The sequence below is a fragment of the Amaranthus tricolor genome, chromosome 11 (genome assembly GCF_026212465.1).
Source record: "Amaranthus tricolor cultivar Red isolate AtriRed21 chromosome 11, ASM2621246v1, whole genome shotgun sequence".
Taxonomy (NCBI): domain Eukaryota; kingdom Viridiplantae; phylum Streptophyta; class Magnoliopsida; order Caryophyllales; family Amaranthaceae; genus Amaranthus; species Amaranthus tricolor.
Window position 1 is genome coordinate 16575160 of NC_080057.1, and position 60948 is coordinate 16636107.

Below are 60948 nucleotides of genomic sequence, written 5' to 3' on the forward strand. Positions count from 1 at the left end.
ATTAAAACCGATTTTAAGCCGTCATTTTATTTTTTTTCTCTCCTAATCCAAACCATTTTTTAATATTACAAACTAAAAAACAATGTTTTCTTATAAAAAATAATAAAACACAAAAGGGGTTATAATTTTGGGACAAAAGAAGTATAAACAAATCTTATATAATATGCGCTAGCGCTGTAATGCGTTCCAATATAGCATAGTGGAGTAGGTGGTAAGAAATAATCTTGTAATAAAAATTTTAGGTTATGAATCTAAAACTAATAAATTCACATAGAATAAAAATGAAATATTAAGTTATTTGCTATCTAGTTTTGTAGTGTAGATGTTTTTTTGATATGTGACATCATATGATTGAATTAATAATTTCTTTAATTTTGTAGTGAATAACTTCAAAAGTAATTTTACAATAGATCAAATTATATATATTTAGTTACCATTATAAGATAAATTTGTCTTTAATGTTAGTAATTTGTAAGTAAAATGATTTCATTATATGAAAGTTAAGGAAGTCAAAATCAATCATCATACTCTTATATAATTTTTTATTATTTTTAAAATACACGTCAAATGTAGTAATTATAAAGTGTTTGTATGTTTGTTTCACTAGTAATTTTTAAACGATCTGCCACTGATTATTTAATTTTCAAATATGAATAGTTATTTTTATTAATTTTTTTGTTTTACTTTAGGTGGAATAAGATGATGAATGAATAATAGAGAAAACTCATAAACAGGAAATGAACTGTAGAATCAAAATACTTGTACCAACTTACTAATACAAGAGAGTTGGAGGAGCTAAATAACTAAAATCTCATCCCCTCTTTCTTCACATATTTGACAATAGCATGCATGCATTTGCATCATACATGCAAGTACATACATGCAAGTACATACATGTATACATACAGTTTTTAAATTAATTCCTACCCTCCAATAACTGATTAATTATTTCACATATTTTTGTTTGTAAGTGATAAATCCACAGACAAATTTTTGGATTAACTTGGGTAGAACTTCCCGGCCTACAAAGACAAAGAGATTGGGAGACTACTTGAGAGAAGTCTTGTCTTTGATTGGGAACAACTCTAGTGTTTTGAGGCGTCTTGTTCTGGAATATTCATCATTTTCATCATCATTCTTACTATTATTCTTATCTTGATGATGATCATCATCATCATCATCATTTGTGATAATCCTCATCACTGATGATGGCTTTGTCTTTTCCCTTCCATAATTTTCATCTGAATTCCAAGTAAATGTATTTGTCACTCCTTTCACTACATCTTCAGCTCGTCCCTGCACATTTACATCCATTAAAACATAGGAATGTTATAATATATATAATAACACGGTTAAGGAATTAATTCAATTTAAATTTAAATTGATGGTCGAAGCGTCTAAGATATGCTATACACGGCCCCTTCAAATGAGAACTCATTGGACTAGTTTTGTGGATGATGTTTCCTTATATCTGACATTAAATATTTCACTATAAATGATCAGTGATTGAGATTTAAACACGTAACCTCTTATCATATTGATTTTGTATACTATGTTAAAAATCAAATCAACTCAACTAAAAGTTTAAGACGATAATCAAGACCCATAATATGCTTATATAAGATCTAACAAGTACATGAAATGATGTAACTAAGGGAATTTATTTTTAATATATACTTTCATTTCTTTTTATTTGTCTTATTATGAAAACTATTATTAGAAATTTTTGTTGGTGAATTTCGTTCTTGTTAAACTAAGAAAGAGAATTTTAGTGGAAAAAAAAAAGTGTAAAAGCAGCAAAATGACTGTTGTCTAGCTCAAAATAGTAGATCTGCACCCTAAAAGGTGAATGCTACACAACAATCATGTCTAAAATCTAAAAGATCGGACAACTTTTTATGTTTTGAAAAGGCAAAGAATCTAGTTAGTTAAAAGATAACCCCCAAAAGTACTTGTGTTTAGTGTTTTTGAGTATGTTATTAATGGTGATATTTTAAGCATATTATATTATCAGTTTGACTAGTAAATTTAAAGGAACAAACCAAAAATATTCCATTGTAAATATTTTTTGGAGATTGACATGAAGTAAATACATAATCTTTACTATTTCCAAAATGCAAGGAAAGTTCCGGATTTTCCATCAGAAGAAAACCAAGACACCAATGAAAAATTGTCTTTTTGATTGAAATCTTATCACACAACAATCTTTAACCAACTATGTTAATTATAAGAAAATTGTAAATAATAGCATTATTCATTGACCAAATATGGCCCCGATCATTATATATATATATATATATATATATATATATATATATATATATATATATATATATATATATATATATATATATATATATATATATATATATATCTTTAACTATTGGACCTTAAACACTATGTACATAATTATTTTCATTCAGTTATTTTTTTTAGGATTCTTTTAATTAGTTTCATATTCTGGGTGGTCAATATTTAAATATATAATATATATGTTTACATAGGGTTAGATGATACTTAGAAATATTTTAAGTCAATTATAATGAATAGTTGCAAACTTTCCATATGTTATATCATTAGTATTATTTACATGTATGCAACCTTATCAAATTTAGTTAGAATTAGACTCTAGCTACAGTGGCCTTGTTCGGCATGTATTCCTCAAACTACCAAATATAACAATATAATAGTAGCAAAAACATTAAAAAGAAAACACTTATAATACTATACTCCATTTCATTCCAAGTATTTGGGTGAGCTCAACACAAGTATCCCATTTCCTCATTTAGAAAACAATGTGGTTCACGTTTTTTTGAGCCATTAATTATATTTTTAATTTATATCCATCAACTTATATTTTCTTAAAATAATGTAAAAAACGTGTAAAAGTAAATGAGACACTTAAGAGTATAAAATACCTGATGAGCTGCAAAGCAAGATAAATTGAGAGGAGGAAGTTGATTAAACAAGCTAAGGGAAGACGGCGTGGGATTAAAACAAGGTAGTGGAGGTCGTGGTGGTGGTGGTGGTGGTGGGAGATCAAAGTGAAGATAAGTATTATGGTGAGGAAGAGGTAATTGATCAAAGGGAGGATAAGGGAAAGTATTATGAGGAAACAAGATTTGTTGATGTTGAAATTGTTTACCAAGAAGTTTCTTTCTAAGTTTTTGTCTATCTCTAGCTTTGTGATTTTGGAACCAATAAAACACATTTTTACCTTCAATTTTACCATAATGAGAAAGATGGGCAGTTATCTGCTGTATCTGAGCTGCATTGGGAGTTCTTACACCTCCTCTATACATTTCCTCTAAGATCATCACTTGTTCTGGTGTTGGACACCATCTTGTTGATGCTGCTGGTGACATTTTTGATGGTATGAAATGGTAAGAGTTTAGACCAAATGAGGGGTATAAATAGAGGGGAAAAGGGTAGGACTACTGTAGGGTGCAAAAGGAAGATTATGAAGTCAATACTTGATAAAATGACAAATGTATGTAGAAGTTTTTGGAAATAAATATATGGGTTGAAGAAAAGAGGCCAACTAGAGAGGGGGCCAGTTTTCATATTTAAGCCTTGTTGGGACTTGGGAATTGTGTGAATAACCAAAGTTTTCCACAAAATTTTAAGGGGAAATTGATAAAAAAATTAATTTTCACTAATTCTAGCTCTAAGTAAGACGGTTTCATGGTGAGACCTTTTTTATTAGATTGATTTAATGTACCCTTATAGTTTTAAAGTGATCATTTACAACCTTAAAATGATCATCTATAGTTTTAAAGTGATTGGGTTTTATAGTCTTGAATATCACTTATACCTTAAGTGATTAGTTATAATCTTAAAGTGATCAATTTCAAAAATGAGTTAATTATATGAGCTTAACTCATGATGAGAGGGTGTCATATAGACTTGCTAACTAATTACCGCTCGATCAACTGAAATTAATTTAATTATTGTTTATTTTCAAATAAATTTACCTAATCGATATAATTGCTAAAAATAACACAACTATTGTTTATTTCTTAATGCTTGATTTACAAAGAAGTTTTGTATATGGTTATAAATAATAGGTGGGTTTATTTTTAGCAATATACTTGTGATTTTATTTAAAATAAACATTAAATTAATTTATCTTCATCGGATCAAATAAAAGTTGATTTATTATTGACAATTTTTCTAATTTTAAAAGGAAAGGTGAGCCAATATATTAAGGACTTAAACGAACAAAATAATGTTAGTAATGCTTGTTGGACCAACATCACACCATATCTGACTACACATACTGTTCACCAAAAAGCTTACTTCTTGATGGAATTAACGCAAGTGCATGGATCGTTGCACTAACCGGGTCGTGTTTACGGGGAAACAAGGTTATACGTATTTATGCTTGCATATTAGTCGGATAGAAAAAGGGGGGTTGTTGAATGCTCTAATAAAAAAGATATGTAGAAGTAAATAAGAGGTTAACAATCAATGATACAAAGGGGTAGGATTAACTCACTCATGATAACTTTTCGATGCGCGAACACTAGCTTCTTAAGGGTCATTAAAGAGCAATGAATCGCACTAAGAAGAGCAATTCGATCCTTAATCGGGCTTGGGATTGCCTCCAAGCTCTTCACCATCCTCCCTCTCATGAGTGAAGATGATGATCTCGGGCTATAAATTATCCGCTACTTGCTCATCCTTCTCTACTCTCTTAGGTGAAGGATAACGCCCTTAGATAAGAGGGTGGATGCAAGGTTCAATCCTCATTGATCCATCACATTCGATTCTATCCATTGAGCAAGGATTAGACTACCCAAAATTCAAATCTTGTTGGTACATTAGAAGCAACCTTGACAATCCTTGACTAATGGGTAAAATAACCCCTCATCTAAGCATTAATCGACTACAAATCAACTAGAGTTTCATCATCATCAAGCCATCATAAGGGTTGAGTTAACCTCAACCCTAAACTACTCACTACTCATTCTATTGCTTAAAGACATGATGATAGATAATATGACAAGATATTGAATAACCAACAAACACAAGAATCCAACTATTAAAGCTATGAGCAACAATGGTGAAAACTACAAACAAGCATAAAAACAAAAGTAAACTATCAATAATAACTAAGAAGAAGTATTAGAAGGTACCTACAAAAGATGGGAGCAAATGGAGAACAAAGATTAAAAAAAAAAAAAACAAAAAAAGAAAACCCAGAAAAATATTGAAGCTTAAACCTTCAACAATGGAGGTTGATGAAGAAGAGAAGCCCCAACTAGCAATAAAACAATGGATTGAACAACCATATAACTAAAATAAACCTTGATTGAAGTATTTTTGTGATTTTCAATGTTGATTGTAAAAAATAAAACCTAGGGTTTTAAGAACAAAGATGAAGAAAGAACTAAAAAGCATACAATGATTCTTGGAAAATAAGCTAGTACAAATAGCAAAGATAATGTAAAAGGTGTGTGTCATATTACAAAATATCTCCATTATATAGTGATGCTTATGAGTGATGTAACCTAGGTCTTCCACAACAAAGGAATACCTTCAAAATGACGTAAAAAGGGTCGTCAAATGAGTAGCCAAGCCAAAATCCCATTCTGCGAAGAGGGAACGATCTATCATTCCACTTTCTGCCTCCTGATGCTGTTGTAGGGTAGGGAACGAGTGGTTGTTCCCATGGGAATGACCATGGTCATTCAACTTTTTGATCTCAATTCTTCAACATGCTCTTCAAGGTTGGGGAACGAGTGGTCGTTCCTATGGGAATAACCATGGTCCTTCATCTTTCTGATCTCAATTCTTCAACATGCTCTTCAAGGTTGGGGAATGAGTGGTCGTTCCCATGGGATGGTCGTTCCCATGGTCGTTCAACTTTCTGATCTTTTTTCTTCCTTGTCTTGGCTTGGATTCTATCCTTTTATGCTCGGCTCGATCTCATTCCTCCCTCAAGGCCTCCGGGGCTTAGAAACCACCATCCCTAGCATGCTTTGGCTCCGAAATACGTGAGAAACCTACAAAGACATGAGCAAATGCATGCTACCCTCGAAGAGGGCGTAAATCCGACAAAAAGACATATATATGAAGAGTGCAAACAAGCCATAATGAGCTACATGGCAAGGGAAATTTAAGGGTTTATCACATACTAAAAGTGACTCTAGGAATAGAAATTTTTTCTTCGGAGATAAAGCAACATAATTATAAAGTTAAAAATAGTTAGGATACATCAAAAGGGAAATAATAGCTCTCATGATCCTCCATAGTAGGTGTAGGATGAGAGGCTACAGAAGCAAATAAAAGTTCTAATGATATATCATAGAAAAGATACATCTGACTGAAATAAAAAATAATAGCATCATCTCTAAAGATCAGAGAGACGGTTAGCCTAAAGAGCCTAAGCTGCAGAAAAATCTCCATTCGCGCTTGGTGGGAAAGGCCATCCACAATGTGAACTTCCTGTCTGGGAACATGACATACTTCCTTCTTCAGATTCCAACATGGGATACCCATATAATATGCCAAGTACAGAATATTTGTCCTTAAGAAAAGAACAACCTAACAAACTATCCACTGCAACTTTGAAATTTGAAATGATAGAAAACTCGGTCTAAGAGAGAAGATCAGCCACCATAAAACCAGAAATAATAACGAGGATTTTCGCTATGTTAGCATGAATATCCCTAACAGAGAGGACGAAAGAGTGCCAAGACTATGTCGGAGAGAATCAAACAACCCCAATGATGCAAAGTTTAGAGGTTGACGGGAAGGAAGCATCTACTTGGATCAGCAAACCACCTGAGTAGGGGCTGTGTCAAGAGATGCAGGAGGGGTTAGAGGCGGGTTGTCCCTAGAGAGGTTGGGAATAGATATTTAAAGCTGAGGCTTTTATGTGGCTGAAAGAAAATGGGTTTGGAAAAAAAATCGTGTTATTCCATCTGGTCCATAATATCCAAATGGCAAAGCTGAACCATGTTAGCCAAGGAATATAGTTGAAGTAAGAAGAGGACCGAAGGTTCCAATCTAACTAGGCGGAGAGCTTACGGGTGAATAAATTCAAAAATCTTTAGCTACTAAGAAATTCCTGAGATAGAGGATTTTGGCAGGAGGAGCAACTTTGTTACATTTTTTGAAAGAGAAAGAAAATAAAATAGAGTCACAACTCATAATATAACTCACTACAAATAAAAGAAAATAGGAAAAATTAATATTTATAATCTAACATTTTACCCATCTGCTGTGAATAATCGTACCATTCAATTAATCTGGCATTTGCTCCTAATTTGCTGCCAACATAACCTTTTATTTTATAATAATTCAACCTTTGCCCTTAATTTGCTATTAGCATACCCTGTTAGTATGCTAACAGTAAACTAAGGGCAAAGGTTGGTTTATTAAAAAATAATTTAAAGTTGAAATTATTCACAGCAGATGGATGAAATTTTGGATTATTATTATCAATTACATAAATATAACTCCTTATTACCTAGCACTGCTTTGAAAAATATTTTTAATGAACACCAAAGTGAAAATATTTATCTTTTTTAACTTTATTTTAGCAAATTATTCGCAGTTTAAAAAAAGTCTTGTAAGAGAGCAAATTAATTATAAAGTCATAAATTAGTTGGCATTTATTAGAACACCTCAACAATAAGTAGTTAATAAATTTTTGCCAAATCATCATATCTTATATGAGGCTTTCTGAAATTTAGTTCTTTTATTATGTTATATGATATGATATGTTGTACCTTTTGAATTTTTTTTAAATAAAATTATGTGTATAAAGACATACTTCAAGATTATAATATAATAATAACATGTTAAACAGTAACGCTAATTTTTTAAGAGTTTAAAGATTTGCTTGATTTTTTAACTTTAGTTTAGGATTTAAATTTTTACCACATTGAATTTTCTTTCAAGTTCCGCCAATACATATTCAACTTTAAAGATGTTTCATAAATGACTTTTTTATTAGATTTTTGATTGGTTTTTTTTTATTCTCAAAAAGGAAAAAAAAATATTTTATTAATAACATAAAGCTAGCTGAAAAATATCTTATATACAAAAAATAAAATGGTAATTTGATTTATTTTTTTCATCGACTTTTGATGTCTTGGCTCATTTATTCTCTACTAAACAGCCTATAATCATTATTTTATTTTACCAAATATCACTTTAACTTTTTCAATAAGTATAAAGATCGATAAAAACAATCGACGCTTTCGGTTGATTTATTTTTTCATTGACTTTCAATGTCTTGGTCCAATTGTTCTCTACTAAACAACCTACAACCATTATTTTATTCACTAAATATTAATTTAATTTTTTCAGCAAAGTTAAAGACTAATAAAAATAGTCTAGCGCTTTCAGTTAATCGTAAAAAACCAACCGCTACCAATAAAAACACGTTATTGTGATCATATAAGAGTGTAATCTACTATACGGATTTTGCACAAGTGTTGATTAGACAAAAGAGAATAAGGGTAAAGTAATAAGAGAGAAACAAAAGAAAGATGAGAGAAGGACATGAACAGTATAAGAAAAAAGGTGCAGGTTGTCATGTTGATGTTTCCCATCAAGAATGCATTCAGTATTATGTTTCCAGGAACAAGGCAGTGAGAGAACGAATGAATACAAGGGACAGAATGAGGATTTGTAAGGCATCATTGTGTGGTTGAGAAATTTATGATTTCATCATTATTACCTTATTATTATACATTTTGTTTTTATAAAAACTACTCCCCGTTCGATATATTCTTTAATTTTTAGTCTATTTTAATAAATTTATTTATTAGTAGTACTATTTTGCTTCCATTATTTTTTTAAAAAGTTCACACAGGTAATGTTTATGAAAATTAAGAAAATAATGCTTCATGTTTTAAATGATGGATATATTATTGTATTGAATAATTAATCTGATGGTGAAAAAATGAGGCCCATAAACTTAAACAAATAATAAAAAAAGTCAATGGAAAAAAAAATGCGAATCACAAATTTAAAAAATATTTTTATAAAGTTAATTGGAATCATGTGAGGATTATAAATAATATAAAAATGTTAAAATGAAGCTAATGGATGATATGTAGGGACTCGGGACCCTAAGCGTTATTATAAATATTAAATTGTGGATAAATAAAGTTATATTTATCTAAAATTTGTGATGTAAATATAAAGATTCCTCGTGAGAACTACAATAAAACAACCTAAAATAGTAAATAAAAACAACTTTAAGAAATAAAGAGGTAGTTTTTTTGAACTTGACCCCACCATTTAAACACATCATCATTCTAATTCTTTCTCCCTTTTTTCTAAATGATCACATCAACTCACCTATTATACATAAATTCTTAAATGACACGGTCTCGTGATGAAAAAAGCTGATTCATTTACATTCAGTCTATTATAGTAATTATATACAATTTTAAAGTGATCATATGAATCTGTTTTATGAGAAACAATTCTCTATGACATTTCTACTTGAAAGAAAATAGATAAAAGAGTAATATTCACAAATTGTTTCTCATCAATTTTTTAATTATAATATAATTTATAGCAAAATTACATCATAGTCTTAATTAAAATTAACACTCCCTTCAGCCTTTAGTTCACACAAACTGTTCCATTTAATTGTACTAATTTAATCCCAAATATCTTTAATTGTACATAATTAAAAATTATAAAAACTGATATTAATAAATATATATTAAGATGAATCAATTAAGATTTCACTTGGCAATATTTTGACATCTAGATTACTAGCAAAATGCAAAATAAAAGTGATTGATAAATAGTGTCAAAAAAATCAAATGAGACAACAAATTGGAGGTAATAAATTAAATTAACTGAAAATATTTTATTTTGACAAATAATTATGTTGTCTATATTAATTGGATTGTTAGATTTAATGAATTTAAAATGTAATAAATTTTTTATATGGCAAAAGTTTGGTTTAGTCAACATAGACTTTAAAGTTTACCTTTTTAGCCCGTCTTGTATGAGACCGTCTCACCATGAGACGAGCCCATATAATTAGCCCATTTTGTTTAATTGATTATTTTAAGATCGTAAATAATCGTTTTAAGATTATAAGTATTTACTCTAATACTATAAAAAGTTAGAAGTATTATTTTAAAATTATAAGTGATCACTTTAATGTCATAAGTAATCATTTTAAGACAAAAAATATATATTGGGCCAACTCAATAAAAATGATCTCACCGTGAGAACGTCTGATCTGAGAGCTTATTTTTTACCCTCCTTATTATAAAGTCTCAATCCACCGCCAAATAAAATCAATTAAAAAAGTTGATGAGAAAAAACTATTGTCAAAATTAAGATAGAGTTACAAACAAAAAGATGCCTGAAAATGAATTAAATGTAGAAAATACACAATAGCAAAATTGGGACAAATGAAGTCGGACAAAGAGTAATATTTTTTAACCACAGTTTTATTTTTGGATGGGATGCTTGGCTAGTCAATTTGTCATATTTCAGAACAGAATGATTGTTCATCAGTACTCAGAAGTATTTTCTTTATTTTTCATTTCAACTAAAAGTATTTTCATAGGAAATATTTACGGAAATTGTAAAAAAATTTAATAAAGGAAAAAGTATGAATCATAAACATTAACATAAATACTTCGTCAGTTAGTGAAAAAATTATAGGATTGCAACTATTAAAAAATAATATTTTAAGAAAGTTAATGAGAAACATATGGGGACAATAAACAATGTAAGAATATTATAAAATGAATTTAATAGAGAATATGTAGGAAACATAAGCATTATTAAAGTATCAAAATGAGGATGAACAATGTTAATTATGTTTAAAATTTGTGATATAAATAAAAAGATTTTTTATGGAATCATTATATTGAATAATCCAAAATAATAAACGAGAACAAGTTAAGAAATAGAGACAGTATTTTCTTTGAATTCTCTTTAAAATTTACTTGAGCAATGTTGCTACTTCTTTTTCTTAAATTTTAATATTTTATGAAGTTTCTTAAGTTGAGAAAACTTAAATCTCACACCAACTTTTACGCCATAATTGTGACTTACTTTTTTGATAGATTGAGTGAAGAATTAAAAACTACATAAAAATCAAAATCAAAATTTAATTGTCTGAATATTAATACTTATTCTAATTGAAATAATATTTAATCATATTATACGTATTAATAAAAATGTTGAAAAATAAAAAATATTATTCTTAAGGGAGCCTTTAAAAATGAAATTATTTTTTTGGATAATACTTAATTAGATGACAATATTTACCTAAATTAAAATATGATTTTTTTTAAATTGAAGTTAAATTAGTTAAAGTATTTATGTAATTTATTTATAGCAATTCTATATGCCTAATCTAGAATTTGATATATTTAATTGAATGAAAAAATGATTTATTCGATAAAATTTTTTAAAAAATCATTATTTAATTTTTGTTTTAAAAAAGTCATGTATTCGATAAATTCAATCACGATAATATGTACGTGTATTATTTTGGAGTTTTATTTTAATATATTTTCACAAGTTTCTATATTACTTTTCTTTATTCAACAAGTTTCAAAATGCAGTATAAACTCATTAAATTTGATTCATGACGTCAAATTACATTAGAAGCTTTGCTCATTTGATCTTCACATTTTCCTGTCTAATGCTTATTTTGAATTTATATCATCACTTAAATTATGTCAGTTTAGTTTAATTTACAATTAAAAGAATTTCAGATCAAGTTCAAATCACATCAATTTTATTCAATTAATAGCTAACTCTTTATAATTTATATAGGGAATAACATAAACAAGACATTTTATTGCATTGCTTTTCATACGAGAGTTATTAAGATGCATATCTTACTCTATTTCTGTTTCTTAAAGTTGTTCTTATAAGAATTGTCTACAGAAATTTAGAAAAATCAAATCTTTAAATAGTAGATAAAATATATTATTTTTATTAAATGATAAATTTAATTTAGAAAAAACTAGCACCATTAACATTAAAAAATGTCAACCACAACTATTAAAAAGTGTCTACATAAAGCAATTAGGGTGAAGTATGTGGAACCACAACCATAAGTCAAATGTAAATCATAGAGAATATATGAAAACCATAAATAATAATAAAGAATTTCTATAGGGAAACAATAAATGAAATAATTTAAAATAGCAAATAAGAACAAATTTAACATTCAATACTCCCTCCGTTCTAAAATACTTGCAATATTTGTTTTTTACGCTTTCTAATGCATTAATTCAATCCTTAATATCTATAATTATGTATAGTAAAAAGTTATTAAAATTTGATATTAATAATCTTTGCACTGAAACGAATCAAACAAGATCTCACTCAACTATGCTTTAACTTATAGATTAAAAATTAATCATAAATCAAGAGAGATAAGTGAATAGTACAAATATTGCGAGTAAAATATTGCGACTAAATTGAAATGGAGGAAGCAGAACAAACAGATTTTGTGAAAATATTCTTGTATAGTACTAGTACATCTTTCGTTTCTTTGACATTGACCAATTTGCAGTTGTAGATTGAAAAGTACGGTAAAAATCAAGTGAACAAAAAATATATTTAAATAAAATTAAATGGATGATAAATTATGATTGATTCTAAAAAACATATATACTTTTGGTTTTAAATACGTGCTACATAAGTATTTTGATATTATTGTTTATTCAAGTTTTTTTATATATTGTAGCTAATGTATAAAAAAAATATGATTTAGTAAGAGCTTGTTTGAATTGTCTAATTGTATTATCAAACTTTTTTAATTTTAATTATGCATAAGTCAAAATATAAAAAATTAAAAAAAACACATTGAATTGCGCAATAAAATAAAATATAACAAATATAATAAAATAAAGGAATAAAATAATGCCTATAATAAAAATGGTTCAAAATCTAAGACATGTGCTAAATTAATGATGGAAAGAATAACAAGAATTAAAATACATTCCCGTTACATTATACTTGTTATATTTAACTTTTTACGCAATTTAATGTGTTATTTTAATCATTTATATTGAATTATTCACACCTAAAAATTATAAAAAAGTATTATTACGAGAGTATGTGATTAATACATAAATCATACAAAATTTCATTTGACTATATTTTTCTTACACATTAGCCACAATATATAAAATAAGTTTTTATTTCAAAAAAAAATAATAAACTTGAGTAAGGAATAATGTCAATAATCATAACATGCTTCCTTCACTCTACTATATTTGCCACATTTAATTTATTTATGCAGCTCAATATATTATTCTGATCATTTATATATTGAATTACAATATATACAAATCATATATTTTTAATTGACTATATTTTTCCTTAATCATTTATATATTGGCTACATTTAAAATTTATAACAAATTAATATTATAAAAATATGCAATTAAATGATTAAAAAAAGATTTTAATTGTCTAATTTTCTTTTTTTTTTAAATTAGTCTAATATAGGCATGGCCACGGTCCCGGTTGGTCCGGTTCCGTTCCGGTTCCATCCGGTTCCGGTTCCACCCGGTTCTGGTTCCATTTGGAACCTGTCGCGAACGGTTTCGGTTCCGGGCGGTTCCAAACGGTTCCCGGGCGGTTCCAAACGGTTCCTTGGCGGTTCATGAGGCGGTTCCGGCGGTTCCAACTCACTGGACGGGCGGGTCGGACCATCGGTTCCATTTTTATTTTTTCTTTAAATATTTATATAATAAAAAATACTATAATATCGCGGATGTACCTTTGATGATTACTTGATTATTAGCGAAATTCATTGCATGTCAAGTTGTCATCGTTATTGAAATATTTACTAAAAAGAATGGAAAAAAATAAATTAATAAGAAACGAATCAATGATAATGTCGATAAAGATGATTAATAAAAAAAGAGGGAGAAAATGGACTTGAACCTAGTACCCAAATGAATACTAAGCTGCCTACGTATCTCGAAGGAATCAAAGCCCACATAATTCTTTGTCATACCTTTTATTTATAGTTGTTGAATGTTGATTTATCGTTGTCGCTTGTCGGATTGATCCTATTCGTCTTCGTCATCATCATGTGGTTGATTGGATGCTTCCGCTGACTCTCCTCCTGACGATGATGCAGATGTATCCATCATCATCCATGGATCATCATCGTCGTCTTGATCATCATCATTCCTTAGTCCTTGTGTTCGAATCTCCGCTTGATCCCAATCTTTCTTGCAAACACATATTTGAATACTATGTGGAGCAAGACAAGATCGCTTTTCGTCCAAAACTCTTCTACCTGCACTAAAAGCAGACTCCGACGCAATTGTTGACGCGGGAATTGCAAGGATATCTTTTGCAATTCTCGATAAAATGGGAAATTTAACAGATTTTTCTTTCCACCACTCCAAAATATTATAGATACTTTGGTCTATTTCAAAGTGGTGTTTAAGATAACTATCTAGTTCTAAATATGAGGTCGAGGAAGAAGAAGATGATCCTACAAAACTATCATCTTGAGTCATTATGTTAGCTATTACCGAATTATAGTAAGAGGGACGTGCCGAAACGCTAGCACGCCTAGACATATCGCGTTTCGGGTTATATACACTAGCGTAAAAATCATAGAGTTCTGCTAAATATTTTTTACATGTTCCTACATAATTATGTACATTAGTAGACGAGCGATCTAACGATTGGTAATAAAATCCTATTACTTTAGTAAGGACCTCAGTTTTAAAACGTGGGTCCAAAATGGTTGCGATTCCATAAATATAAGGAAAATCGGTAAAATATGCTTGCCATTTTTCCATCATATCTGCAAGAATCGGCCTCAATTTTGGGTTAGTATCTTCATGTGTATATTTAAGGAGATGATAAAAAATAGTAATACATTCACTTATTTCTAAGTGAACGTTCGGTTCATAAACATAAGAAAAAATCTTAGTCGCGTGGTCATACGCTTCTAATATGTTATGTACACCTATAGCTAATTCCCAAGTGTCATCAGCTATGAAACTATATGTACACTCTAGTTGTGTTATTACTGGGCGATAAGCAATCGCCTTTTTTAATAAATCGTTGGTTGAGCCCCAACGTGTAGGAGTATCTAATGACCAATACACTTTTTTAAGTTGGTATTGGTCACATAATTGTTTATATCGTCTTTTTATCTTTCCGATCCTAAGCCATTTCACTATATCCCTAATTGGTTCTAATAAATCACTTAATTGTTTTATGCCTGCTTGGCAAGATAAGTTAACTATATGCGCACAACAACGTATGTGTAATAAGCTACCCCCAAGGATTAAACTAAAAGCAGGTTCGTTAAACAAAAGTTCTATACATTTAATGTTCGCGGTTGCATTATCAGTTGAACAACAAAATATTTTATCTAATAAGTTCCATTCTCTACATATCTCTACTAATCTATATTTTATGTTTTCACCGATATGTCTTTCTGGCATTGTCTCAAAAGCAATTATTCTTTTTTGAATAATCCAATTTCGATCTATCCAGTGTGCTGTTACACACATATAAGGTTCTAAATGTGGGGGAGCAGACAAAATGTCAGTTGTTATGCTAACCCTACCATTAAACGATTTAAACATTTCAACTAATTCATAGCACATTGATTCGTATAATTTAATTGTGCGTCTTTTAAGAGTGCTCCTAGGGATTGCTCTATATTGTGGTTGCAAAGTTTTTCTAATGAGACGCTCGTATGCCCTACTTTCACCGTGGTTAAAAGGCAATTCATCACAAATTACATACCTAGAAAATTCATCAATCATGTCATTACGATTGTATCTAAAAGGCATACCTGTGCTGGGAATGTCCCATTGTGTCTGTCGGCTTCCACTTGTGGTCCCGCTCCCGCTTGCTGCATGAGTTTCTTTTGTGATTCCATGCTTCTTTGCCAAATGTTTGTTAAAAGATCCTGTACCACCACCTAACACGTATTCACAAAACACAATAAATAAATGTTTATAAAATATGAATATATAATGTATGAATGTATAATGTATTATGTATGTATAAAAAACTTAAAAAGTATTTACCTCTGGTGAAACTGTATGAAACTAAGGGCTTTACTCCTTGACTTTCACAAATTTGACAAGTGCATAAGAAAATATCTGGATTCTCGGTTGGTTCTTTTGTGAAATACGACCACACATGTGAAACAGCTCTACCACTAGGAGGTGGCATTGCCGGAAAAGGTTGTCTTATTGGTTCATCTTCATCTAAATAAATAATTTAAAATTATAAAACTATAATCAAATAAATAAATAATTTAAAGTTTAATTAATTTGAAGAATAAAATTATAAAATTAACCGATAGTTTGGAAATTGACTCGTTTACCACGAGCTTGTCTTTGTTGTTGTTGTTCTCCTTGTTCTTCATGTGATCTTGTTGATGACTGTCGAGATATATGTATCCCAATTGGGGTCGTTGGTTCCTCTTCTTCATCAATTTGTATTTCTCTTTCCACTTCTTCTGCATAATTATGTAACTCTGGGTCGTACCTTCCGGATAATTATGTTCATAATTATAATTACTAATGGAAGGTGTTGTTGATACCGACGGAGTAGAAGTGGCCTTTCTTTTGGAGGAACTGGAACCTCCCAATGATTTTGCCACTTTAGTAACTTTTTTTGTGGCTTTTTTCAAAAATGAAGACATGATTGATAATATTGAAGTAATAATAGAAATATAGAATTAAGAAATAAATAAATAATTAATTATGTAACTAACTAAATTAAGAAATAATTAAAAGACTAATTATGTAATTAAGAGAATAATTGCGTAATTAAAGAATTAAGTAGAGAGAGTAAGTAGAGAGAGTAGGAGAAGAGATGAGTTGTGAATGAAAATGATTGAAAGTGATGAGTATATATAGAGGAGAAGGCAACGGCTAGCTAACGGTAACGTAACGGTCACATTTTGGTGAACCGGTTCCATGGAACCGGTGGGCCGGTTCAACCGGACCGGTCCCGGTTCCAGAACCGGTTCCATGGAACCGTTGGACCGGTTCCGGTTCCAACCCGCGGGTTTTTTACCCGGTTCACGACGGTTTTTTCCGGCGGTTTCACGGTTCCGGCAACTTTTTTCCAGCGGTTTCACGGTTTCGCGGTTCGGGGCGGTTCGGAACCTGTCGCAAACGGTTCCGGTTCCGAATCCGGTTCCAAGCGGTTCGGGACCGGTTCGGTTCCGGGTAACCCGCCCCGTGGCCATGCCTAGTCTAATACATAAAATAAATTTGAACAATAAATAATATTAATACCGACAATGTAGTGTGTATTTTAGAGGTGAGAATGTATACGAAGTAGAAGTGTTTCATGGGAGGAAGTATAAAATGACATAGGTCACCAGTCACCACCAATATTGTCGTGTGCAAGGAATGATTGAATCAATTTAATCATACCTTATTTGTGGGGTCTAAATGTCTAATGATATAGGAGCTCACTATTTTGACCGGAAAATAGCAAGTCATCATATTGTAGAAGTACCTAAAATTTTCTTGGTAATCCTTTAAAATTAAACTGATGGTCAAACGAATATTCCCTTTTATTTTCATCAAATATTTATTTGATTTTATATACATGTCAATACACTATGTTAAATTTTAATTGTAAATATTTTTAATTGTGTTTGGCTAAAAAAATATAAAAGTTATTATTAATAAAATAACATTTAAACAAATTAAATAAGATTTCACTTAACTAATTTGTTAAAAATTACTCCCTCTAATTCAAAAAAATTGTCCCATTTGCTTTTTTAATACCATTCATCGATTATCTTAATTAGTATTTTATTTATAATCTAAATGTCAAAATATGGTAAAGTGAGATCTTGTTTGATTTATCTCAATGTAAATTTTATTAATATCAATTGTTTAAAACTTTTAATTATGCTTAATTAGAAATATTTTGAATTGAATTTGTGCATTGAATAAAGCGTAAAAATTAAATGGGGCAAATCATATGAACAAAATATTAATATTAATTTACAATGAATTATAACGAATTAAATAAGATTTTAATCGACTATTTTAACTTATAGATTGAAAATATAAAACAAATTAAAATGGATTGGTGTAGTGAAAAAAAAATGCCACATTTGAATAGATCCAATAGCGTACAGCAACTAGCATGCCATGGTGAGATCACAAGGATAAAATTAATCTTTTCATTTTTTAGGGAAGTGTTGGATAAAAAGAAATTAGCGGAAAGAAAGGAAGGCAAAAGGAAGAGTAAGAAAATAAGGAAGTGAACAATAAGGAAAGCTTCACTTATTTGTTTAAAAGGAAGAGAAAGAAAATAATATTTATTTTCTTTTCAAATCTTTCACTTTTGAAAAGCTTTTTCCATTAACAAATTAATAAAATTAAATTTCTTTAAATATTCATTTTACATCTATATCTTTTGAGTTTAGGACATACTCCTTATATACATCTATTATCCACTATTTTTCATTTAAATTTGTCTCAGTAATCTTGAAATCCTTTCCTTTTTTAATTGTCTCACTCCCTTAGTGAATCATTTATGAATAAGCAGATACTCTCCTTACATTTACTCTTTCATTGAAGAAAATTTATTAAGGCCTCAAGACATAAAAAACCATAGCAAGTTTCTTCGAGCAAAAAGCCATTATGGACGTGCAATTGCGCTTTCTAGGTACTCATCTTGCACATTTACCAACTTTAGCACTAGTGGTTCTCGGAGTCATACTTTGGGCCATCTAATGTGTCCAGCGTGTGCAAAATTCGGTTATTTGAGTTGTGCTGCAAGAAGGGCTAGATAGCAAAGACAAACCTCTAATCAACAACTTTCCTTAAACACATAGGCGAACCTAGCTTAGAAACATCAAACAAATATTAGGATTTGATCCAAGAACCTCCATGTTTCAAGTATACACATCCCTTTCAGTTGAGCTACACCTCATTGATTGAAACTAATTTATGTTTTTAATACTTTTTTGATATTTTGTTTTTAATACTTTACTTAAATAACATGTTACTATTATATAATAATAAAAACAGCATTTACTAAAGAAACCCACATTCTACTATTCCATTAACATTTTGTTTACAGATAGATAAGGTATTTAGGGATTTTTTTGGTTGATATCTTTTTCTTTTATCTCTAAATATTTAAAATTGTTGCAAAGTAATGGTTTATTTTCTTGAAAGATTGAATTTCATAAAATCAAAATTGTTGTGAATTATTGTTCAAACTAAATTGGTGGAAATAATTAAGGGATTTCGAAAAAATTAAATAAGACATCGTACTATAGTTTTATGGGTTTTAATTATTTTTTGTGAAGGATTAGTTTATGTTCATAATAGTTATATTTTAAATAGGGCCAAAGATCTAATTTTTGATTTCGAATTATAATGGTCTATAGTAAATTGACTAATTGTTTCATGCGTACTTCTTATTTGTATGAAGTTGCACATGATGTTTGCTACCAACGGTCAATCGGAAACAATCTCTTTCTAAGTTTTATCACTATTAAGGGTAAGATTGCGTAAATATGACACTCCAAACTCCAACCCCTACGTAAGAGCCACTTATAATGACATTTGAGCAATTAAATGTTGTACTCTTATACCAATTAATGAACCAAAGAGTCATTCAAATTCTCACTCCATGTGAAAATGATATTCTTTCTCTTGAATATAATCCAAGAATAAAAATTTCACTCCAAGTCCTACAAAGTTTTATTTTACGCTAAGTTGTGTAACCCCATCCCTCAAATCCTAGGTACGCTACTGCTTAAAAACCCTAATAACCTATTCTTAATCACTTTGTAACCCCATCTTCTGTCCTTCACGATTTTGGTTTCGTTTAAGGGGTTAGAAATTCAAGGGTGTTACATAAAAAGAAAAGAAAAAGAATTTAGATAAACGTTAAATATTAACTTTAAAAAGGTGAGTGGAAATTTCGGCAGCATCTCTACTAAAACTCGAACATGTAGTAAAGCAATTAGCACAATAAAATCATTAAACTAATCTAAGCTCACACCACTGCGGAATTATTCATCGCCGGTGTCTTAAATCAACATGCCAAGTATGGATCGTGGCTCTAATGAAGAATCGAAAGTTGTTGACGCAAGAATGACACTAGAAAATCAGACAAGTAATTCAAGTGGTTCTAACTTGCTTGTCCTTTTATTTAGTTTTGTTTGTGATGATTCTTAATATGTCTTGTTCTAAGTTTTTTTTAATCCTATGTACAAAGTTATCAAAGATCAATTAGAAATGCACCCTCCATTAAGTTATCAAAGAGTCTGAACTAATTCCTAGATAATTTGACTAATTTCGCATCAAATTAAAAATATCACACGCTTAAAAGCGTTTATGCCATATTGAATTAGTTCATTAATAATTCGAGGTCGTTTGTTATGTAAGAAGTTTTAGACAGAATTTCAAGTGTATTGCTACCAAATTTTTCCAATTTGGTTTTGATTTATTCATCCTGCTAAATCGGTTCTAAAATTTATTGTAACCCCTCAAGTAAGTCTAAGATAGTGTACAAAGAATGTCCATTGATTAATGAAAACCAGTTCTATAAGTATATTGTTATCATGCCTCAATAATGTGAACTTGTAAGTATTAACTACACTAACTGGCTAAAACGTGATATATATATATATATATATATATATATATATATATATATATATATATATATATATATATATATATATATATATATATATATATATATATATATATATAATTGGATTATATATTGAATTTAATCACTATGTTTTAAGCTATTAGTTGCATTAGTTAAATTCCTGATTGAGTCATGAGGTATAAATTAGCATGTTATAGTATAATCTGACCATATATCATTAACTAAAAGAGCATATTTATTTAAGTAAAATGTTAGAATCATGTTATGATAACTAAAGTAATTAATTTGAGTATGTGAAGCTCAGAGCATGTAATGATATATCATCATTTATGTATAACAATGTTGGTTATTACCAAAATCTACTTAATTAAGTAATTGAAGTATTACATGTAGCATGTTGTATGAATTGTAACGTGGTAGCATGAGTGTGAATTTTGGTTTAATCTTGTATTGAGTCATGGACTATAATCAAGAAGTTATGTAAAAGCTTCAATGCTTTTAAGTTAAGAGATTATGTACCCAATAACGTGAAAGATTAGTTATTGATGTGTAACACATACAAGAGCATGAAAGTGTCAAGTATAGTTAGGGGTAACGTTTAACCGACCCTTGGTATGTTAAGTAAAAGATCTTCAGTTAGATTTTGAAAATGTCTTGCAAGTGTAAGTGTCAAGTATAGTAAATTTGGATTGGCCTGTGTCTTGTTCCTTGGATTAAGTGCAAAGATTTAGAGAATTATATGTTTATTGTAGTATGGATCATTTTGGGAATATTGGTCAAGTTTGATGATCCAAATATGGTATTAATGGGTTGTTACGATGGAGTTGAAAGATTCTATAGATGGGATAGTTATGAATGTGGTGATTGAATCACTATGAATACTCTATATTGTTCTCGTTCAAAAGTTTATCGTAGAATGTCTTCCTAAATGTATAACTTAACTAATGATTCAGTTGCATAACTAGAGTTCTCAACTATATATATATATATATATATATATATATATATATATATATATATATATATATATATATATATATATATATATATATATATATATATATATATATATATATATATATATATATATATATATATATATATATATATATATATATATATATATATATATATATATATATATATATATATATATATATATATATATATATATATATATATATATATATATATATATATATATATATAACTCAACGTTTTAAAGTAAAGCATTGAGTATTTGATTTTTTTTCTTTTTTTTCTGAGATAAACTTGTCACATTAATAAAAGTAATTCAAAAATAAATTGAGTTGTTAAAATATAAAAGTGAGGTTTTTATGTTTTAAATTGGAGTCTTAGTAGTATACATTTATATCCTAAAACTTTTCTATGTTGAAATATCTTGAAATTAACTTATAATCATGTTATCATTTGCTAGTAAAAGTTTATAATGTTTGTCCATCTACTAGTTGACTATGGTTGTTAAATTCTACTTTGGAATGACTTTACTACCCTTATTCCATCAACTTCATCCATACCTTTGTAAAACATTTGAATAGTTCTCTTGAAACTTGTTCCGAAGTGAAATTGTTTTTTTTGTTTGTTATTATAATTGGATTCAACCTTCTTTAGAATTCCTAATAATACTACGCTCTTTCATGTAGTAACCATGCAATCTTACGTTGTGCAATCATCCAAATTCAACATACTGCACTGTAGTGATACAAACGTATCAACTTTTATGGATAACCCTAGTGAACTCCTTTATTCAATCATATTTAATTTACTTGTTCTAGTATGACCTTTGAAGTGAGTAACGATCGATGAAGGAGTATTGAGAATTGTTAGTAAAAGCAAGTCAATCCCAAAATTTATAGTTACTTATGAGGTCATAGAGAAGATTCAGATTGTCCTATTCTTGAGGCTAGATGAGTTACGGTCGTAACTAAGTTTTAAGGGGGGTAGAATACCATAGAATTTCACGCGTTTTCACGGATTTTCTACTCTATGATATGAACCTATTACAAATTTACATGCTTTTGATTGATTATGTTGAGTCAATTGTGTGATATTTACATGTTTTTGATGAGGTGTTCAGTTAATTTGGGTGATTATAAACACTCGAAATGAAAAATCAATGATTGTTTTGATAGATTGAGTGTTCTTCTGTTAATAGTGTCAATAAAGTCACATTCCTTGAGTCGATTCTTGAGCTTAAAATGGTGTTAACATATCTTCTTGAGGTATGAGAAATACAAATTCTCATGATTAGTACCATGGTTACTCTAGTATCGAGGACAAAACTTCTTTTAGGGGGTAGTCTGTAACACCCTGAGATTTTTATGACGTCATTATTAATATTTTAATAACTTTTAGAGAATTTATTTACATTGAATTATTTTTTTTGAATTAGTTTTAAAAATTTCTTTCATATTCGAAATTTTTTTGTTATCATATATTTACATTAGAAAAATATAGTTACGACTTCTAAAATAAAGAGGTTCGAATCAAAATTATTATTTTATTAAAATGTGTGAACATACGAAGGCGAGTTCTCAGTTGGGCCTCGCAAGAAGATGAATCTAGGAAAATAAATAAATAAATAAAATATATAGGATGGGTTAGGTTTTAAGTGAGTATTACTCCTTGTTCCATTCAAAAACATCACGCCTCCTCCTTCTCTCTTCTTTCTTCTCTCTTCTCTCTTTTCTTTTCTCTCTTTTCTCCCCTCTTCGTCATTGCAGATCCACGAAACCACCAACCAGCAGCCCTGCGCGGCAACAACTAGTCTCCCACAACACCACCGGTCATCCCTCTCTCCTCCCTGTGACGCGACTGCTTCTTTCCCCTCCAAACAGCCACGGCAGCAGTAGCCTAGGGTGCTGCATTTCTGCACGTGCTGCCAGCCATGGTGGCCAGTTTTTGGGTCCTTTCTCCAATCATTTTTGTCCCGTGCCACCATTACCACAACCTTAACTTACCTCTTTCCCCTTTTTTCTAGTTTTAACTTGGTAAGCCATCTCCTCTTCTTCCATTTGATTCTTCTTGTTTTCAATTAATAGTTTTATAAAGTTTATGAGTGTGAAGTTGATTTTTTGTGTTATTTTCATTGAATCTTTTGTGGGTAAGAGTTTGATTGATGAATTGAACATATTTATGATTTAGGGTTTGAAGTGTGATTAGAAATTATGGGTTTTATGTTGATTGTGTATTAGTTTGGTTTAATCTTATCATAGGTAATAGAAATAGTGTTATTTTTGAACATGAAATAATAAGAGTTTGATTTAGAAATGAGATTACTAGTAGTGTGTGTGTTGTATGCTACTTTTGATGGTGTGGTGATTAATTGAATAACCTTATAAGTTGTTTTAAGACTTGGTTGATTATGGTTGTGATAATTAGTAATGATTTTGATTGCAGTTGACTATAGTTATGGTTTAGGTTGTTAATTAGGAGTACTAGTTGCTAATTGTTGTGACTTGATTGTTGTGAATTGCAAGTACTCTTAGTAGGTCGTCATTAAAGTTATACATGCATAATTTTAGTAAAGCTAAGAGCATAATGTCAACTTATCGTCGAGGGTTGCCAAAGTTACTTGTCATGTTGTTTTGATTATAGTTCTCTCTAGCTTAGAGAATGTAACAAATGATATCGCGATTCGATAACTCTAAGATTTGCCTTATCGTTATATTAGTGTTATATTTAAAGTTGTAAGACTTAGTTGTGATTAGTTATTTTGTTTTGTAACGCGAACCAATATACTCAAAATTAGTTGATGAAAAGCAACGATTCACATATAATTTTACTTTTAAATTGATAAAAAGACTTATGTTGTGTTGAGTTAATGATTTTGAATTGTATTAAATGAGTTGCGTACGTGCCAGAGTAATCGAAAAACTCATGTTGAATAGGTGATAGAGGTTACTTTGGTATTTAGTTGGTATGACAAAGTTGTTAAGGATATTTATTAGTTTTAATCCTAACTTGTATAGGTTTCCACTTTATAAGAGGAAAGTAGAACCTTAGTTGGGTGAATTTTGTAACTTTTGGTCGTGCAGTGACGCTTATAGGTACGTATGATCGGGACTTTACGTCCTTTAATAGTAATACCGAAAGTGCACGGCGTAGCGTAGTACGTCGGCAAGTACGGGTCGAATCCACAGGGAGTGGGGTTGTATATCAAGGGATTCTCAATCAATTAGTTGGTTCAACAATGTATATATAGATGTTTGTTGGTGTAATTAACTAAAACAAGCAAATAAAGACTAAAGCTAAAACAAAGTATAAAACAAGTAAAGATGCTAATTAACCAAGAATATAAGATCAAAGGCAATACAAATACATCAAAAGGTAATATGATGATGCAGAGGCAAAGGCTAGGCTTTCTCACCAAAATAGTGTTTACTAATCTTCAACCTAAGGTCATAGATATGGGTTATGGGAAAGAACGCATTATGGATACTAATGTTCTCTCTCCAGCAATAAAAGCTTCTTAAACATACTCAACTACCTATTCTCATGGAGATAATTCAATTTTCAAGCATAGACTATCATTAGAAATCGACTCTCGCCCTCAATCCAATGGCACTACAATAATAAAAAAATCCATCTCAAACCATAAACAACACAACAAGGCCAAAGGTAAAGATAGCAATTTAGACTACATACATGGTGATAATTCCTAGCCTAAGCCAAATTGAACTACTCACTCATATTGAAATTGAACATAACTAAAGACAATGAATTCATAATAAATAAGAACAAAATCAAAAGCAATAAAGTGTAGAGAATAAGTATTACTAGATTGGAATTCAATCGAAGGAAGACAACCAAATGAAGAATTAATGAATACCAATGATAAACTCCATAAAGCTTCAATTGCAATTCAAATGCTTGATGAAATACTTCAATAGAATTAACTTAATCTCAATTACATTAATGTATTAAATGATCTTCAATGATAAATCAAAAGCTTGAACTATCTAATAAGTGTTTTAGTAGAAAAATGAAATTCAGAATACAAGACTAGAATCATGGAAAGCACATAAGGAAGTTTAAAACTAACAAACACCAAAGAAAGCTTGAACTACAGAAAAATGAATAGTAGAAGGATTGGATGATTTGCTTGAGGCTTCTTCTTCTCTATTTATCGGAGGGAGGACAAGTGGTGGGTGGTGGCTTCATGATTTCTCCACCACCCTATGTGTGAGATAGGTAGGCTATAGATGGGTGGCGAATGAGGTGGTGGAGTAATAGAGTATGAGAAGCATAAGAAATGGTAAGGCATCCAATTAGCAGCTTTTAAAAGCGTAATTATTTCTGACCGCCCAAATCGCTCGACACGAGTCAATCCGCTCGACCTGTCGAGCGAGCATCAGGTACACAGGTCAAAATCTTTAAAAATAGAGCAGTCACCAAAAAAGGCTTCACTCGACCCATTGAAAATGCTTCTGTCGACATTCTAAAGCTACTAGAAGTGAATAGTACTTTCGCTCGACCCGACCTAACATCGCTTGATCGGGTCGAGCAGCCTTCAGGATGGTCCTGCTCAGCTTTTATCTCTAATACAAGTCTTTTTTATGTTCGACCAAGCTTGGCTCGACCCAGTTTTGGCCGAGTGGGCTTAGAAAGGTCTACATTAGCTCCTTTTTTCCTTGTTTCCATGTCTTGGGTCATCAAGGCTTTGATTACTTGAGCTTTTGGAGTTAAGTAAGTATTGTATCCACCAAATGTACTTGGTTATCGGTATTGTTGAATATTACCTAAAATGCACAGAAATACCAAAATACCCATCCAAGCGTAAAATCCCAAATGAAGCAAGTATAGTTATGCAAAATCCTAATACAATAAAGCCAAATAATGGGGATAAAGTATGAATAAAATGCAGCTAACAACGTACACAAAATAATTAACCCTTATATACAATTTTCCTTTAAGAGATCATTTTTTATTGTTTATTGTGATAATATGCATAATATCGAAACTATTAGGTACTAGTGAATACACTTTATATGAAGAGCTATCGACTATGAAATCCTTGCGCTTAGAATAGTTTAAAGAATGAAAGTGTTATAAAAGGCGGGGACAACCCCCTTATTTATTTAAGAATTGGATTATGCCTTACTTGGAGTTAGAATGACTCCTTTATAGGTGAATTTCATATTTTGTTTTAGTGGCTCAGTGGGTTTTGGCGTTCTGCTATCCCAAGGTGCTCATTAATAGTTGAAAATGGAAGTTATTCCTATTTGATAAAGTATTAGTTTATAATTAGCTGGCGTGACTCAACTGGATTATGTCTGGTTGATTTAATAGACCCCGACATGAGATCCGACGGGATCACCGTATGGGGGGTATGAGCATAGTTTTGTCATTGGGCGCTGGGTGGCCGATACCGCCCCTTGACCGAGGTGTTACCACGCGTGCCTTGCAAACTCCAATATGGTGGCCTCTTCACTGGATTAGTACCCCAGTGTCTTAGTTTTTTCTCGAAGGTAGGACCCGAGAGGTTCAGCTGGAGGGGGTATGAGCTCATACTTTGCCATGGGCACCGGGTGGCCGATAACGCCCTTGGCCGTGTCACTATGCCATGAAGTAGAGAAAAGATCCACTGATAGAAAGTTATTCAATGATAGAAAGTTTATTCATTGATCGAAAGTTATTTAATGATAGAAGGTTCATTCATTGATACAAAGCTTACACATTGATAAAACGTTTAATCATTGATAGGAAATTTATTCAATGATAGAGTAGTTTATGCTATGAGAAGTGCACCTAAGTTAAGTTACCTCAAGGGAGTTACCAGTCCCAAAGATAGACTATGATCACACTTACTTTAAGATAAACAAGCCTTATAAGGTCATGTGTTAGGTAGTCTGTTAATGCCTTGGTTGAGTTGATACTACGCGTGTTTTACAAGAGTTTATGGTGTTAGAAAACAAAAACAGCTTCAAATGGAAGAATATCGAATGAATTGGGATATATATCACACATTAAGCAAAAAGGAAACTCTTCAGCCTTGGGAAGCTGATATGATGGTTCAACTTGGACAATACTTTCAGAATTACAATCGTCAGTAGATGGTTTAATTATGTAATGCTTTAATTATGTTTTAATTATGTATTGTTTTTAATGATGGTTTAATTGTGTAATGTTTTAAAATGATGTTTTAATCATGTAATGTTTTAAGGGGATGTTTTAATTATGTAAGGTTTTCATGCATTAGTTCTTTTCTTTCCATCACCTTTTGGCATGCATTAGTTCTTTTCTTTCCATCACCTTTTGGCATGCATTAGTCATTTCATTTCCATCACCTTTTGGCATGCATTAGTTTTTTCCTTTTCATCACCTTTTGGCATGTATTAGTCTTCTCATTTCCATCACCTTTTGGCATGCATGATATTATATATATGCACATCCATATTCAATTGGATGTATAACTTCAAAATGAGTTTTTATAAGTTTAATTTTTCCTCATCCACTTCAAGTTCTTCATCTTCTGATGAAGACAATGAACTAATAGATAATATGGTTGATTATGCGTTTCAGTACGCTATTCCTCCTATTGTTTCAACACTACAACCAAGGGTGAGAACCAACAAAAAATGTCGAATTCAAAGAGACCATTCAAAAGGTCACTCCCAATTATTTAATGACTATTTTGCTAAAAATCTTACATATTATTCTCGATTGTTTCGACGTAGGATTAGGATGAAGAAACATGTATTTTTACGGATAATGAAAGCTGTCTCCAACAACGATCCATAGTTCACTACCAACATTGATGCAACTGGTAAAAAAGGTCTAAGTGCTTTACAAAAGTGCACTGCAGCTCTTCGTATGCTAGCATACGGGGTGGCTGCTGATCAAGTTGATGAGTACCTCCGAATTAGCAAAAATACAGCACGAAAAGCACTCACTCATTTCACAAAGGGAATAATCAACCAATTTGGGCAACATTATTTATGAAAACCAACACCACAAGATTTGACGAGATTATTGGCCTTTAGTGAAGAACGAGGATTCCCTGGCATGATTGGTAGTGTTGATTGCATGCGTTGGGAGTGGAAGAATTGCCCAACAGCATGAAAAGGGCATTATCAAGGCCGAACAGCCGAACTAGTGTTGCAACATTAATTCTTGAAGCAGTCGCTGATCATGACTAATGGATACGGCATGCCTTTTTTGGGATGCCAGGTTCATATAATGATCTCAATGTGCTATATCGATCACTTCTTTCAGTTCATTTGTTTTAAGGAAAGGCACCACCTATCAATTTCACGGTGAATGGAAATCATTACGGTATGGTTAACCATCTCACTGATGGCTTACTGAAACACAAACATTAAAAGCAAGATTATTTGCCTAACATCAAGAAGCAGTAAGAAAGGATGTGGAGCGAGCATTTGGGGTGTTGCAAGCTCGATTTGCAATAATTAGAAAGCCCTCACTTGCTTGGGATGAAGAACGACTCTCTGATATAATTACTTCTTGTATAATTATGCATAATATGATTGTGGAAGATGAAAGAGATACATATACACACTATGCTAATGGTAGAGAGTTTATGAGAGATCGTCCACAAGGTAAATCGGAAGGTACAAGTGGATTAAATGATAAGTTTGAGTAGTACACATATAGAATTGTTGATATCAACCGATACTTGGCAAATAAGGATCATGTTGAAGATCAACAAATACATTTATCCTTAAAAGATGACTTGGTTGAAAATATCCGGCAAAAGTTTGGAAGGAACCGCAATTAATGTATCATTGAAATTTTAGTTTTTAATTTGTGTATTTAATACATGATTGCGCATTGTAATCTTTAGTTGAATTTAACGAATTTTCCTTAATTATTATTAATGTCTACATTTATATTTATTAAAAAATATTATTTTTATTAAAAGAATAATTATTTTAATTAATAAAAAAGTAGATCTATTTTAATCAAATAAAAAATTATATTAACTTTGTATATGAAAATATTATTATAAAAAAATAAAGATAAATATTAGATAAATTAAGTAAGAGAAATTATGATGGGGTAGAAAAAAATGAAAAAGAGAGAACGATAATCTTTTAAAAAAAGTCATTGTTAATAAAATTAAATTGAAAGATCAACTTTAAAAAAAAAGACAGTAGAATGATAGCTCTTAAAAATAACTACATTTAATTAAAGAATTCTATCTAACAAGTAAATATGTACTTCAACCCTTGAAAACTAAATTCCAAGTATGAACTATATTTAAAATTCCACACTAACAAACATTTTGTTGGGTATGAATGACAACAAACTTTTTTCATATTCTGTCACAGTAATAAGAAAATGACTTCTCCTAGGCATTATACTAAATGATACATAAATGAAGCTTAGAGTAAACCAGTATATATAAATATAAATCCCTAGCTAGTCATCCCTTTTTTTTATTAGTTTCTGTTATATTGCAGTCTGCACAAATCTTTTGTTTATCATTCGCCATACAGTATTAATAAATACAAGAGATTTAATTGATTGAGAGTATTTTTCCTGTCTTTTTCTTTGAGGGGTAGAGACAGGGTCATTTTTGAGGATAATTTTAAGGTGTAATTGCTTAGGGTTCAGCTTATAAAATGTGTTTAAATTGAGTTAATTCTTATTATTATTTAAATTTAGTTTGTGTATAAGTATCTTGTCATTATGTGATCTTAAATTTGTTTATTTATTTGATATTAATGTGATAGAAAAAAATTATATATACATAGTTGGGGAAAAAAAAACTAAAATTTTACTTATATAAGGGTCTTTATTTATGTTTCACATAGGGCCCAAAAATAATCAAAAACAACACTAAATATATATATATAATATGTCCGCTACTTCTTTCCTCGTGAGTTTATATTTTGTGCCACATAATTCATGACAGACAATTAATAGATATGCCTGCAAAATGCAAATATAAATATGTATTGTCATTTTTCATTTGTGTAAATTGTTGCCCCCAGCTCCATACAACAAGGACCTAACAATATAATAGTTCAAACTTAATTTTTTAATTGTTGGGTTTCAAATGGTCTTAATTTAAAAGTTATAATTTCACAAGTCTTGATCATCATCATCCTATCTAGTGTATCTCACTCATAGAAGAACTATGGACAGGGTCTGGAGAGAAAAGGATGGCGACAACTCATACCCATAAAAGGAGAGCACGGCCAAAATAGTCCTCCCGCTCAAAAAAGATAGGAGACGTAGCTACACGGGAAAGATAAAAAAAAAAAAGAAAGAGCATATAAATAAAATAAATAAGTAGAACCAACTACAAGATAAAAGGGAATAAAAACTAATAATAAAGAAATGAGGGAAGTAAGATGACATGAACACCAAAAGGTTATCTAAGAGGACAATCAGTAGTCTAAAACATGGATATGGCATCTCCAACTACCCTTATCCCTTGTCAGGCCCTCAGAGAGATTTAACTCATGTAAGTTAACTTTTATTTGCTTATCCCAAGTTCTCCTGGGTCTTCCTCGACCCCTCTTACCCTCTACTATAATGTTTTCTACCCTCCTCACAGGGCCTGCAAAAGTCTTTCTCTGCATATGTCCAAACCACCTCAATTTGTTTTTGCGCATTTTTCCAGAAATAGGGGTTACCTGATGTATGCACTTTGTACTATATTTTTATGCTCCTTTCCCTTGCATTTTATGACATTTTGATGTGTGATTTCGCATTTTCCATGTGGTTTTACGCTTGGATGGATTTTTTGTGTGTCTTTGATTATTTCAGGCCATTTTACTCTACTCTTGTATTGGAAGCGGATCACTTCTGAGCATTAGAATACGTGCTTCGAGATTTGGCAGAGTTCGAGACCGCACTACGGCACTTTTGTGAGCTCACGGGTCCATTCGGATATGCTTTTAGTCCCGTTGGGTCTCATTTGTACTTTTGCCGCGTTCTAATGAAGAAAAGTAAGCACAAGATGATGGGCCCGGGCGGATATTTTCATACCCGGGCGATTTCAAGTAAGAAATAGGAATGTAAGCCTCCAAGCCCAGGACCCGGTCGGGTCTATCGATAATCATTTGCATAAGTATTCCGCTTACGAACCCGGTCCGGTCTTGCTTAAACCCGGTCGAGTCCTGCGATTTCTACTCTCTGGAAACTCTCAGCACACGGACCCGGTCCGGTCTTGCCTAAACCCGGTCCGGTCCTGCTTTAATAACCGTTTTTCCGTACAGTTTTTATTTGATGATTAGGGAATGTAACGAGAAAGAGGAGTAACATTTTCTCTAAAAAGGATATTTTAATTCTTCACTTTGGGGAGAAAAACTTTGTAACTTTCAATTACTTTCATTCATCCTTTGGTATTCAACTTCAAGTATTATTTCTTTATCCTTTCATTGCTATTTCTTTTAATCATGTTTTCTTTAATTAATTCTTGTTTTGTTGCATTTGATATGTTTTAGTAGTATCTTAATCTAGGGTTAGATGGAACCCTAGCCATGATGTTGATGATGAATTATTGAATCCCAATCCTGTTTGTCATGCATAATCCTTGTTCATGCATGATTTCTTATGCTAGTTAACTCATGTTTTTTCAATAGAATTTTTGGAAATTGTGGTTCACACTTCATTCAATCGCTAACGAAAGTTAGAGTTGAATGAATTGCCTTTTAGATCAAGGGCTTGATAATCTTAATGAAAATAGATAGATTTGATTGTTGGATCTTATAGAATACTATGTTCAATGTCATTGCTATACTTGATTCCATGAAAATAGGTTTGATAGTATGGTAGCGAAACTAATAGTCTTGGAAAGGAGTTATTAGTATCTTTAATGGTGTATTCGTCCTATTGAACTTGGTTATGATTGTTGTAGGGGTAGTAGGATCTCATTGTCATCATATCATGTTAGTGGGGAAATTTATCCCTAGATTTTTTAGTATCATTGATTTACCTTTCTAATTTAATTGTTTAACTCTAGTCATTTAGTTAATTTAGATATATATTCTCTAAAGTTGTGTGTTACTTAGGGTCAATTGGTAGCCAGAAAATAATCATTTACTACATTGTTCCCTGTGGATTCGACCCTAACTGCTGCTATACTAGTTGCATATTAGGATTTGTTTGTTAGTACATAAACGACCTATCAAATTTTGGCGCCATTGCCGGGGAACAACGGATTAGTTTAGTGTTTATTATTCTGAGTTTAAATTGATTCTTTTCTCTGATTTCGCTTCGGTTATGTCCCCCTCCCCTATCTATTTAACCCTTTGCTTTTAGTTTCTTTTGTTGCATGCAAACCAGACGTCAGGGATACGAACTAGTACCTTTTGACCCTGAAATCAAAGCAACAGCAAGAAGACTTAACTCTAGGCAAAGAAGGTGAAGAAACAAGAGAAGGGAAGATTTAACCATGGCTAAAACACCAGAGAAACCCCTCATGGATTACATCACTCTCGATGCTAGCATTGTCACTACTAGCATTGTGAGGCCAGAGATTTCCAAGAACCAGTATGAGATCCGGTCAGCATTCTTCAACAGGTTCGCTCAGGACCAATTTCATGGTATTGAGAATGAGAGCCCAACCGATCACATTAATCTGTTCATCGACAAGTGCATGACACACAAGTACAACAACCTCACTTTCAGTCAATTAATGTTGATAATTTTCTCTTTTTCTCTTGCGTGAGGAAGAACTTAAAACCATTGCTACTTGGGAGGCTCAGAAAAAAGGCATTCTTGCATCGATTCTACCCACCCGGAAAAACTTTGAAGTACCGAAATGAAATCTCTACTTTCAAGCAAAAAGACGGGGAATCACTCTATGATACATGGGAGAGATTTAAAAGTCTAATCAGAAAGTGCCCACATCATGGATTATCAGATTGGATGGTTATTGAGACAGTCTACAATGCTTTAAGGCATGAGATTCAAACCTCTTTGGATGCTGCTGCTGGAGGTAACTTCATGATGAAAAACCTGACCTAGGCCAAGAAAACTCTTGATGATATGGCCTCAAATTACCACTGGCGAGAACAATCAACTCCAAAGCGAGGTGGTAGGTATGAAGTGGATGTTATTGCTGCTTTGACTAATAATGTACAGGCTTTGACAAGGAAGGTTGAGCAATTGGATGTGGCTGCAGTAAATAAAGTATGTGGTGCTTGTGGCTTAAATGGGCATTCTAGTGTTGATTGCAACTGTAAGCCGAAGGGATTGCTGCTGTGGAACAAGTCAACGCCATCCAAAATCAGAATGTCAGACAACAATACAACCCCTATTCTAACACCTTCAACCCAGGATGGAGGGATCATCCAAATTTTTCCTATAGTAACAACAATGCCCAGAATCCCTTATCCTCGTACAACATACCATCGGGTTTCCAACAAAGACCTCCCTTCCCACCTCAACAACAACATCCACTGAAGTCCAACATTGAGAGTTTGATGGAGAACTTTATTGCTACCCAAAGCAAGCAAAATGAACACTTCAGCACCTCCATTAATCAGATTTTGGCCCACAACAAAATGATCGATACTCAGATGGCTCAAATGGCACAAAAATTGAGTAACTTGTCCATGCAAAAGGGGCAACTTCCGGGAAACACAGAAAAGAACCCAACCGCATCTCCCTATCAGCAACTCAATGCAGTAACTACGAGGAGCGGTAGGACACCTCATGATACTTCACCTATTGTTGTTCCAGATTCAGAAACTAATGATGATGTTTCTGAAAAAAAGAAGGATGAGCCAGTCAATTCAGACAAGCCCACAATTACCGGTCGAACTTACACACCACCAGTGCCATTTCCTTCTAGATTGGCACAGGCGAAGCTTGAGCAGAAATATGAAAAATTTCTTCATATTTTGAGCAAGCTACAGATCAACTTCCCCTTTTGAGAAGCCATTAAGGAAATGCCCTCTTATGCTAAATTCCTCAAGGACATCATTTCCAGCAAACGCAAGCTAGAGAAGAGTGTGGTGGAAACTTTGAATGGGCAATGTAGCGCTATTTTCGGGTGCAAGGTTCCTAAGAAACAAGCTGATCCTGGTAGTTTTACTATCCCACTGAAGTTTGGGAAAGATGTGTCTGCCGTAGCCCTTGCTGATTTAGGGGCTAGTGTGAGTGTGATGCCCTTGACATTATGCAAAAAGATCAATGGCGAGATGAAAGCCACTCGGATGTCCATACAATTAGCTGATCGATCTGTGAGATACCCAGTCGCTATTCTTGAGGATTTTCCCGTCCAAGTTGGTAATTACTTTGTACCCTGCGATTTCGTCATCATGGATATGGAAGAAAATGCCCGCATTCCGGTGATTTTGGGTCGTGATTTTTTAAAGACTACAGCAGCCATTTTTGATGTGAAGAATGGGAAGTTATCACTTGAAATTTTGGGAGAACAGTTGCATTTCCATCTCCCCTCATCCATGGCACATCCTGCCATTGGGGAGACTGTTTATCGGGTGGATGCGATAGTTGACGCTACTATAGAGAGGGAGTCCACACCCTCCATTGTTGATCCACTTTATGCAGCTATTGAGGGCAACTATGAGAAGGATAGGGCCGATGTGATTGAGATGGTCCAAATTTTAGATGTCGCACCTACATTTGTTCTTGCAAAAGCTAAGTTTGAGGACATCCCACCTTGGTTGGTGTTCACCATTGAGGAACAAAAGGAGTGTGCCACGCCTCCTCAAGTAGAATTAAAACTCTTTCCCCCTTCTCTGAAGTATGTTTTTCTAGAGGATAATGACACTTACCATGTTATTGTCAATGCTGAACTCAATGGCACTCAAATTGAGCGATTGCTCACAATTCTGAAAAAGTATAAGAGTGTTATTGGGTACACTATTGATGACATCAAGGGTATTAATCCCTCATTCTGCACTCATAAGATTTTTCTTGAAGATGATCATACCTCTTTTATAGAACCACAACGAAGACTTAATCCTAATATGAAGGAGGTAGTCAAGAAAGAGGTTCTTAAACTACTTGAAGCTGGAATAATATTCCCCATTTCAGATAGCAAGTGGGTGAGTCCTGTTCAAGTAGTTCCCAAAAAAGGAGGTATGACCGTTGTCAAGAATGACAAAGGGGAATTGATTTCCACTAGAACTGTCACAGGGTGCCGAATGTGTATTGACTATCGCAAGCTGAATAAAAGCCACCCGAAAAGACCATTTCCCTCTCCCTTTCATTGATCATATGTTGGATAGAATGGCTAAGCATTCCTTTTTCTGTTACTTAGATGGATATTCAAGTTTCTTACAAATTCTCATCCATCCAAGTGATCAGGAAAAGACGACATTCACTCGTCCTTATGGCACCTTTGCGTATCGCAGAATGCCATTTGGTCTTTGTAATGCGCCCGCCACATTCCAACGATGCATGATGGCAATTTTCTCAGATTTCATTGAAAATATCATGGAAGTGTTTATGGATGATTTCTTGGTTTACGGAACATCTTTTGATTTATGTTTGCGAAATTTGTTAAAGGTGTTAAGTAAATGTGAGGAAGTCCATCTGATATTGAACTGGGAAAAATGTCATTTTATGGTCCAACAAGGAATTGTTTTGGGTCATGTTATTTCCAATAGGGGTATTGACGTCGATAAAGCAAAAATTGATGTGATTGAGCGATTACCACCCCCCACTTCTGTTAAAGCGGTTCGTAGCTTCCTTGGGCATGCAGGATTTTACCGCCGCTTCATAAAGAATTTTTCTCAAATCGCTCGTCCATTAACTGAGCTCTTTGCCAAAGATACCCCCTTTGTGTTTTCTGATGCTTGTGTTGAAGCTTTTAACAGGTTAAAACAAGTCTTGATTTCTGCACCAATCATCCAACCACCGGATTGGAACCTGCCGTTCGAGATAATGTGTGATGCAAGTGATTTTGCAGTTAGGGCAGTGTTAGGCCAAAGGAGAGACGGCAAACTGCATGCCATTTATTATGCTAGTATGACACTTGATGCCGCCCAACTCAATTATGCTACCACTGAAAAAGAGTTGTTGGCGGTAGTGTTTGCGGTGGAGAAAATACGATCCTACCTTCTTGGGTCGAAAGTGATTGTGCATACAGATCATGTAGCATTGAGGTATTTGATGACTAAGAAAGATGCCAAACCTCGACTAATTCGTTGGGTATTACTACTTCAAGAGTTTGATTTGGAAGTTAAGGATAAAAAGGGGGCCAAAAACGTAGTAGATGATCATTTGTCTCGCCTTCTTCTTGACAATGTTGATGACGATCCTGAGATAGATGACTCATTTCCTGATGATCATCTCTTTGCCATCTCACTTGGCAAAGCACCGTGGTACGCCGACATAGCCAACTTTTTGGCTAATCAAATTCTACCTCATGATCTCACTTACCAACAAAAGAAGAAATTTCTCCATGAAGCAAAGAAGCATTATTAGGATGACCCTAATTTGTATAAGCTTTGTGCTTATACGGTCATTAGGAGGTGTATTCCGGAAGATGAGGTAGCATCGGTGATTGCTCATTGTCATGATTTGCCTACAGGAGGCCATGCCGGTGCCACTAAGACTGCTGCAAAAATCCTTCACTATGGTTTCTATTGGCCTACATTGTTCAAAGATGTTCATGAGTATGTGCAATCGTGTGATCGTTGTCAGCGTACTGGAAACCTCACTAGGCGGTCTGAAATGCCTTTGAATAACATTCTTGAGGTGGAGTTGTTTGATTTTTGGGGTGTCGATTTTATGGGACCGTTTCCTTCTTCTTACGGGAACAAGTATATCTTGGTCGTCGTAGACTATGTCTCCAAGTGCGTGGAAGCCATTGCCACCCAAACTAATGATGCAAGAGTAGTAGCTCGATTCTTCAAGAGAGTTATTTCCCCTCGTTTTGGGACACCCCGTGTGTTGATTAGCGATGGAGGGTCACATTTTATAGAATAGAAGTTCGAGTCTATGTTGAAAACGTATGGTGTGCATCATCGTGTAGGTTTGTCATATCACCCCCAAACTAGTGGGCAGTAGAGATCTCTAACCGTGAAATCAAGTTCATCCTAGAGAAAATGGTTGCAAGATCAAGGAAAGATTGGGCTAACAAGTTGGATGATGCTTTATGGGCGTACCGGACTGCTTTTAAGACTCCCATTGGTACCACTCCCTTTAGATTGGTGCACGGAAAAGCTTGCCATCTTCCCGTTGAACTTGAGCATCGCGCTTATTGGGCTATCAAGGCCCTCAACTTTGATTTGCGTGCTTCGGGAGAGAATAGAATGTTACAACTTGCAGAGTTAGATGAGCTTCGCCTTGATGCGTACAAAAGTTCTAATATACAAGGAGAGAACCAAGAGGTGGCATGACAAGCACATCCAAAGGCGTGAATTCAAGGAAGGAGAATTAGTCCTATTGTTCAACTCCCGTCTCAAGCTATTTCCAGGAAAACTCAAATCCAGGTGGTCTGGACCATTCCACGTTGGTTCTGTAGAAGTTTGGAGCGAGGGGAGCGGTACATTCAAGGTGAATGGGCAAAGGTTGAAACATTAACGAGCTGGAATACCCGTTCAAGGGAATTAGGTTTATAACCTTTCCCTTCCTTCTTCCTACTGAGTTGTTGAAGGAAGTCTAGCTATAGACTATAAATAAAGCGCTTCTTGGGAGGCAACCTAAGTTTATGATTTGCAGATGTTGAAATGACATAGAACTGATACTCGATCTGGTTTACATAAACCAGGTCGGGTCCGAAGGGATAAAAATAAATAAAAATAAATAAAAAATAAAAAAAAAAAAGAAAAATGCTGGAAAGGAAACCCGGTCGGGTTTTCCAAATACCCGGTCGGGTCCGTGAGGAAGCAGAAAACAGAGGTTCTGAATACTCGAAAACCCGGTCGGGTTTAGAGGGAAACCCGGCCGGGTCTTCGAACAGTCGTTTTTAAATTCCCTTTTTCCCTTCTCTTCTCCTCCACTTTCCTCCATTACCATTCTCAAAGCTTTCTCTCTCTAAATTTTCACCATCTTCCCTCTCTTCAAAACTCCATCAAAATCACACCATTCTATTCCCCTTCCTCTCTTCTTCAACATCCATCCTTCAATTTTCACTCAAAACCCTAACTTTTTCTCTCCTCCAAAAAGACTCCATTTTCTTTCAAATTCAAGGATGTCAAAGAGGCAAAGGTCTACAATTCGTGGAGCATCATCTTCTCGCGGAGGAAGCCGTCAAAAACCAATTCCTTCTGACCCGGAGTACCCCGACATCATCTTTCGAGATGAGCATCAACATAAAAAGTTTCTTCAGGTTAAGGTACGAGTTATTCTTCCCTCTCGTTTTTTCTGTCATGAATCTTTAAGAGAACTTGGAATTTACAATGCTATGTCAAATCTGTGTGCTGCACTGAATTTCACTACTATGTTCAACATGTATTATAATTCTCATCCTGCATTAGTTTATGAATTCTTAAGTTCTTGTGAGGAAGCAGTATTAAATGGTGTGCATGGCATGTCCTTCCGTTTGTTCAATGTTGATCGATTTTTGTCTTGTGCTGAACTTGGACAACTCTTTGGGCTAGATCCTGATTGGGGACTTTTGAAGGGTGCTTCGGGTCAATCTGCCTATGTTATTTGGAGAAAAATAACCGGAAAGCAGGAATTTTACCCAAAGCATCTAACAATTGCGAATGTGCAACATCCGGTGTTATGAATTTTCCTAAAATCTCTATCTACAACTTTGTTTGCCCGGCATGATCATAGTGCATCTAGGTTAAATCATGTTGCATTTTTGGCTCACACTCTTAGGAGCAACGTCGATCCTTACCATGCACTTCCTATGAGAATGGTGAACATTTGACCGGATTGAACTTAAGGCCTATTAAGTCAGAACTTTTAATTAGTGGTATTATTAATTGCATTGCTATCCATTTTGGTTTTGTAGACTCTGTTGAAAGGTACCCTGACGCCTTGCTCACAACCGGCTTCCTCAAGCATGCCAACTATATTACGGACCAAACCTGTCCTCTTCTTTGGCATGTTGGGAGGAGAAAAATTGTTTTACCATCAAGGAACCTTCCCCCACTTTCCCCTGATTGGCCTCACTACTTGTTATTTCCTCCTGCTAGTTTTGTGGTTGAGGAGGAATATGATCATTTAGCACAGGAAGATTATGAGGAAGAGGAAGACATTTATGACTTCCATCCACCTCACGACCCTCCACTCCATTCGAGTATTCCTCCTATCCCCCATTCTTACAACCACTTCCAACGCGCTGTCATGACCCAATTTTCTCACATGAACACCCGGCTAGATGACGTTTCTCAGTATATGGCTCAGTTATAGCTTGACCAACGTCGAGCTCTTGAGCCTATTTACGGCCAATTCTATCAAATCGGTGTATTTCCTCAAGGGTTTTTTGAACACCCTTGTTGGTTTGACCCCACTAGATGGGGCGGTCCTTCTGGTTCTGGAGGTGGTAGTTCGGGCCAGTGATCATTTATTTGATCTTGTGCCAAACACTAAGGACCGTGCTTGGACTAGCTGGGGGGGATAATCACTTCTCATTCACTCACTCACTCATGCATCTGTATAGTTTTATCATTTTCAGCATATAGAGGTAGGTTTTATTTCTCGCATGCATTAAAAGAAAAAGAAAAAAAAAAGAAGAAAAGTATTATGGCTTGATGAGAACTGTTGGAATCTCCTGTATATGAGCAACACTGTCCTTTCCCCCAAAATGAATTTTGCAAAATGTTATGACTGGTATTTTGACATATGATACTTTTATTTGGATGTCAGAGGCAAACCGCAGACACTCCTAATTTGAGAACCAATTAAGTGGCATTTAATTGCCTCATGAGCATGAGTAGGTTAGCTGGTGAGCAGGCCTAATCAAATGTGTGTGCATTATCTACTAGGATGCCCATTAGGGGCTAGATTGATCTTGACTTTGCTTTACTCCTCCTAGAATTTGACTAGATGTACCTTGTTGAAAATGATTTTCAGGTTTAGATGTTACTTGAAATCACATGGACTAAAAAGCCACCTTGCACTACTTGACTTTAGGTTTTTGCCCTCTTGAGCTTAAGCCTATTTTCTTTCAACCCGGATTACTAAAGCTCCACAATCCCAAAATTTCCCCCTCTACACCTTAGGGAATGAATTGGTTATTTGAGTTTGATGTTGGTTGTTGGTGTGGTTACCGGTCCATAATTGTAAAATCTTGAGTTTTTTTTAAACTTTCCCCAAGTATTATTTCTTATAAAAAAAAAAAAAAAAAAAAAAAAAAAAAAAAAAAAAAACCAAAAGAAACAACAAAAAGAATGGGATTTTTGTTTGTAGTTATAAGTTCAAATAAAAGGAGTTATATCTTGTTTTTCTAGAAGCTCGAAATTTCATTAGTTAAGTTCATTTACGATTGACTGTATGATGTTCATGCTCGAAATGTACGTAGTTGCGAGAAAAGAGTTTTCACTCCCTATTGTCCCTAATAGGTCTCATATTTTTAGCATGACCAATAACCTTAGCCAACGTTACTCCCGTTATTAGCCTGATTTGATTCTCTAGGTAGTTGAAGTCTATTTCCAAGGAGAAGGATAGCAAAGTTAAAGTGAAAGTCTTTAGAATGTTGTTTGCATTAGAGAGATCTTTTTGTCCTTCTAAACACATGAGTGTGAGAGTTGGGAGGGAAACACTGCTGGGGAATGGAAGTAGTCATTTTTACTACTTTGGTGTGTGTAATGAGTCCTAAACTCATCAACGATGGAGTGGTGAGTTGCCCCGTGAGTACCTCCTCATTTGATTTATGATGTGTTTACGATGGCCTTAACTGGTTACCTTTTGGATGAATCGTGAAAGCCTGATTGCGCTATGATATTCCGGATTGATGTTGAGTGCGCCTAAATGCCGAGTCGTTTAAAGTTGCTTTTAAATGAATTTCGAAAACTTTTGGGGAAGAACTTTGTTGACCTATATGATCTCCACTTTTCTTTGATGGTCCATTTGCTTGGGGACAAGCAAGGGTTTGGCTTGGGGGAGTTTGATGTATGCACTTTGTACTATATTTTTATGCACTTTTCCCTTGCACTTTATGGCATTTTGATGTGTGATTTCGCATTTTCCATGCGGTTTTACGCTTGGTTGGAGTTTTTGTGTGTCTTTGATTATTTCAGGGCATTTTACTCCACTCTTCTATTGGAAGCGGATCACTTCTGAGCATTAGAATGCGTGCTTCAAGAATTGGCAGAGTTCGAGACCGCACTACGGCACTTTTGTGAGCTCACGGGTCCATTCGAATATGCTTTTAGTCCCGTTGGGTCTCGTTTGTACTTTTGCCGCGTTCTAATGAAGATAAGTAAGCACAAGATGATGGGCCCGGGCGGGTATTTTTATACCCGGGCGATTTCAAGTAAGAAATAGGAATGTAAGCCTCCAAGCCCAGGACCCGGTCGGGTATACTCTAAACCCAGTCGGGTCTGTCAATAATCATTTGCACAAGTATTCAGCTTACGGTCCCGGTCCGGTCTTGCTTAAACTCGGTCGAGTCCTGCGATTTCTACTCTCTGGAAACTCTCGGCAAACGGACCCGGTCCGGTCTTACCTAAACACGGTCCGGTCCTGCTTTAATAACCGTTTTTCAGCACAGTTTTTATTTGATGATTAGGGAATGTAAGGGGAAAGGGGAGTAACATTTTCTCTAAAAAGGATATTTTTTAATTCTTCACTTTTGGGAGAAAAACTTTGTAACTTTCAATTACATTCGTTCATCCTTTGGTATTTAACTTCCAGTATTATTTCTTTATCCTTTCCTTGTTATTACTTTTAATCATGTTTTCTTTAATTAATTCTTGTTTGTTGCATTTATATGTGTGAGTAGTTTCTTAAACTAGGGTTGGATGGAACCCTAGCCATGATGTTGATGATGAATTATTGAATCCCAATCCCTTTTTGTCATACATAATCCTTGTTCATGCTTGATTTCTTATGCTAGTTAACTCATGTTTTTTCATTAGAAATTTTGGAAATTGTGGTTAACAATTCATTCAATCGCTAACGAAAGTTAGAGTTGAATGTATTGCCTTTTAGATCAAGGGCTTGATAATCTTCATGAAAATAGATAGATTTGATTGTTGGATCTTATAGAATACTATGTTCAATGTCATTGCTATACTTGATTCCATTAAAATAGGTTTGATAGTATGGTAGCGAAACTAATAGTCTTTGAAAGGAGTTATTAGTATCTTTAATGGTGTATTCGTCCTATTGAACTTGGCTATGATTGTTGTAGGGGTAGTAGGATCTCATTGTCATCATATCATGCTAATGGGGAAATTTATCCCTAGATGTTTTAGTATCATTGATTTACCTTTCTAATTTAATTGTTCAACTCTAGTCATTTAGATAGTTTAGATATATATTCTCTAAAGTTGTGTGTTACTTAGGATCAATTGGTAGCCAGAAAATAATCATTTACTACATTGTTCCCTGTGGATTCGACCCTAACTGCTGCTATACTAGTTGCATATTAGGATTTGTTTGGTAGTACATAAACGACCTATCAAATTTTGTCGCCAGTGCCGGGGAACAACGGATTAGTTTAGTGTTTATTTTTCTGAGTTTAAATTGATTCTTTTTCTCTGATTTCGCTTCGGTTATGTCCCCCTCCCCTATCTATTTAACCCTTTGCTTTTAGTTTCTTTTGTTGCATGCAAACCAGACGACAGGGATACGAACTAGTACCTTTTGACCCTGAAATCGAAGCAATAGCAAGAAGACTTAACTCTAGGCAAAGAACGCGAAAAAACAAGAGAAGGGAAGATTTAACCATGGCTGAAACACCATAGCATAACATTTAGTTTTTTAGGATCCCCCCAATACTTATCACACTTCTCTTTCATTCTTTGTGCCATATCCTTAAACTCATAATCAGGACTTTCACACCATTCTTTTAGCAAACAATCATCATCAGTTATATCATCAAAACAACCATTACAAGTAACATACTGTGAATCAGACACACGCAAAGTTAAATTATAAAACACTTCTAATAATTGAACTAAGCTCTTCACTTGGCCCCAATCATCAGTAGTAGGCTTTCCTAAACCATTCCCATAACCATGGGGATCTAGATGTAACATCCTGGAAAAACTCGGGTCGTTAGAAAAGAGATTTTTATATTTTAAAAGAAAACCAAGCAGGACTCGAGTTTAACCAAGATGTCATAAAGGCACGAGAAAACGAAATTTTTAAAGTTAAAACTTGCGGATCGAGTTCTACTAGAGTTATTGTAGATTAATTAGTGATATCGTAGTATTTACTGCGGATATAAGATATGAAACCAAAAGTCCAAGGAGTACATCTCGAGAACGAAGTCGCCTCTTAAATAAATCCATTTCTAAGAAGCTAATAAAGTTCAAAATTAAAATCCTTTCGTACTCTATCTCTTTTATTCTTCAGATGTAATCCTCACTCCCCAGCTTGCAACTTAACTCACTGCTAGTTATTAACCCCGAAAGGAAGAACAACATCATCGCAGGATCGTTAAGATCAAAGGTACACGTCAGCAAAAACATCTCTTATAACATTAACATTATAGCAAAAAGCACAATGACAACTTACCATACGTCGGCTACAGTTCAGTATTTACTTTTTAATAAATTTCAAATGATTCATTGAGTCAGTCAGCCATACTGCTGTACTTTTCTGGCCATACTGCCGAACCAAACCCCAAACTTCAGGAGTAAGACAATACATTAGGGGGAGCTAACCCCTAAGCAAGTCTCTACCATAGGCAAAACGCCTTACTTCGGTGCCTATGGTTAAGTATGCATACCCCCGCGGTGGCTCATAATGCCCCCACAAATCGCGAGTAAAATCTTTCCACCAATCGACGTCATACTACGTCTACTTTAAAGTTAGTGAGATCATACTACCTCTACTCATCAAATTATTGAAATCATATCTCTTGAATAAGAAGGCATAACATCACCGTCACACTTTATTCAATATATTATTATTATTATTATTATTATTATTATTATTATTATTATTATTACTATTATTATTATTATTATTATTATTATTATTATTATTATTATTATTATTATTATTATTATTATTATTATTATTATTATTCCTTTATAACAACCAATCCACGATATACAAAGTTTTACTGCGTGTACGTACCTTAAGAAAGCAAAAGCAAATCTTAAATGAACCTATCAACTTCCCGTCACGAATCAACTTTCTACGCGATTCAATCGTACGTACGGAAATAAGCATATATTCACACTTTCTCAAACCACAATCAAGGCACACACACACACACACACACATCTAACATCAAGCCACATTTGAAAACAATTCATGATCACACAACATACTTCATCACAACATAACATCAAATAAAATTCAGATTTAGTATTCTGTCCAGAACAGTATGTTAACACTGTCAAACTAAAATTCCGACTTCATCGTTGCGTCCGGAAGGCGTCAAAACCTTTGGGTACCAATTTTCATAATTCACAATGTACTCTAAGTATTTTTAACCTATTTTCAAACCAAAAAGTGTCACAAAAACATATTTTTTACCATTTTTCTAACCCTACGGGATTCACCAAAATTCATCAACAAATGAATTCCAAATAATACATTGTCTATTAAATATCAATGACCAAATTTATATAATTCTTATGAACCATCTTTGAGATTAAATTCATTGTTCAACAATAATTTCTTTATACATATTTGTATATTTTTTTTTCTCTAACAAAATTATAAATTTCTCATATTAGCCAATAAAATAAATAACTTTTCCACCAAATATAAAAAAAACACACACACATTTTTTTTACATAAACATTCATATTTATACATAAATTTCAAAATCACCCATCACACAAACCAATCCTATTCTTTACATATATGCATATCTTAAAACTCTAAAAAGAAACATTCTTCATCAATTTAGATAGAAAAATACATCCCAAAATCATAAATGAAATTTTAAATTCATAAATTAAACATGAATTATAAGATAACACATATAATAATCATAGAATTTTAAATGAAAACTTAAGAATCAATATAGATTAATAATTACACTTACAATTGTAAAGGAAAACACCAAATGATGAAGGATAATGGAGTTAGGAATGTGGATTAGGAGGAATTTTGAGAGGATATGTTTTTTTTTGTCCTTGGAAACTTTAGAAATGAAAGGATGTCAAAATGAAAATGATTAAGGAATTAAGAAGGGTTAATTATATGGGATTAATGCCTTGATCCTTCATTACCCTAAGGGAGTTACAAGCTCCACCAAAAGTCCCTCCTTTTTTTTTTTTTTTTTGAAAATAAAAGATAGGTTAAGGAAAAGTTTGGGCACAAATAATTCTAATTGCCAAAAAGGATTGCAAATCTCATGACCAAGCCCAATAATAAATAAAATATATATATATATATAAAAATAATATTACTAGTAAATTATTAAATATATCGGGAAAATATCGGGGTGTTACACTAGAAGATGCTCATGAAAATTTGGATCCTCCCCATCATACCTCTCAAATGCCAATATAAACTTCAAAGCAATGCTTAACATCAAATAAGTTGAGTTCCACCGTGTGACCACATCAAGAGACAACATGTTTTTTGATGGAATCTTCTCATCCGAAACACACTTATAAAACTTTTCAATTCTAGATGGAGAAGATAAAATAAATTTAACAGCACCTCGAACTGGACAAACCGCATCAGTAACTAATTTAAGACCATCATTAACCACTAAGTTCATGATATGAGCAATACATCTTACATGCAAATATTCTCCATTCAACACACTAGTTCCCCACGTTTTGACTCTTGTTTTTAAATAAGCAATTGCAGTGTCATTAGAACTAGCATTGTCAACAGTAATGGTCATCACATTTTCAAGACCCCAAGCAAGCAAACATTTCTCAATTGCCTTCCCAATGGCCTGACCCTTATGACTTGATATTGGACAATAGTTTAAGATTCTTTTATTTAACTTCCAATCATTATCAATAAAAAGCGCAGTTAAACACATATAATTGATTTTTTGGATTGAAGTCCATGTGTCAGTAGTAAGACATACTCTTCTACAATTAGTTTTTAAAAAAGATTTTAGTTTCAACCTTTCATCCAAAAACATCTCGTAACAATCTCTAGCAACAGTCATTCTAGAAGGAACCACAAACTTATTTTGCATCTGTGAGCAAAAGTACCTAAACCCCTGGGCTTCAAAAAATCTAAAGGGAAGTTCATCAACAATTATCATGAACGCTAAGCCTTTCCTACAAGCCTCATAGTTAAACATCCAACTCTTTAAGTGAGCTTCTTGTTCCCCTTGTTCATTAACACTTGATTGAAAACTCAATTGTGTTTGAGTAGCATTTGATTTGTTATTAAGTGAAAATCTAGTACACCTACTTAAATGTGCTCTATAAGTACTAGTCCCATTTACACTAGGATTGCACTTATATTCACGACCACAATAGTTACACTTACATTTCTTTTCCATATTTTTGTTTGTAAATTTGGTGAAGTGATCCCATATGTCGGATCTTGGTTTCACAACTTTTTTCCTTTGTTTGCTCATAACTTCCTCCTTTTTGATTTCATTACCATCCTGATCATCCACTTCATTTTCGTCGCAAACTATAAAAGGTTCATCCATCGACATCGCAAACTACAATTGATCATCAATGATCTATTTAGTCTATAAAGACTACAATATCAACCAATATCAACCTTAATTAATGAGGGTAGTTTCTTGCATTTTCTTGCATGATACCAACATATTAACATTCAACATATCAAACGAGTAATACCAACATATTAACATTCAACATTCAACATAATTAACAATTTAACATTCAGAATTTCAGAATGTTGATTCTTTCAATACTACAATCAAACAAAATGGTGATTCTTCCAAATTCCAATATTACAATCAAACAGAATTTCAGATGCTGCTGTTTCTATTGAATTGTGAAATGGGTTCTTGTTTTTCTGAATAATCTTTTTGTGTACAATTATTTCATTCAACATTCAACTGAAAATTAAGCAATCCATTCGTCCATAACCAATTAACATAAAACTGAAAATTACCACTTGAGAAGTTGAGATTCTTCGAATTTAAACAAAAACTGATAAAAAAAACCCTAAAAAATAAAAAAAATCAACCAATATACTTACATTACGAGATTCTACACTTGATTCCGTGGTGACTGGTGAGATTGGAGAATGAAGATTGAAGGAGGAGCGTCGAAGCCTCGAAGAAGCACAGAAGCACAGTCGTCTGGCGATGAGTTGAAGGAGGTCGTCTGTCGTTTGGCGTCTGGCATCTGTTGACTGTCGATGGGTTGAAGGCTTGAAGCTCGAAGAGTTGAAGCCTCGAACGAGGCGAGGAATTAGAGAGGAGGCGAGGAATCAGAGAGGAGGCGAGGAAGATAGAAGAATGTTACGAGTTGGGAGAAGGAGGCAGCCAGGCAGGAGTAGTAGCCCTAAGCCCCTAACATTTGAATAAAATGGAACTTACGGGTTCTGGTCTACGGTTTACGGTTTTCACCGGACCGGAATTTATTACGGTTTTTCGGTCCGGTCTGGTCTGAAAATTTTAAAACCGGGACCGGACCGTAAACCGTTTAAAAAATAATCCAGACCAGACCATTTAGACCGTAGACCAGACCAAATATTTAAATTACGGTTTGGTCCGGTTTGGTTTACGGTTTAGACCAAACTCTGTTCAGCCCTAGCAGTAGAAATATAATAATATAAATCCACTTATTGATTATTTTTAAATATATCCACCTTGTTCGGTATAATATTGAAAATAAACTCTACTATTGTTTATTCCTAATTACTGATAACTTTCTCTATTTAGTTCAATAGATGTAGCAACTAACCAGTTTGGTTATTTTATGTGGCAAATCTTTGTGAGGATACTACATGAAATTTTCAAATCTTTTTAGTTAATTGTATGACATAATGTCATACAATAGAATAAAATCAACTTACCTTATTTAGTTAAATAAATATAACAATTACTTAATTTGGTTATTCCATGTGGTAAATCTTTATGAGGATGCCACATGAAAATTTTCAATTCTTTTAGTTAATAATAGTATGATTTAGTTGATTATTGGAGAAAAAAAGTGTCCAAAGGAATGGCCGTTGTAACTTTTTTAGATTGATTTTAAAATCCAATTGTTATCTATATTAAAAGTCATATACCAAAACGAAAAGAAATTTAATTTTAAACAACTAACAAGACAAAAACTAAAAGTTAACCATCAAGCTTTTAAAAAAATATCATCAAACAATCAGGTTATAATGGCTGATGTATAAATGTCAAATCATGACGTAACATGATAATTATTTATTGTTAGTGATATAAATAGCTAAAAATATTATGTAATGTATTTCGTTAAGATAAAAAGAGATGTTTTTTAATTATATTGGACCAAAAGCAAAGTTATATAGGAACCTTTCCCTCAATATTGTAAATTCCACAAGTATTTTCCACTTTGCATGAAATGGAAAGTATTTTCCAATATACCGTCCACGTGAAAATTTGTTTTTTTTAATATTTCCAGACAAAACCGCCAAATGAGATGGCGGTTTTAGGTGAACACTAAACCGCCACATGAAGTAGCGGTTTGGTTAGGGTAAACCGCCAATTCATGTGGCGATTTTCTCTGGGTGAACCGCCATCTCATGTGGCGATTTGTCTGTGCCCTTGCAACATTTTATTTTATTCTTTCAATTCCCATAAATAGTTCAATACCATCTATTCCATAATAATCAACTACGAACCAGATTGATTTGAAAACATTAATTATGAAAATAATGCGAAGATATATTACAATCATTGAAAGTGATACAAGAAGTTCAAGCCATATAAATTGATACAAAGTTTATTAAACTACAATCCCCGGCGCCTTTTGTTGTGCGCACCGGTGGATGAGGATGGTGTATACTCGTCAACCTCTGCAATGACATTAAGAGCAGAAGCTCGTCTTTGACTAGCACGTTGATATGTAATAATCGTATGCGGAGGTGATGGATGTGGAGAAGTGGTCATGGAAGCTCGAGTAGATGAACACTTGTGACCTCTTGTGGACCGACTACTTGATCCTCCGGAAGAGCTACCTCGGTGGGCCGAACTCTGTGTAGAAGGAGTGTGGAATGTATCATCAACCTCACCAATGATGGCTGGAGTCGGAATGAGGTACTCATACCCCGCCTGACTCAATGCATCGGTCAATGACGTGTTAATGGAGCCAAGGGTCTGAGAACATAGCCGATACCCCACTTCAACTGGCGATGTAGTGGCCCCGTGAATCGTGTCATTGCATTGTATGAGGACCGATCGAATGCACTCAGCCTGTATGTTATCATTATATTGTTAAAAGAATCACATAAAAGTATTACTATATGTTATGAGTGTTAAAAGAAGACGTACCAGTAACGTAGATGTCGGATGGTAATGTGATCCTGGCTGTGCAAATGTGGTGTTCGTGAGGCATAGTATGGAGATATGCCCTGTACCAATTCATGTACGCACCAGAGCTTTGACCGGTGTAGTTATCTCCTTGAACCGATCGAGATGCGCGGTCATTCCACGCATCTACCTGCGATCTATGTCATATGATGTAGTTCTTGTCCCCAGTCCTCCTATCAATCGCATGTAGTTGAGGTTGGGTGTCACAGGCATGCGAAATTACCTGCTCCAAACCGAATTGACGCATGACACGATCTGGGAGATGTAGCTTGACGATGTCAAAGCAAATAAGTGGATAATGTGATCTCCAAATCTCGTGGCCCGATCTACATATGTGTGGCAAAGCGTCCATCTTAGCCATTGTGTAAGGCTGTCATGTCATCTGTAATAGAAATCAATATACTCAGTAATATATACAATTTATTGATAACTAATACAAATAATAAATGTTAATAACTTGCTCGTCCCGTTGTCGATCAAGTGCGTCTCTGTAGTAGACTAGACTATGTGGGGAGTGGGACCTCGAAAGATATACACGAAGCCAGCTGTGAACAAACGAACATTGTTTAATATTTCCATGTATCATAAAATAGTGAAATTTGAATTTGAATAGTGAATTGATTGTTGCTACCTTGCTGCTAAAAGATCCCTCCCACGACGATGTTGTGAACCTAAGACCGGTTCAAAATCCTCTGCGTCATCGTTCTGATCATGTTGCCCAGCGGGTCGAATCGTCCGAAGTATAGGCCTCCCTATATGAATATGCTCCCACAACCATATCTGTAACAACAACAAGCAGCCTTCAATGTCCTTGGCACCTTTACGAGATGCTAGACATAAATTACGATACAGATACGCAAGGGTAGCACTTCCCCAACTATACTCATCTACCCGCTCTAAGTCTCCTAGCAGAGGAAGATAGATCAACTAGACCGAGTCATTGTTGTTGTCTGGAAACAAGATGCATCCAAACAGGTACAAAATGTATGCGCGCGCATGCCTCTCGACTGTAACATCATTTGCGTCGTCCTCTAGCACGCTGAAATTCTCTCTAAGCCAAGTCAACTTCAACGAGGATCCAGTTATGATCTTCGGCTATGTGGGGTCTTGAGGGTTCTCTGGCCAAACCCCTAGTAGTTCATGAACTAAGGCTGGCCAATGTCCCTCTCCATGACCAATCACTGCCTGTCCTTCAATGGGCAGTCCCAGTATAATTGCCACATCTTGCAACGTGTTCGTTGCCTCACCAACCATGAGGTGGAATGTATGAGTCTCCAGCCTCCACCTCTTTACTAATGCAGTGATAAGAGCTCGATCAAGCTCTAAACCCCCGCCCAACAACCTGTGATTGTAACTAAAACCAACTAATTTCACTACCTCTAAAACTCTGTCATCCACCTGCCAATGTAACGTACTCGCTTAGTAGTGCTGACTAGTAACCAACTGGGTAGTGGAGCCCCCCCACACAGCTAAGCTCCTGTGGGTCGCTTGAAGCGTAAGTACTGATGGATCAACTGGGCCCGATATCGCCATTATCGTTGTTACATACATACAATATTATGAGACTCAACATGATGACAAACTAGTGTGCAAGTTAAAAAGAACATACTTTGTTGACCTTTGACAAATCGTATGAAGACATGTTTTCTTATTATGACCACTAAATCCACAAATGCTACATGTGTTACGAGGACGCGTCACCGGTGCATCCATTTCGTTCCTTATACGAGTTGATCGCGAACGACCCTTTCCACTCTTAGTTGAGGGATCTGGAACAACTGTAGGACCATTCCAAGCATCACAGGTGAATATGTCTGGAATAGGCATAAAGGTCTTCTTATATGTTGATACGTATTTTGTAGTGCGAAACGAAGGGTCCACAAAAGCATCATACGAAATGTTACGAGCTCGACATACTGCAAGAACATGTCAGCATGGTAACTTGAACATGGTTGGTTTCTGACAACAGCATGATGTTGCTGTGAGGTCAAACATGTAACATTTTCCACCTTTTCCTGCTATCATGTTGCCACGACCAATGGTGACCTTAAATATCCCACGTACTGTGTCATATATCCTAACATCATGAAAGCGTGCTTTTCAACATTCTTATCAATTGTATCAGTTGGTTTCTTTGCATACACATGTCCATTCTCTAATCTCTTTCTCCCTAAATCCCTCCTTTTTGCAAAGTATTCGTTAACCCGGTAGAATGTCATCCTAACCAATGAAGTGATTGGGAGACACCTGGCCCCCTTCATTACGCCATTGAATGCTTCAGACATGTTTGTAGTTTTCAATCCATATCGATGACCACCATCATGAATCAAAGTCCATTGGCGCTCAAGAATAGAACCATCCACTAAGTACTTATATGCGTCCTCATCATACTCTTTAAGGCGATTCATATAGAAATTATATTTTCAAATCTTTGTCTATTCAGAAGCTTTTCCAAATAAGTTTTTAACTGCTATAATCTTGAACTTCTTATGCCCAAATACTTTTGTTATAGCCTTATTTTGGCCAACCAAGCTCTCTTATATGTTATAACAAATCTGTATTTATTTTTTACATAATTAACGTTTGACTTCACCTTGAAAGCTGGATCAACTCTGATCATATCCACGATAAGATCAGCAAAAAAATTAGAAGTAAGGAGGGGATGGTCATCGTTGTAGTGTGCTGAGCAATCTTGATTATGACCCTTATATCCAACAATCTTAAATGAGCCAGTAGCGGTCATGATAGCTCGCATCCTCCATTCACAACCTTTCTCCTCCACATTAGTGCATTGGATAACATACTTTGAAAGCTCCGACTCAATTACACGGAAGTTTCTATTGTTAGATATCGCCCATGCTTTAACATTCTTCTTAAGGTGGTCTAAGAAGCTAAACTCTTGCCCTATCCTAACTTCTCCATTTTCATTCATGGAGTTGTCATTATTCCAGGTCATCCATGCATCAATCAATCTTTGATCAACCTCATCAATTCTAAGCCAGTCTTGAGATGGAGCACCATCTCTAATCGCTGCATCTAGAGCTTCTCTTTTGTCATCATCCTCCTCTGAATCAGAATCAATATGCTTATCCTCCTGATCTAAAGAGTCAACCTGGTTGGCATTACGCCTACCCAAGTGACTAGTGGAAAAGGTGTTCATTACACCACCACCAATGCCACGTGAATGAGTTGGAGAAGTAAACTCATCTAAGTAGTCATTAACGTAATTTGGGTTACTAAACATTTCTGTGAATGTATCATGGCGTACACTAGGACCTGATTCTGGAAGTTCCATGCTAGTCATGACTTCTCTCGCATTACCTAAATTTGCAACCATGTCAACATGAACCTCCATTGTCGTTCCAAGGGCTTATGATGCCGCATAAACAAGAGCACTTATGCTTTCATCATTCTTAATCAGGGCTAACACATTTTTCCCAGTCACCGGATATTTCATCTCCATTTTTAACATAAAAGAGTGGCGATCACAACCAATTACATCATAGACTTTGCTATGAAACACCTCAAAAGTAGTATTCTGACGATAGATAAACATCACTGCATTTAATCCTCCATTATACACAACATCGGATCCAATATAACTTACTTCCCCACCCCAATACACTATAACGGGATAATGATCCATATTCAGCAAACAAAAGCATGTTTTTCATGTGATTTCACATACACTTTATTGTTGATTGTGAGTAAAGGAAGTATAAATGTGAATACAAAAATGTGTAATATTAATGTATTATAACACTTATTAGAAGGTTCAATTCAAACATAAAGCTAACAATACCATGAATATATACTAAAACCATTAAACTAACCCTACAAAGTAGTGAACTTTCATTGAAGCATTTCATCAAACACTTTATATGCATACAAACCAAATCATAAAATTCAACTATAAATGTGTAAAATGTAAGCTTAAATCATGAAATCAAGAGAATGTAACAAACAATCAATGTATTTATAACTTCAAATGACAACAATAATGAACAAAAAATCAATTTGCAAATTGAAAAAAATTAGGGTTATATTCATACCTTAAATGAGGATGAAAATGAATAAGTAAAGAAGGAGAAGATGGAAATGTAGTTGATTAATTTAGTTGAATAAGAGGAATTGTGAATATAAAGTAAATGAGGAGTGTAGAATTTATTTTTTTAAGGGAATTGGCAGCAAAGAAGGAACAAATGAAATGAAATGATAAAACAGCAACCTTGTTGCGTTTTGTACAGGTACAAAACCGCCATCTCAAGTGGCGGTTTATTATATATTTTTTTTTTTTAAAAAAAAAACAACATTAATGCAAACCGCTAAGTGAGGTAGCGGTTTATCTTAAAATTCCTAAGCAACCCGCTAAATGAGGTAGCGGTTATATTAAAAAAAAAAAAAAGAAAAAAAAAGTTTCTCCCACTCGTCTTACGGGGACAGTACTCAGGGAAATATTTTTCCATTTCAAGTATATTGGGAAATAATTTTATTTTAAGCATTATAATGGGCAAAGATTCAGTTATATACTTGTAGATGTACAACACTAACTCAAATAACAAAAACTGAACGAAGAAATAACCAAAGAGATTTTGTATAGAATTTTTTTACAAATAATGCATTTAACAAGAGATAGAATAAGAGAAATAGAAATACATAATAGAGATAGATAAGATTTAAAAAACAAAACAGTTTTCTACTTGATATCGATTTAAACACATTAGTGGTTCCTAATTTATTGATGTTCTGATGATTTTTCGAGAAAGTCTTGAATGGATTTGATTTACACTATTTAAGTGTACGTTCATCAACCTTAAAAGTATTGTCTATGTATCTTTAATTTTTTTTTCCACAAAGAATATTTATTGGAATTAAAAAAAATAAAATCTTTTAAATATTAAATATATTAATTTTATAGAATAATAAATTTAATGCATGAAAAGTAAGGAGAGTGTAGCGATATATTTTATATCTTTTTTAGCTATATAGAATGCACATTTCTTTAAGAATCACGTCTCAATTAATTAAAACTTTCTCAGTTTTGATTTATTTGCAACATTGCAAACATAGCACTATTTATTCATCATTATTAATTTGTAATTAGTTTTTAATCTATAAATTAAAATATAGTCAAGTAGAATCTTGTTAAATCCATCTCAATATAAAGATTATTATTATCAAATTTTTATAATTTTTTATTACACGTAACACAAAAGTGATAAATTCAAATGTTATAAGTATTTTAGAGCTGAGGAAGTAACACAAAAAATGTGGTAAATTCAAATGTGATAAGGAGTAATTAATTTAGATTTTAAAAATGGGGAAGAGTTCATAGAAATTTCTAAACAATAATGGTTATTTGCAAAAAATCACAAAAAAACTAAATACATACTATAAAAATAATCAAAATAAGATAAAAGATAAAATAAATTCTCAAAATCTCTCTTATAAAATTAGGACAAATAAGCGTGATTTACAATTTTCTTAAATAATCGTTATTTATCTATAAATTCTCTAAAGAAAATATAGAAAGGAGGCAGAAGTTGCACAAAAACATAATGGAAAGCAACTTATACAGAGTGGGACGGGACAGCCAGAGAGAAATACATAATTGAGCTGAAAAGTCCAATTACAAATTCATCACCATCTCAATTTTTTCACCAATCATGACGCAAAATCATTCAATATTTGATTCAGCTCGTGTCTTAAGAGATCGTCTTTTTAAGAGATGTATTTCAAGTCCAGCTTATTAAAAATTAATGTTTATTTATCGTATTTTTAATATCTACTTACATTATCCTTGATGCTTACTTTTATATCCTTTATGCCAACCTTTAAAATCTTAAATGTCTACTTACATAATTTTTAATGTCTACTTACAGTATTTAAAAAAATATATAATGATCCGACCTAATTAGTGATGGTCTCTCAAAAAGATTATGTCTCACGAGAATTTGTGTATTTGATTTTTTTTAGTTTAAATAAAAAAAATTAAGAAATAGTGGCCCAACTTGAATTTTGGAATTGGGGGTATTTATTAAAAGTGACACGCTAGCACTTACTATTATGATTGTAAAGAGTAATTTTTACATAGATGGTTTGAGTTTTAACGTAATTTTTCAGTAGTGGCCTGAGCTTTTCATATTTACAAAGATGTGACATGTAACTTTAAACTTTGGTGAAAATATTTTTTTTTTAGTAAAAACAATTACATAATTATCAACATTTTTTTTCTTTTAATTAAATACCCTGTTTCCTTCTCAATTTTTTAAAACTTTTTTATATTTTTTCTTGTTAAACTTTTGGTGAATATATGCGTTTTAGCAAAAACATATACATGTTATTTTTTTTTTTGTTATGTTTGATTAATATATTAATTATATATTTGACATATAATACTTTGTTTTAATTTAATTTATTTATTATAAAAACCTAAAAATTTAATTAATTGATTCTATTTTAAAAAAATGAAAAAGAATATTTCATAAAGAATTTGATAAAGAAAAAACCCCTCAAAATACCTTGCAAACAAAAGGCTAATTTCTTTTTCTTTACTACACATAAACATAGTGTTACATTGTTTAAGCAAATTTGAAGAAATATCTCTTACAAAGCCAATAATTTATCTCACCTTTGTTTTCTACAAAAATTTATCTCTCGACTAAGCTGAAGCTTATGTTGCATGATCCATTAATTAGGGTCATTTCAAGCAAATTGCAAATTCAAAAAGCGAATTAATTGACGAATTATGTTAAAATGATTTTAAGAATGCAATAATCCCATGTTAATGAAAAACCTTTCTTTTATGCTTGATCCCAAAGGGAGTGACCTCTCTATCACACAAGTCATAACCATGCCAAACATGCCTAGGAACATAATGGCGAAAATAGAAATACTTCGAATTGAAACGTGCCTCGTCTTGAACCCGAACCTGTGCAAAACCCGGTCGCCAGTCATCGGATCCTGTTAGCTTCAGATACAAGTAGCAAATGGGTGTATCCACACATGGTTTATCAACCTGAAACTCATCAACACTGCAAGGTTGGAATGGTCTCCTCGGGACATCATCTAGGACATTCTCACCCATTGTGTCAACCCATTTTACTCGCCTCTTGTTAAGCGGACGAATCAAAACATCATTAGTTGAGTCTCCAAATCGTAAGCTGATATAGTCTGAAGTCCCTGCATCCTTAGAACAACTGGTTTCTATGGTTATTACATAGCTGCAGTTTCCCTGCCAGCCAAAATTAATACATACTAAACGGAACTAGACATTGTATAATTTCATCATCATCATCATACCCTGTTTATACCGTTCATAGCAATTATGAATCAATGACCGGGTCTGGCGAGGGAAGAAAGACGGCAACTCATACCCATAAGGGAAGATGCGGCCAAAAAGTCCCTCAACTCAAGAACGGTCCTTAAAAAGATAAACTTCTGCAACGAAAATAACTGAGACTAATCCGAATGAACAAGTTCTTATTTCTAACCAAAAGAAAACAAAGACGGTGATAAAATAGTAACATGTACCTTCATTTGCACTTCTCCTTTGACAAAAAATATGTTAAGGCAGTCCAATGTAAGTGCAAGCATGAACAGAAGTGCAAAGAAAATTCGATTATGGATTGCCATTCCGGCTGATATCCGACTGATTTGTGCGAAGTTTTGGTATTTAGTTGTGCAGAAATAAGCCAATAAGTCCAGTTAGTTTTATACAACATCCAAGGGGAGCATTCCTTGCTTCAAAGAACAGAAAAGCTCTGTTTCTGTGCATGACATGATGCAATGTTATGTATCCATCAATCCATGCATAATAAGTTGCTTGGATTATAATTATACCATCACTAATTTTCTGGTTTTAGCATAGATAAACGCAGCAAGTTTAACTAATGTCAGGTTAATCAATCCACAAGTTTCTATTATTCTCCTTTTCACAATAATCTGACTATCTTCTCTTGTTAACTAATAGTATGCGAGGAAAACAAATGAAAAAATTGGGTGGAAAGTAAAGCACATTTGAGCTTGGAATAAAGTAATTACTCTGTTTGGTTGTTGATAGTCTCTCCGTTTCTTAAATGTGTTTCTACAAGGAATGTTAAGGGGATTAAGAATAATGGAATTTTTTAGATAGAAGATATGTTATTTTATTGAATAATGAATTTAATGGAGAAAAGTAGGAACCACAAACAGTAAAAAAATATTAAAATAAAGTTAATAAAAAAATATATAACTACAATTACTAAAAAAATTTAAAGTAAATTTAGTGGAAAACATGTGAGAATGATAAACAATATTAAAATGTAAAAATAAAGTTAATGAATAATATATGAAGACCATAAACATTAAAAAAATATTAAATTATGATTATCACGATTAATTATGTCCAAATTTATAATATAAATAAAAAGATTCTTTAGGAGAACAACAAACAAAACAACCCAAAATGACAAATGAAAACAACTTAAAAGAAACAAAGATTGTATTAAATTGTGTTAAATGATAATGAAAAAATTAGTATAATTTTAATAGGAAAATTTCTTGACATTTTAAATGCTTATGCTAGTTTTATTTCTATATCTAAGTGTACGTTTAAAAAATTAATTCTAACACATTAGCATTTGCAGAGGAGGTATTAGGTAGTACGAAAATTTGTAAACAAAATTTACACTACAATCGTTATCATTACGACTATTAAGTATCAACAACAAAACAGGCCATAAGAGTATTATAGATTTTCTTTCAAAACAGTCTTTCACCCGTCCTTGTACCCGATAAGCCGATGTCTCTAATTGGTGATGATACACGAAGAGCTTTCATCAATATCAAAACTAGAACTGCTCGACATTGCTCTGGTCAGAGCGTTCAGTTAGACAAACAAAATACTTCAAGAATGAACCTGCGACAAAGTTCATAGAGGAAAGCACAAAATCAACACAGATGCAAAAGAAAAGATCATGTTCAAGCAAATATTTAAAGATGTGTTTGTGCAAGAGTCAAATCAACCAACTCTTGTTCATACTCTTTTTTTCCTACTTCCTTCTATGCAAGAGGATGGCACAAACATGATTTACCGGTGTGATGATTGATTAGAACCTGAAAAGTATTCATGCTCAGATGGGAAGGAGATACACAGAGATCTAGAATTCTAGCAAATAAAACTTTGCTGGTATAAACTAATTCATGTAAGTGTCATTTCAGTGTTAGGCTAAGTTTAGGTGCAGAAAATGAAATACCATATAAAATAATAATATAATAATATTTACAACCCTAAACGTTGTACATAAAAATCAACAAACTCTCTTTATTATCAATTATTTTAATTTTTCAAGAGAATTTAATACGAGAATTGAAAACAATTAATGTTTTATAAATTATTTTAACTTCCCAAGGAAGAACAAAACGTAAAATAGTAAAATATAATAAAGTATTTTATATATTTCTACAGCAAACATAAATATTAAATCACATTGAAAATCATTAGATTCTTTCTTATATACAGCACTAATCTCCAAAAAACATTTATAATAACTCTATTATCCCAATGTCATTAAGTATAATAATATAAATACAAAGTGTACATAAAATGAGTTGTTACTTTAGTCCAATATAGTCCAAGACCAAAGAATGGAGTATAAATCTCTGGCCCATCGGAATAATGAACATGATAATATGAAAGATCATAGTTAAATTAAAAATAAGTAGACAAACAATATCAACATACTATAATTAAATTTCCAACAATCTAAATGCATTGATTTGAGCCTAATATGATTGGACATAATAATCTATAACAGCTAGATCATCCCATTCCAAATTTAATTGCACTTTACAATTGAACCAAAACAGCAGCACCATCACAGAGGAACATATTCCAAAAGTAATATAAGATGCAAGATCACAAAAGAATAAAGCCAACTTACATTTCCGAAATCACGATCATTCACTTTGGGTTTTCTTTTTCTTCGATTTGTGTTTCTCCTGTGAAGCATATAATTTTCCAGTTGAAAAACTTTCATATTTTCTCTTTCTACCATCTTTGTTGGTAGCCTCAATTTCAAGCTTGCCCTGCATTTTGTATGATAAAAACTTATATTTAATATGATAAAAACCTACATTTCATAAGACAAAAACCAACACTTTACATGATAAAAAGCTGCTAATGGGTCAGCCCATTAGAAACGGTCTCTTTTAATGAGCGTCTTTCACAACAATTAGTATTAATCTATTTGGCAAACATTTAAAATATTGCAATTTGTTAATTTTCCAACTATTTTATTAAATTATATGATTTTAACCTTGTGTTGACTTCTCGAATTTTTACAATCTTTATGAAGTTGCACTAGTTCATTAAAAGAACCCATAGCACGCTTCAAGTACGCAGCAAAAGCAGGCGATGCTTCATTATCCGAAGATACAAACTTAGATAAGATTCTAGCGGCTTTGGAAAACGAAACAGGCTTCGATGATACTACTTGTCCTTTCACTCTATTCATTCTACACTCTCAAAATCGGAGCTTCTAGTCTTCCTGCAACAAGGATTAAGAAGCAACATAATTAGACATTTAAATTGAATACAATTACTCTCAGCTAAACTTTGTTTACATTGAAAATATCAGAGCCTACAAACAATCAAACCAAACAAATACAGAAACAATTTTACACAAACTTAGCTTCAAGTTTGAAAATCTTAAAACAAGTAAAAATCTATTGCTGTCAACATATTAAATAAAAATAAAATTGCATTTAAATGTGTTCTATTAATGCTAATAGTCCATGCTGAGTTTTCATTTTTTTTTCCTAAATGGCACATAATGCTTTAATTTGACAAATTTTGAAACAAATCACTCTCAAAATTAGTTACAATA

At 33.2% G+C, this 60948-nt stretch overlaps 4 protein-coding genes and 1 non-coding gene across 5 annotated transcripts; all 5 read right to left on the reverse strand.

The window, feature by feature from the left end:
• Nucleotides 1–1014: 1014 nt before the first annotated feature.
• LOC130827289 (WUSCHEL-related homeobox 6-like) lies at nucleotides 1015–3365 on the reverse strand. The gene is made up of 2 exons (XM_057692957.1): nucleotides 2919–3365; nucleotides 1015–1296 (listed from the first exon to the last, which is right to left on the reverse strand). Exons 1-2 carry the CDS (start codon nucleotides 3363–3365, stop codon nucleotides 1048–1050), a joined length of 696 nt encoding a protein of 231 aa, XP_057548940.1. The 3' UTR covers nucleotides 1015–1047.
• Nucleotides 3366–33370: 30005 nt separating this feature from the next.
• Nucleotides 33371–33476, reverse strand: LOC130827977 (small nucleolar RNA R71). Its single transcript, XR_009047290.1, has one exon. It is a non-coding gene; the product is annotated as a small nucleolar RNA R71 (small nucleolar RNA).
• A 17699-nt stretch (nucleotides 33477–51175) lies between these two features.
• LOC130826564 (protein MAIN-LIKE 1-like) lies at nucleotides 51176–51613 on the reverse strand. The gene is made up of 2 exons (XM_057692146.1): nucleotides 51521–51613; nucleotides 51176–51478 (listed from the first exon to the last, which is right to left on the reverse strand). The coding sequence occupies exons 1-2, from the start codon at nucleotides 51611–51613 to the stop codon at nucleotides 51176–51178; spliced, it is 396 nt and encodes a 131-aa protein (XP_057548129.1).
• Nucleotides 51614–56594: 4981 nt separating this feature from the next.
• Nucleotides 56595–59176, reverse strand: LOC130827302 (embryo-specific protein ATS3A-like). Its single transcript, XM_057692974.1, has 3 exons — nucleotides 59103–59176; nucleotides 57614–58979; nucleotides 56595–57314 (listed from the first exon to the last, which is right to left on the reverse strand). The coding sequence occupies exons 2-3, from the start codon at nucleotides 57713–57715 to the stop codon at nucleotides 56865–56867; spliced, it is 552 nt and encodes a 183-aa protein (XP_057548957.1). The 5' UTR covers nucleotides 57716–58979; nucleotides 59103–59176; the 3' UTR covers nucleotides 56595–56864.
• Nucleotides 59177–59845: 669 nt separating this feature from the next.
• LOC130826565 (uncharacterized) lies at nucleotides 59846–60576 on the reverse strand. The gene is made up of 3 exons (XM_057692147.1): nucleotides 60379–60576; nucleotides 60028–60148; nucleotides 59846–59907 (listed from the first exon to the last, which is right to left on the reverse strand). The coding sequence occupies exons 1-3, from the start codon at nucleotides 60574–60576 to the stop codon at nucleotides 59846–59848; spliced, it is 381 nt and encodes a 126-aa protein (XP_057548130.1).
• Nucleotides 60577–60948: the final 372 nt, after the last annotated feature.

Coding starts and splice junctions, on each gene's coding strand:
- LOC130827289 (XM_057692957.1), bottom strand. CDS start 3,365: ATGTCACCAGCAGCATCAACAAGATGGTGTCCAACACCAGAACAAGTG. Junction 1,297..2,918: donor CTTGCTTTGCAGCTCATCAG/GTATTTTATACT, acceptor GTAAATGTGCAG/GGACGAGCTGAAGATGTAGT.
- LOC130827302 (XM_057692974.1), bottom strand. CDS start 57,715: ATGGCAATCCATAATCGAATTTTCTTTGCACTTCTGTTCATGCTTGCA. Junction 57,315..57,613: donor AAGGAGAAGTGCAAATGAAG/GTACATGTTACT, acceptor TTTGGCTGGCAG/GGAAACTGCAGCTATGTAAT.
- LOC130826565 (XM_057692147.1), bottom strand. CDS start 60,576: ATGAATAGAGTGAAAGGACAAGTAGTATCATCGAAGCCTGTTTCGTTT. Junction 60,149..60,378: donor ATTCGAGAAGTCAACACAAG/GTTAAAATCATA, acceptor TACAAAATGCAG/GGCAAGCTTGAAATTGAGGC. Junction 59,908..60,027: donor GAAGAAAAAGAAAACCCAAA/GTGAATGATCGT, acceptor TCAATTGTAAAG/TGCAATTAAATTTGGAATGG.
- LOC130826564 (XM_057692146.1), bottom strand. CDS start 51,613: ATGGCGATATCGGGCCCAGTTGATCCATCAGTACTTACGCTTCAAGCG. Junction 51,479..51,520: donor GGGGCTCCACTACCCAGTTG/GTTACTAGTCAG, acceptor TTACATTGGCAG/GTGGATGACAGAGTTTTAGA.